The sequence below is a fragment of the Triticum urartu genome, chromosome 7A (genome assembly GCF_056163025.1).
Source record: "Triticum urartu cultivar PI428250 chromosome 7A, HENAU_Tu73, whole genome shotgun sequence".
Classification (NCBI taxonomy): domain Eukaryota; kingdom Viridiplantae; phylum Streptophyta; class Magnoliopsida; order Poales; family Poaceae; genus Triticum; species Triticum urartu.
This window is the reverse complement of record NC_141879.1, coordinates 661,781,347-661,853,435: the sequence shown is the minus strand read 5'-3', so window position 1 is coordinate 661,853,435 and position 72,089 is coordinate 661,781,347. Positions and strand designations below refer to the sequence as shown.

The 72,089-nt window shown below is 46.4% G+C and overlaps 1 pseudogene; it reads right to left on the bottom strand.

Moving 5' to 3' along the window:
* Nucleotides 1–25,550: 25,550 nt before the first annotated feature.
* LOC125525493 (uncharacterized) lies at nucleotides 25,551–51,605 on the bottom strand (annotated as a pseudogene).
* Between the last annotated feature and the right edge of the window lie 20,484 nt (nucleotides 51,606–72,089).

The window sequence follows — 72,089 nt, the reverse complement described above, 5'->3', positions numbered from 1 at the left end:
AGTGATTTGGATCACGACGAGTACGACTCCATCAACCCCGTTCTCTTGAACGCTTCCGCTCGCGATCTACAAGGGTATGTAGATGTACTCCTCTCCCTCTCGTTGCTAGATGACTCCGTAGATTGATCTTGGTGATGCGTAGAAAATTTTAAATTTCTGCTACAATCCCCAACAGTGGCATCATGAGCTAGGTCTATGCGTAGTTTCTATGCACGAGTAGAACACAAGTTGTTGTGGGCGTCGATTTTGTCAATTTACTTGCCGTTACTAGTCTTATCTTGATTCGGCGGCATCGTGGGATGAAGCGGCCCGGACCGACCTTACACGTACGCTTACGTGAGACTGGTTCCACCGACTGACATGCACTAGTTGCATAAGGTGGCTAGCGGGTGTCTGTCTCTCCCACTTTAGTCGGATCGGATTCGATGAAAATGGTCCTTGTGAAGGGTAAATAGAAATTGGCATATCACGTTGTGGTTTTGGCGTAGGTAAGAAACATTCTTGCTAGAAACCTATAGCATCCACGTAAAAAACTTGCAACAACAATTAGAGGACGTCTAACTTGTTTTTGCAGCATATGTCGTGTGATGTGATATGGCCAAAAGGATGTGATGAATGATATATGTGATGTATGAGATTGATCATGTTCTTGTAATAGGAATCATGACTTGCATGTCGATGAGTATGACAACCGGCAGGAGCCATAGGAGTTGTCTTAATTTATTTATGACCTACGTGTCAACTTATACGTCATGTAATTACTTTACTTTATCGCTAACCGTTAGCCATAGTAGTAGAAGTAATAGTTGACGTGACAAGTTCATGAAGACACGATGATGGAGATCATGATGATGGAGATCATGGTGTCATGCCGGTGACGACGATGATCATGGCGCCCCGAAGATGGAGATCAAAAGGAGCAAAATGATATTGGCCATATCATGTCACTATTTGATTACATGTGATGTTTATCATGTTTTACATCTTATTTGCTTAGAACGACGGTAGCATAAATAAGATGATCCCTCACAATAATTTTAAGAAAGTGTTCCCCCTAACTGTGCACCGCTGCTAAGGTCCATTGTTCCGAAGCACCACGTGATGATCGGGTGTGATAGGCTCTAACGTTCGCATACAATGGGTGTAAGCCAGATTTACACACGCAAAACACTTAGGTTGACTTGACGAGCCTAGCATGTACAGACATGGCCTCGGAGCACGGAAGACCGAAAGGTCGAACATGAGTCGTATAGAAGATACGATCAACACGAAGATGTTCACCGATGATGACTAGTCCGTCTCACGTGATGATCGGACATGGCCTAGTTGAATCGGATCATGTATAACTTAGATGACTAGAGGGATGTCTATCTGAGTGGGAGTTCATTAAATAATTTGATTAGATGAACTTAATTATCATGAACTTAGTCTAAAATCTTTACAATATGTCTTGTAGATCAAATGGCCCACGCTAATGTTGTCCTCAACTTCAACGCATTCCTAGAGAAAACCAAGCTGAAAGACGATGGTAGCAACTATACGGACTGGGTCCGGAACTTGAGGATCATCCTCATAGCTGCCAAGAAAGAATATGTCCTTGAAGCACCGCTAGGTGAAGCACCACCCCCAGCAAACCAAGACATTATGAATGCTTGGCAGTCCCGTGTTGATGATTACTCCCTGGTTCAGTGCGGCATGCTTTACAGCTTAGAACCGGGGCTCCAGAAGCGTTTTGAGCAACACGGAGCATATGAGATGTTCCAAGAGCTGAAAATGGTTTTCCAAGCTCATGCCCGGGTCGAGAGATATGAAGTCTCCGAAAAGTTCTACAGTTGTAAGATGGAGGAGAATAGTTCCGTCAGCGAGCACATACTCAAAATGTCTGGGTTGCACAACCGCTTGTCTCAGCTGGGAGTTAATCTCCCGGATGATGCGGTCGTTGACAGAATCCTTCAGTCGCTCCCACCTAGCTACAAGAGCTTTGTGATGAACTTCAATATGCAGGGGATGGAAAAGACCATTCCTGAGGTATATTCAATGCTGAAATCAGCGGAGGTGGAAATCAAAAAGGAACATCAAGTGTTGATGGTGAATAAAACCACTAAGTTCAAGAAAGGCAAGGGTAAAAAGAACTTCAAGAAGGACGGCAAGGGAGTTGCCGCGCCCGGTAAGCAACCTACCGGGAAGAAGCCAAAGAATGGACCCAAGCCTGAGACCGAGTGTTTTTATTGCAAGGGAAGTGGTCACTGGAAGCGGAACTGCCCCAAGTACTTAGCGGACAAGAAGGCCGGCAACACCAAAGGTATATGTGATATACATGTTATTGATGTGTACCTTACCAGTACTCGTAGTAGGTCCTGGGTAGTTGATACCGGTGCGGTTGGTCATATTTGTAACTCAAAACAGGAGCTGCGGAATAAGCGGAGACTAGCGAAGGACGAGGTGACGATGCGCGTCAGGAATGGTTCCAAGGTCGATGCGATCGCCGTCGGCACGCTACCTCTACATTTACCTACAGGGTTAGTTTTAAACCTCAATAATTGTTATTTAGTGCCAGCTTTGAGCATGAACATTGTATCAGGATCTCATTTAATACGAGATGGCTACTCATTTGAATCTGAGAATAATGGTTGCTCTATTTATATGAGAGATATGTTTTATGGTCATGCCCCGCTGGTCAATGGTTTATTCTTATTTAATCTCGAACGTGATGTTACACATATTCATAGTGTGAGTATGAAAAGATGTAAGGTTGATAATGATAGTCCCACATACTTGTGGAACTGCCGCCCTGGTCACATTGGTGTCAAACGCATGAAGAAGCTCCATGCAGATGAACTTTTGGAGTCTCTTGATTATGAATCATTTGACACGTGCAAACCATGCCTCATGGGCAAAATGACCAAGACTCTGTTCTCCGGAACAATGGAGCGAGCAACCAACTTATTGGAAATCATACATACTGATGTGTGTGGTCCAATGAGTGTTGAGGCTCGTGGTGGCTATCGTTATGTTCTCACCCTCACTGATGACTTGAGTAGATATGGGTATGTCTACTTAATGAAACACAAGTCTGAGACCTTTGAAAAGTTCAAAGAATTTCAAAGTGAGTTTGAGAATCAACGTGACAGGAAAATCAAGTTCTTACGATCAGATCATGGGGGAGAATATTTGAGTCACGAATTTGGCACGCACTTAAGGAAATGTGGAATAGTTTCACAACTCACGCCACCTGGAACACCTCAGCGTAATGGTGTCTTTGAATGTCGTAATCGCACTCTATTGGATATGGTGCGATCTATGATGTCTCTTACCGATCTGCCACTGTCATTTTGGGGCTATGCTTTAGAGACTGCCGCATTCACTTTAAATAGGGCTCCGTCGAAATCCGTTGAGACAACACCGTATGAATTATGGTTTGGGAAGAAACCTAAGCTGTCGTTTCTAAAAGTTTGGGGACGCGATGCTTATGTGAAGAAACTTCAACCTAAAAAGCTCGAACCCAAATCGGAAAAATGCGTCTTCATAGGATACCCTAAAGAAACTATTGGGTATACCTTCTACCTCAGATCCGAAGGCAAGATCTTTGGTGCCAAGAATGAATCCTTTCTAGAGAAAGAGTTTCTCTCGAAAGAAGTAAGTGGGAGGAAAGTAGAACTTGATGAAGTATTGCCTCTTGAACCGGAGAGTGGCGCAGCTCAGGAAAATGTTCCTGAGGTGCCTACACCGACTAGAGAGGAAGTTAATGATGATGATCATGAAACTTCAGATCAAGTTGCTACTGAACTTCTTAGGTCCACAAGGACACGTTCCGCACCAGAGTGGTACGGCAACCCTGTCCTGCAAATCATGTTGTTGGACAATGGTGAACCTTCGAACTATGAAGAAGCGATGGCGGGCCCAGATTCTGACAAATGGCTGGAAGCCATGAAATCTGAGATAGGATCCATGTATGAAAACAAAGTATGGACTTTGACTGACTTGCCCGTTGATCGGCGAGCCATAGAAAATAAATGGATCTTTAAGAAGAAGACATACGCGGATGGTAATGCGACCATCTATAAGGCTCGGCTTGTCGCTAAGGGTTATCGACAAGTTCAAGGGGTTGACTACGATGAGACTTTCTCACCCGTAGCGAAGCTGAAGTCCGTCCGAATCATGTTAGCAATTGTCGCATTCTATGATTATGAAATATGGCAAATGGACGTCAAAACAACATTCCTTAATGGTTTCCTTAAGGAAGAATTGTATATGATGCAGCCGGAAGGTTTTGTCGATCCTAAGAATGCTGACAAGGTGTGCAAGCTCCAACGCTCAATCTATGGGCTGGTGCAAGCATCTCGGAGTTGGAACATTCGATTTGATGAGATGATCAAAGCGTTTGGGTTTACGCAGACTTATGGAGAAGCCTGTGTTTACAAGAAAGTGAGTGGGAGCTCTGTAGCATTTCTCATATTATATGTGGATGACATACTATTGATGGGAAATGATATAGAATTCTTGGAAAGCATAAAGGCCTACTTGAACAAGTGTTTTTCAATGAAGGATCTTGGAGCAGCTGCTTATATATTAGGCATCAAGATCTATAGAGATAGATCGAGACGCCTCATTGGTCTTTCACAGAGTACGTACCTTGACAAGATATTGAAGAAGTTCAATATGGATCAGTCCAAGAAGGGGTTCTTTCCTGTGTTGCAAGGTACGAGATTGAGCACGGCTCAATGCCCGACCACGGCAGAAGATAGAGAAAAGATGAGTGTCGTCCCCTATGCCTCGGCCATAGGGTCTATTATGTATGCCATGCTGTGTACCAGACCTGATGTAAACCTTGCCGTAAGTTTGGTAGGAAGGTACCAAAGTAATCCCGGCATGGAACACTGGACAACGGTCAAGAATATCCTGAAGTACCTGAAAAGGACAAAGGATATGTTTCTCGTTCATGGAGGTGACGAAGAGCTCGTCGTAAAGGGTTACGTCGATGCTAGATTCGACACAGATCTGGATGACTCTAAGTCACAAACCGGATACGTGTATATTTTGAATGGTGGGGCAGTCAGCTGGTGCAGTTGCAAGCAAAGCGTCGTGGCGGGATCTACATGTGAAGCGGAGTACATGGCAGCCTCGGAGGCAACACAAGAAGCAATCTGGGTGAAGGAGTTCATTACCGACCTAGGAGTTATTCCCAATGCGTCGGGCCCGATGACTCTCTTCTGTGACAACACTGGAGCTATTGCCCTTACCAAGGAGCCCAGGTTTCACAGGAAGACCAGGCATATCAAGCGTCGCTTCAACTCCATTTGTGAAAATGTTCAAAATGGAGACATAGATATTTGTAAAGTGCATACGGACCTGAATGTCGCAGATCCGTTGACTAAACCTCTTCCTCGAGCAAAACATGATCAACACCAGAACTCTACGGGTGTTCGATTCATCACAGTGTAACTAGATTATTGACTCTAGTGCAAGTGGGAGACTGTTGGAAATATGCCCTAGAGGCAATAATAAAATGGTTATTATTATATTTCCTTGTTCATGATAATTGTCTATTGTTCATGCTATAATTGTGTTATCCAGAAATTGTAATACATGTGTGAATACACAGACCACAACATGTCCCTAGTGAGCCTCTAGTTGACTAGCTCGTTGATCAATAGATGGTTACAGTTTCCTGACCATGGACATTGGATGTCATTGATAACGGGATCACATCATTAGGAGAATGATGTGATGGACAAGACCCAATCCTAGGCATAGCACAAGATCGTGTAGTTCGTCTGCTAGAGCTTTTCTAAATGTCAAGTATCATTTCCTTAGACCATGAGATTGTGCAACTCCCGGATACCGTAGGAGTGCTTTGGGTGTACCAAACGTCACAACGTAATTGGGTGGCTATAAAGGTGCACTACAGGTATCTCCAAAAGTGTCTGTTGGGTTGGCATGAATAGAGACTGAGATTTGTCACACCGTATGACGGAGAGGTATCTCTGGGCCCACTCGGTAATGCGTCATCATAATGAGCTCAGTGTGACTAAGTAGTTGGTCACAGGATCATGCATTACGGAATGAGTAAAGTGACTTTCCGGTAACGAGATTGAACGAGGTATTGGGATACCTACGATCGAATCTCGGGCAAGTAACGTACCGATTGACAAAGGGAATTGTATACGGGATTGCTTGAATCCTCGACATCGTGGTTCATCCGATGAGATCATCATGGAACATGTGGGAGCCATCATGGGTATCCAGATCCTGCTGTTGGTTATTGGTCGGAGAGTTGTCTCAGTCATGTCTGCATGGTTCCCGAACCCGTAGGGTCTACACACTTAAGGTTCGATGACGCTAGGGTTATTAGGAAGACTTGTATGTGATTACCGAATGTTGTTCGGAGTCCCAGATGAGATCCCGGATGTCACGAGGAGTTCTTGAATGGTCCAGAGGTGAAGATTTATATGTAGGAAGTTGTCATACGGTCACCGGAAAGGTTCAGGGGCATATCAGTATTGTACCGGGGCCACCGGAGGGGTTCCGGGGGTCCACCGGGAGGGGCCACCTCTCTCGGAGGGCCTAATGGGCCGCATAGTAAAGGTAACCAGCCCTACATGGGCTGGGCGCATCCCCCCTTGGGCCCATGTGCCTAGGGTTGGGGGGGAAACCCTAAGGGGGGCGCCCCCCTTGCTTGGGGGGCAAGCCCCCTCCCCTTGGCCGCCGCCCCCCCTCTAGATCTCATCTAGAGGGGGCCGGCCCCCTTACTCCTTCCCCTATAAATAGAGGGGCAAGGGGAGGGCTGCACACGACATCCAAGGCGCAGCCCCTCCCCTCCCCAACACCTCTCCTCCTCCGCAAGAGCGGCGAAGCCATGCCGGAGTACTGCTGCTCCACCACCACCACACCGTCATGCTGTTGTTGGAGCCCTCTTCCCCAACCTCTCCCTCCTCCTTGCTGGATCAAGGCGCGGGAGACGTCCTCGCTCTGTACATGTGTTGAACGCGGAGGTGCCGTCCGTTTCGACGCTGGGATCATCGGTGATTTGGATCACGACGAGTACGACTCCATCAACCCCGTTCTCTTGAACGCTTCCGCTCACGATCTACAAGGGTATGTAGATGTACTCCTCTCCCTCTCGTTGCTAGATGACTCCGTAGATTGATCTTGGTGATGCGTAGAAAATTTTAAATTTCTGCTACGATCCTCAACATATCTCATGTGGAGGTAAAGGTGAACGAATGTCTGATCGAGATGTACCATAGGGAAGAAATCATGTGGCACCAGAGGGCCCAGATCAAATGGCTTTATGCGGGAGATAAGAACACCAAGTTTTTTCATCTCCGTGCTAGTCTCCGCAGAAACAAAAACATGATAAAGGCCCTACAAAATTCCCTTGGTGTGGTGGTGTTGGATCCAGCATATATAGTTGAAGGCGATGGCCAACGATTTTTATCAAGAATTATACTGCTCGGAGGGTGAACAGAATATGGAAGTTGTCCTAGAACATGTCCCCCGAAAGGTGACACCGGAGATGAACACGGTCCTTTGTGCACCATACACCAATGAGGAGGTCAAAGTGGCTCTTTTCCAGATGTTTCCAACCAAATCATCGGGACTAGATGGGTTTCCTGCTCACTTTTATCAGCGCCATTGGGACATATGTGGAGAGGAGGTCACCAAGATTATTTTGAGGATAGTGTGTGGAGAGGAAAGACCGGAATGTATCAATGACATGGTCTTAGTATTGATCCCGAAAGTAACAAACCCCATAGTTCTATCCCAGTTTAGGCCTATTAGTTTATGCAATGTCCTCTACAAGATAGCCTCCAAGGTGGTAGCAAACAGACTAAAACTTATCTTGCCTGACATCATCTTGGAGGAACAATCTGCTTTTGTTCCAGGAAGGTTGATAATAGATAACAACATTTGCGCTTATGAGTGTTTGCACTTTATGAAATGGTCTAGGTCAAAATCAAGTTCTTTCTGTGCGTTGAAGTTGGACATTGTCGGTGTTCAAACCGGCGGATCTCGGGTAGGGGGTCCCGAACTGTGCGTCTAAGGCGGATGGTAACAGGAGGTAGGGGACACGATGTTTTACCCAGGTTCGGGCCCTCTTGATGGAGGTAAAACCCTACGTCCTGCTTGATTAATATTGATGATATGGGTAGTACAAGAGTAGATCTACCACGAGATCAAGGAGGCTAAACCCTAGAAGCTAGCCTATGGTATGATTGTTTTTTCGTTCTATGAACTAAAACCCTCCGGTTTATATAGACACCGGAGAGGGCTAGGGTTACACAGAGTCGGTTACAATGGTAGGAGATCTACATATCCGTATCGCCAAGCTTGCCTTCCACGCCAAGAAAAGTCCCTTCCGGACACGAGACGAAGTCGTCAATCTTGTATCTTCATAGTCGAGGAGTCCGGCCGAAGGTATAGTCCGGCTATCCGGACACCCCCCTAATCCAGGACTCCCTCAGTAGCCCCTGAACCAGGCTTCAATGACGACGAGTCCGGCGCGCAGATTGTCTTCGGCATTGCAAGGCGGGTTCCTCCTCCAAGTACTTCATAGAAGATTTTGAACACAAAGGTAGTGTCCGGCTCTGCAAAATAAGTTTCCACATATTGCCATAAAGAGAATAATATTTACACAAATCTAATCTGCTGATGTATTCCGTAGCATGACATCACACCACGGCCAAGTCTTTATTCAAATCATTTTACTATCCCACCTCAGCACATTTAGCGAGGTGGTTTCCTTGGCACGTCTTGTTAAAGCAGAGATCGTGTCCCCTTATTCCGGGATTCTCATCAATACGGGCGTGGGTAACCCAGTCGTACCCGTTGGTATGTTTTCTCGATCAAAGGCGAGTCCCAAACGGTCACGAGGAGGGCCCTTGGTATTCAACCTCTTATAAAGAGACCAAGGCCTTACTCCTTTCTTTCTATCTCAAACGAGTTCGCCCTCCGCCTCGAGTTCCAACACCCAAGGCTCCAGATTTCAGGTGCTTCGGACCTTCGACAATGTCCGGTTCCGACCTTCGAGGCCGATGGCTGCCCTCCTCCGTCACGGAGGAGGACGTGCTGAAGTTGAGAGAGGCCAGGTTCTTGACCGGCAAAATCTCGCATAGGCTTCCTGCTCAAGGGCAGGTCATTCCCACTCCCAAGCCTGGTGAGAGTGTGGTGTTCATGTCTCACTTCCTTCGAGGGCTAGACTTCCCGACGGATCCCTTCGTGAGGGGGCTCATGTTTTATTATGGGCTGGAATTTCACGACTTAGCTCCGGAGTCCATCCTCCATATTTCCTCATTCATCGTCGTGTGTGAAGCCTTCCTCCGTATTACTCCTCACTTCGGACTATGGCTCAAGACCTTCAAAGTAGAGCCGAAGATGATCGAGGGACGGCATGCGGAGTGCGGAGGTGCTTTTATAAGCAAGAATGCTGGTGCTCCATGGCCCAAGGGCTCTTTTCAAGGGGAGTCCAGCTTATGGCAACGAGAGTGGTTTTATATCACAGCTCCCAGGAGCACCAAGTGGGTGGCGCTGCCTGCTTTCCGCTCGGGTCCCCCGCCACGACTGGCGTCATGGGTCAATAAGGGGCTGGACTGGGGGTCGGCAAAGGATGTGCCCCTGTTGCAGGGCCGCATCCAAGATCTCCTAGAAAGAGACATCAGTCTGGTCGTGGTGACGCAGGTTATGTTAATTCGCCGAGTTCTGCCCTGCAAACGTCGCCCCCTCCACCTGTGGGAGTTCAACCCGGAGGGACCACGAGTTTTCCAACATTTTCTTGGCATGACGCCCGTGGAGATGTACAAATTGTTCTTCGGACCACAAGTAGTATGTCCGGATTCTACGGAGGATGCAGGTCTGAGCTGCAATCGTCCGGATACTCAAGTAAGTAGCCTTGTGCCCGGACTCGCTATCCATATATTTATCATAAAATTGCCCCTAAAAGAGTTGTCCTTTAAATAGGAGTGGATAGCGAAAGCAAAGCTAATCAGGTGTCCGGCCCCCCTCCCCGAGACCACGCCGGATCCCGTGCTAGTCAGGATGTTGGAGGTTGTGCCTTCAGAGGAAAGCGAGGGAGGGGACAAGGAAGCTACAGCCTCCTCGAAGAAGGTTGTCCGGAAGGGAGGAATCGAAAATTCCTCTCCTCAGGGGAAGAATAGGACCGCCTCTGACGACCCGGAGACCATGGCCTCAAAGCGGGGGAAGAAATCTTCATCAGAGGGTCCTGCGCCGGGGGATACTTCGGCCGAATTATGCCCTCAAGGGGATCAGCCCTCCACCGAGCCGTAAGTAGAGAGGAGTTTTTCTTTTTAAGAAATGAGAGAAATCCTTGCGTTATATCTGAGAAGAGTAATCGAAAATTTACCTTGTAGCTCGGACCTTAGCCCTTCTCAGCAGAGCTCGTCTTCAGGGGATCTTCTTCCGGAGATAATGGAGAGCGGAACGCCTCCCCCTGGCGTACCGCCTTGCGAGGCAGGCGATCTTGAGGTATCGTCACGAAGGGTTTCTCCGAATCCGGCAGGGCCGGAAGGTAGTCATATGGCCCCCCAAAGCCCTCCGCGTCCGGCCTTCGAAAAGGGACATCGGACGAGTCCGGCACCGTCTGGTGCGCGGTCGGAGGAGCTGAAGGATCTGCTAGGGCGAGCATCTATCTCAGAGGAGCACCGTGCATTGATGGGTACGGTGATTGAGAGGATTTCATCCGTGGAGAGCGGATTGCATGAGGCCGTCAGGAGTTTACTGACAGGTTTTGAGGTACGCAAAATAATGTACCCTTTTTGGACAGTTGCGCATAAATAAGATGCGCCCTGTGTAGATAGTAGCCCCTGAGACTCTGTGCGTTGTCAAAAGTGACGGCGCGCAGAGGATCATAATCCCAGGTCTAATATGCCGCCTTCATACGTAGGTGGCGAAGTGTCGGGTGGCCAGCCGGACTAATGAATTTGCCGAGCTAAAGCGGCAACTTGACGTGGCAGATGCCGACATCGCGCTTGTCAACAAGCGGCTTGACGAGGCACAAGCTATATAATTACTCCGGCGGCACCTGGTAAGAGGAGCTTTATGCCAGTATCTTACAATGTGTGCGCTTGATGCAGATGGTGCTGCTGCCATGGAGAATCTTTGGGCAGAACTTGCCCGAGCCAAGGAGCAAGCCAGGAAAAGTGATGTGGCTGTCGAAAAGGCAATTGAAGAGCTGAAAGCCGAACAGGCTGCTCACTGCCGAAGCAAGAAGGAAATGGCCGAGATGGCTGTGAAGCTGAAGAGCGCGGCTGACCGTTGCAAGCTTCTTGAAAAAGAAGATCAGGCGGAACAGACGGACCTGGAGAAGGCCGTTGCCGATGCCAAGGATGCTCGCTCTGCGATGAGAGCTATGAAGGAGGAGCTGTGTCAGGCCGGAGAGATCGTGGCTGGAAAGCCCTTTATGCTGCGGAGGAAGTTCTTTGATCCTAAACATGCTCCGTTAGACCGAATGTGGAGTACGGCGGATACCTATCTGGATTTGGTAGCGAGTGCCGCAGATGCGGCCGAACACTTCCGAGATCAAGAAGATCGCGAAGTGGAAAAGCTCTTTTGGTCGCAGTTCCACAATCCGGAGCGTCCACTATCATTAGCCGATCGTTTGGCCGAATGGGCCGAGCTAAATAGGTTGTCCGGACTCGCCATGAAGTATGTCATGAGTCATCTGTGGCCAGAGAGGCCAAAGCCGAAAAGTTATTTCAACTTGGTGCAGCAGTTCCTTGGTGCAGCGCCGCATATCAATGCGATGAAGAGGTCAGCGTGCATAGAGGGTGCGCGGATGGCTCTTGCCCGTGTCAAGACATACTGGGCGGAAATGGAGGCCACCGCTGTTGCATCCCCAGACTCGGATGAAGTCGAGTACCTGCCGAGCACTATTTTCAGGAAGTTCTGCAAGGCGCTCGTTTAATAGAGACGCAGTGCTCGAAGGATACTATATTCGAATAGCATATATTATTGTAAAACAATATTTTGATAAATTGTAGAAGCTTTTTATACTTGTGCCTGCAAGTATTATAATGCCTCCTGTGCGGCCGTTTAACATATATGTATATATAATCTAAAAGATGGCAGTCGTCGGCTTCAGCCCCCACGCACATAATGCGGGGGTGTTCGCAGAAGGCGCATTTTCACACTTGATCCAACGTCTTGGTCCTACAAAGGAGGTGATAGCGCAGCGAACTAGGCAATCGGACTATGATGCTTTATCACTTTCACTTAGCCATAGGAGTTTGACAGTGAGGCTACTTATATAGCCCCTGGTGGCGCCTGCGCTCGCCCGAACTCGGGGCGCGTATGTGCCTGGCAGGGAAGCGACCCTTCGTTAATGCGGAGGAATCCTAAAGATTCCAGTAAGTCATCGAGTGGTTGGCCAGTCTCACGCTATATCATGACAGTCAGTTTTCGGCTTTCTCTACTGAGGTGCTCGCCTGGTCGAACTGGGGCACAATCGCAGTAGTTCTCCTGGTGCCACCTTAGCCGATAGAGCGGAACGTAAGGTAGCAAAACACAGGAGCCGGGCAAACCCAACATTTGACCAAAGACATGATTCGAAGCTGATGCATATAAGGCCAAACTCGTGACGCCGAACACTCCCTAAGGTATTCGGTCTTTATGAGGGCGGGTGGGATAACGCCCTTAGTAATAAGCCCCTAGTGTCCAGGTACGCGCAAAACTCTGACGTGGCCACATGCCAAAATGCCAGCCTCCTCCTTGGTTATACCAAGAAACCAAGGGATGTGTATCAACAAGAGACAGTAAAAAAGGTTTACGCAGGGTCTTAATCTGAAAAGAATCCTTGGAACGGGTCCCTGCTGCACGTCTGCGCCTGTGTCTCCGTTGTGCCGTATCCTAGACGGGCGTAGCACGGTGTTCATCTGTAAAAGAGAGGAACTTAGTTGAAGAAAGATCATGCCGAACATGAGTTATACTAAATAAACAAAGTATAAATCGAAACGGGTAAAATTGAGCTTTATTATCTCTTGTTTTATATGCGCGGAGCCCCTAGTACAGGGGTATACGGCTATTAAGCCTTTATCAATTGTATGTTTATGCCGGACTCGTCTAGCCGTGTCCGTGGTCTTGATGACCTGTTTATGTGCTTTGGCTGCTGAAGCCGCTTTATTGTGGGGTGGTCAAGGCAGCCGCGCTATCTTCCGCGCAGGAGGAACACTCAATGTTTTCCCTTTAATGAGATGATGCCTCGTGGACCGGGCATCTTAAGCGTAAGAGATGCATAATGCGGTATTGCGTTAAAGTGGGCGAAAGCTTCGCGTCCCAGCAGTGCTTGATAGCTACTTGAGAATGGGGCGATGTGGAAAGTTAGCTGTTCGCGACGGAAGTTATCGGGGAAGCCGAACATAACTTCTAGCCGGAGAGAACCCATGGAACGGGCATCCGGGCCTGGCGTTACCCCTTGAAAGGAGGTTTTGCTATGGCGAATTTTTGTTGGGTCTATCCCATGTTGCGGATTGTGTCCTAGTATAACAGGTTTAGACCACTGCCGCCGTCCATCAGGACATTTGTAAAGTGGAGTCCGCCGATTATTAGATCTAATACCAAGGCAGTCCAGCCTGCGTTCCGGATACTTCTAGAGTAATCTTGATGGTCGAAGGTGATCGGTTTTAACAACCATTGGCGAGACTCCTTTGGGATAGGCCGTATGGCGCGTATCTCTGTTGGCGCCATTCTGTTCGTCATGTGAAGCAAGTTTACTGTTTTGACTTCTTGTGGGAAATCCTTTTGTTTCCTGGTGCTCTGCTTGTGGGGTTCGTCATCGTCCTCACTTGGTGTGTCGAGCCCCTTGTGTTCGGCGTTGAGTTTGCCGAATTGCTTGAAAACCCAACAATCTCTGTGGGTATGGTTCGCAGGCTTCCCGGGAGTACTGTGTATTTGACATATCTTGTCCAAGATTTTGTTTAAGTTGGATAGCTCGTCCCTGTTATCCTTGAGGGGCGGCTTTCTCTGATTCTGCCGCGAGCTTTTGAATCCGGCGTGACCACCGTGCTCTTTGGGCTGTTTCCCTTATTCCGGCGCTGGTCCTTGCTGCGTCGGGGTTTTCCGTTTCCATCCCTAACTTCGGATGTACTTGGGTCGCTGGTGCTACATCTTGCCAACCAGCTGTCCTCTCCTGTGCAAAAGCGGGTCATGAGGCTTGTTAATGCGGCCATTGTTCTTGGCTTTTCTTGGCCGAGGTGTCTGGCGAGCCATTCATCTCGAACGTTATGCTTAAAAGCTGCTAGGGCTTCGGCGTCAGGACAGTCGACTATCTGATTCTTTTTAGTAAGAAATCTGTTCCAGAATTTCCGGGCTGACTCTCCGGGCTGTTGAGTTATGTGACTGAGATCGTCTGCATCCGGAGGGCGGACATAGGTCCCTTGAAAATTTGCCCGGAAAGCATCCTCAAGCTCTTCCCAACTTCCAATGGTGTTTTCGGGAAGGCTTTTGAGCCAATGCCGGGCTGGCCCTTTAAGCTTGAGGGGTAAGTATTTTATGGTGTGGAGGTCATCTCCTCTGGCCATGTGTATGTGGAGGATATAATCCTCGATCTAGACCCCAGGGTCTGTTGTTCCGTCGTACGCCTCTATGTTTATGGGCCTGAATCCCGCTGGAAATTCATGGTCCAGCACCTCATCGGTGAAACATAGGGGGTGTGCGGCACCCCTGTATTTGGGTGTGCCATGATGTTCGGATATTTGTTGTGTTGCATTGCTTACTAGAGCTTGCTTTCTTGGCCCGTAGATAGATCTGGCTGGGCCATCTTTTTGATGCGGATCCTTTGGTGGATCGCGTGCCGGCTTGTGTGCGGCGCCGCTTGCCGCTCCATGCTGGCCATGCGGTCGTCTATCTGACCGGGTGGCTTTCCTATTTTTTGACTGCAGGGGCTCTAAGGCCTCCTCGTCAAATTCAGGCAGTAGCTTTCGCTTTGGATAGCTTTTTGTGCGGCGACTGCCGCCATATTTGTCTGCGGTGTTGCGTACTTTGCTCCATCTGATTCTGAGTGCATCTTCCGCAGTTTTGAGTTTTCGCTTCTGCTTTTTCAGGCTACGCGCAGTGGCGACGAGCCTTTCGTGGAGGTTCTTCTGCTCCATGAGCCTATCCGGCGTAAGGTCGTCCAGACTGTTGTTTTCGCTGGGGATGGGGTGTTCGGTTTGTTTATCCAAGTTGCCTTGTTCGGACGGTTGCTCAAAGGCATGTTCATCGTCCGCCGGCTCGTCCTGCTCTATGGCTGGGTCTGTATGGCTGATGTCTCTGTCGAGGCGGGGCTTGGAGCGGCGCTTACGTCGCCGCTTTGATTGCTTTTCGAGTGAACGATCCCTCATCGCATCCCCGTGTTCCTCGTCATCGCTTCCTTTGGGTGTGTCCACCATGTATACATCATGAGATGAGGTGGCTGTCCAGTGCCTTATAGGCATTGGTTCATGTTCATCTCCTACATCGTCGTCCATACCGTCAATGTCTTCGGAGTCGAAGTCGAGCACGTCGTTTAAATTATCGACAGTGGCTACGAAGTGGGTCGTGGGTGGGCTTTGAATTTCATCATCCGCATCCCAACCTTGTTGACCGTAGTCCGGCCAGGGCTCTCCTGATAAAGAGAGAGACTTTAGTGAATTCAGAATATCGTCGAAGGGTGAGTGCTGAAAGATGTCCGCGGCGGTGAACTCCATGATCGGCGCCCAATCGGGTTCGATCGGTAGGGGCGCGGAGGGCTCAGAGTCTGGAGAGGAGTCCAGCTCCTTGGAGTCACGGGCTTCGCAAAAAATAGGGCTGGTGTTCGGCTCGATCGCCGTAGAGATTGCAGCCCCCGAGGCGGTGTCCAACCACCCATCCTCGATTGGTGCAGTTGACTCCGAATTAAGGGTCGGAGCTGATGCGGGTGCGGCCTCCAGGGCACTGTTCGGCGGCAGAGCTAGATCATGCCCATCGTGACAGTGCGGCGCACTCGGCTGCGGCTCAAATCCTTCGAAGATCAAGTCTCCGTGGAGGTCCGCTGTGTAGTTTAAACTTCCAAATCTGACCTGACGGCCAGGGGCGTAGCTTTCGATCTGCTCCAGATGGCCAAGCGAATTGGCCCGCAGTGCAAAGCCGCCAAATACGAAGATCTGTCCGGGGAGAAAAGTCTCACCCTAGATCGCATCGTTGTTGATAATCGGAGGAGCCATCGGGCCTAAAAGTGACGACATAGAGGAACTCTCAATGAAAGCACCAATGTCGGTGTCAAAACCGGCGGATCTCAGGTAGGGGGTCCCAAACTGTGCGTCTAAGGCGGATGATAACAGGAGGCAGGGGACACGATGTTTTACCCAGGTTTGGGCCCTCTTGATGGAGGTAAAACCCTACGTCCTGCTTGATTAATATTGATGATATGGGCAGTACAAGAGTAGATCTACCACGAGATCAAGGAGGCTAAACCCTAGAAGCTAGCCTATGGTATGATTGTTTTTTCGTCCTACGGACTAAAACCCTCCGGTTTATATAGACACCGGAGAGGGCTAGGGTTACACATAGTCGGTTACAATGGTAGGAGATCTACATATCCGTATCGCCAAGCTTGCCTTCCAAGCCAAGACAAGTCCCTTCCAGACACGAGACGAAGTCTTCAATCTTGTATCTTCATAGTCCAGGAGTCCGACCGAAGGTATAGTCCGGCTATCCGGACACCCCCCCTAATCCAGGACTCCCTCAGACATGATGAAGGCTTACGGCAGGTTGGAATGGTCATATTTAAGAGCCATCATGGCAAAGCTCGGTTTTGTAGATCAATGGATAGACATTGTGATGGGCATGGTTTCAACAATATCTTTCTCGGTTCTATTCAATGGTGAGAGGCTTGAATCTTTCAAACCAACAAGAGGTATCCGGCAGGGAGACCCTATCTCCCCATACTTATTCTTAATTGCAGCAGAGGGCCTTTTGTGCCTCCTTCAATTTAGTTCTCAGTCATCGGTTGTAGGTATCAAGGTGCCCTGACGGCTCCCGCTGTTAACCACCTGTTGTTTGCAGATGACAACCTATTGCTTTTCAAGGCCAGTGTAGAGGGATCAGTTGAGGTGTCAAACCTACTTGGTATTTATTGCCGTGCATCGGGACAAAAAATTAATCATGAGAAGTCCTCAATATGTTTTAGTAAAGGATCTCTAGAAAGTATAAGAGTGGCGGCCAAGAACACCTTACATGTCCACAAGGAATCATCGAGTGACCGTTATCTCGGCATGCCCACGGAAGTGGGCCACTCGAAGAATGGCACTTTCAGATATCTACGAGATCGTGTTTGGGAAAATATAAAAGGATGGATGGAGAAGCTCTTGTCGTCAACGGGTAAAGAGGTGTTGATCAAATCAGTTGCACAAGCGATTCCGGTCTACTCCATGGCATGTTTCAGATTGCCAAAAGGATTGTGTGAGAAAATAACTTCAATCATACGACAATTCTGGTGGGGCAGCAAGTAGGGAAGAAGGATGCCTAGCTGGGTGGCATGGGATGTCATGACCAGACCAAAACATTTGGGAGGCTTGGGCTTCCGAGATGTAGAGATTTTCAATTTATCGCTCCTTGCTCGTCAAGCTTGGAGGCTCTTGATAGAAGAGACATCGTTGAGCGCCAGGATACTGAAATCGGTTTACTATCCAAACTGTTCACTGCTAGAGGCGGAGTTGGGGTCGCGCCCATCCCAAATCCGGCGGGCGATCCTAGATGGTCGAGATATTTTGGCGCAAGGAATTGTTCGCAGAATTGGAGATGGTGAGACCACTGATACATGAAGTCAGAACTGGATCCCGAGGGATAGCTCTAAAAGGCCAATTACCTCCCTGGTACAGAACCCGCCTCTGAAGGTTGCCCAACTCATCGATGCTACAACGGCATCATGGAATGAAGGTCTAGTCCGAGCGACCTTTACTCAATTTGATGCAGCAGAGATACTCAAAAAACCACTATGTACGCATAAGATGGATGATTTTTTAGCGTGGCACGAAGAAGTTCGAGGTGTTTTCAGTGTACGATCGGCGTACCATATGATATTACGAACAAAGCACAACCGGGAGGACTGACTGAATGAAGAGGAAGGATCATCTATTGTCCACAATGAGAGTAATCAGTGGAGCAAGATATGGCATATTCGGGTCCCCTCAAAGCTGAGAATGTTCGTATGGCGATTGGTGAGACAGTCTATGCCCACCGGTGAACTTTTGAGGCATCGAAACATGGCGACTGAGGATACATGTCATCTGTGTGGGGCTACGGATACTTGGAGGCATGCACTGCTTACATGCCCGATGTCTAGCAGTGTATGGGCCTTAGCACCTAAGGAACTAGTACATCATCTCGTGGATAGGCAGGTGGACAGTTCAAAGGATTGGATTTTTGCACTTCATGCAAATTTGGAGAGTGAAGCCTTTCTACGCCTGATTGTTACCATTTGGGCGATCTGGGGAGCTCGAAGAAAAGCCATCTATGAAGACATTTATCAATCACCTCATTCTATTCATGGTTTCATAACAAACTATCTTGCTGAGCTTTAGGTCGTCAACAACAAAGCTACAAAACATGTTGGCACTGTAATGCCTAGACCGAACCAGTGGCAGGCACTGCAAGCGGGTTGCATGAAGATAAATGTGGATGCTGCAGCCCCGAGACATGCTAGGTGTGGTGCGGTCGGGGCGATCTGCAGAAACTCTGAAGCTTTTCTTGGGAGCATCGGTGCTTGTCTTCAGGTATATCACAGATCCACACACTCTTGAAGCACTTGCAATCAGAGATGCCTTGGCACTATTAGATGATCTTTATCAGAGGCAGATTCATGTGGCCTCTGATTGCAAAGTGGTGGTGGACGACTTGAAGAAGGAAAACGTATCTGCCTATGGAGCTATCATACATGAAATAATACGCCACTCGTCAGATTTTGATTTTTATAAATTTAGCCGTGAATTTAGGAACTCAAATTTTGAAGCTCACAACTTAGCTAAGCATGATTTATCTCTCGGGGGTGGCCGCCATGTGTGGTTGGGAAACCCTGGAGAATTTCCATCCGTCCTTGTAAACATTGTGATGAATTAATAAAAGCTTCGTGAGGTTATCTAAAAAAACCCAACAAATAAGAGGTTTCTAAAAAACATTTAAAAAGTGGTTATAAAGATTAAAAGGCTAAAACAAACATCCATCCAATTGATAGATAACTCTTATCTTGCCGGATGAATAAATAATCTGTTTTATATTTGAAATTCAAAAATAAGGAAAAATCCGGCCATCTACATAGATTAAATTATCATGATCATCAATTTAATTTTAGACATTTGATTGCTGAGATTTACACACAAAAAATTTCCGCGTACAACCTATTCAACACGTCAGATGTAAACAGTTGAACACGTCTATTTCATTCGACTCGTGTCTTTCCTATAAAAGATACTGTCTGAAATAGTCATGGGTAAGCTAAACTAGGTTTGCAAACTATGACAGCCAAACCAAGGAAATAGCTGGAGCAAAATTGCATGTGATGATGTCATCAATCCTTTATATACCTAAGAGAGTGGTCCCTACTAATTTATTTATCTTAACATACAAGGATGCAACATCAGTACATCACCATCCAATTATGGATGGAATAAGACCCACCTCAACATGCAACCATATATATAAGAAAAGGCCCCCCACCACAAGCCATGCATGGGAAAATATTTTTCATTTTATTATTCTACTTACATTCAATAAATATTTTACAAGTATACATAATCAAATGTAGTAAGCTGTATGTATTTTAATTTTTATTCATGTTTATTAATTTAAAAATTTATATTCCACACAATCAAATTTATATTCCACATTTCTTCAATAGATGAACTTAATTTTCAAAATCATCATCCTTTTTTTTTAAATTCATGTTGTTTTTAGTTTTGGTGAACTTTTTCTCCCAATTTGGTAATTTTTTCTAAATTTTATTCTTTTCAAAACTTGCTAACTTTTTGCAAGTTTTTGTAGTTCTTTCGGATTGATTAATTTTTTAGCATTTTTTGTGCCAAAATTTTATACTTATTAAAATTTGGGAATATTTTATTTTCAACATGAATGACTAATAATCAACCGGTCAAATCTATACCTACTAATAAAAAGGATATTGCTTTTTATCACCGTAATTTTCATTCGTCTAACGATTCGTTTGGTGTTTGGTCACTTCGTCTCGCGCTGGGTGTCGCCCGTATGGGCCTCAGCCCGACCAGCCAAATCGCAACCAAGTTTTTTTGGTCCGTCCCTCACGGCCTCGCGGTTTTTGTGCCAAAAATAAACTCATGTGGGAGTCGAACCCGAAACCTTAGACTTAGATTTAAGTCCCTTAACCAACTAGGCCACTATAAACTTGTGACTACAAAAGGTTGTATAATATTTATATATTATAAAGGAAGAATCCATACAACCGCATTGGGCCTTCGCCTGTGCTCCAGCGACTGGGCCAAATTCATCAGCGCATGTAAACATCATCAACGGACGAAAAAATATATTTCATACTGAATAGTCTCACCTTGCTCCACAAAACTGAATCTTACCAATTTATATATGTTCAATGCCGTTGTCTGTCGTGAGCTAATCAAACGGGATCTCTAACATGCAAGGAAATCGTGGGTGTATGTGGGTTGCCTGATATTTAAATTTATATTGCGCATATTATGAAAGGAATCCTTGTGGGCTCAAAACAAGTGCATAATTAAAGAGTAAGGATTGTGGCTGGAGTAAATTTGATGAAATTGTGGGATGGAAAAAAGAGCATTATTAAAGATGAAGGGTTATCGTTGGAGTAAATTGAATGAAAAATTGTGGGCATGAAACAACTGTAAGGAATGATTGTGGGCTAGAAAAATAATGCATAATTAACAGTAAGAATTGTGGGATGGATTGATTAAAGATTATGCTTGGAGTAAATTGAGTTAAAAATTGTGGTCATGAGGTGGACAATGCCTCAAATCTAAAACCCAGCTCCTAGGCGAGAAGAAGATAGAGGAAACTCATGTAAGTGGCACGTTTTTTTTGCTATATATATATATATATATATATATATATATATATATATATATATATATATATATATATATAGGGTCGTGCTATTCGTCATCCTGAGTGAGGAATAGTTATTCTTCACCCCCTCTCTATTTTGACATCAATGCACCGTATTTTTATGTTTTGTAAATTTTGTCTTATTTTATACGTAAAAAGAGAATGTAAGAAAAATATATACTTACCATAAAAAATATTTTACATTACGTAAAATTACAAATATAAAAACATAGTGTAAACATACATAAAATGCGATTTTTCCTATATTTTTTAATTTTTTATACCAAATTTTATGTAGTGAATCAATATAAATGTAACTATTTGTATTTCAAACTTAATTTATTTATGAAGTGATAGTAAGATTACCTCGGATGAGGAATAACTTATTCTACATCCTGGGTGATGAATAGTATTATCAGAATAGTTATCCTGATAACACTTCCGCACTGCATGCTCAACGCAAGGGCACTGCACTTTCTTCAGCAAGAGCACTGCATTACAGAGACTAGTGAACTTCCCGTCGTAAAAAATGTGCACGCCGTGTTTTTTCGGTATTGTTTTTGCTCTAGTTTTTAATCGTTTATCGAAACGAGGCGTATGATATACCGTTGGAAAGCTATGGATTAGGCGCAACTTCGCCATGTTGAACACTTTTCGAAATTCCTCACGGTTTAAGAGCACTTTTGAAAATGGTGCGGCCCATGACGAGTGGCAGCGAGCGTTTTTTCGCGTTTTTTTCTAAACCGCTCGTCGGAATGAAGCAAACGATACACTGTTGGATAGATATCGTCGAGGCGCATCTTTTTCATATCTATCATTTTCTCTAATTTGTTACGGTTTAAGAGCAGTTTCAAATTTACTAAATTGCGAAATTCTGTTTTTCAAATTTTTGAAATTTTTGGTATTGTTTTCGCTCCAGTTTTTTTAACCGTTTGTTGAAACGAGACGTATGATACGCCATTGGAAAGCTACGGACAAGGCGCAACTTTCATATGTTGAAATGTTTTTGAAATTCCTTATGTTTTTTAGTTAATTTTGAAAATCGTGCGGCTGATGTCGAGAGGCAGCGGCTGTTTTTTCATGAAATTTTTACAAACCGCTGGTTAGAATGATTCAAATCATACGCCGTTGGAAAGATATCGACGAGACGCAACTTTTTCATGTAGAACACTCTCTCTAATTCCTTACGGTTTAAGAACAGTTTTGATTTTACCGAAAAGCGGACACTCTGTTCTTCGCGAGACCAAAATCGTCGTATGTACTGCATCGGACAGAAGAACGCACTGCTTCAGACGAAATACCGCACGGCATCAGATGAGCAAGTGCACTGCATGGTTTCTTTTTGTTTAGACGTATTTTTTCTCGAACAAGAAAAGAAGAACGCACTGCTTCAGATAAAATACCACACTTCATTAGATGGGCAAGTGCACTGCATGGTTTCTTTTTGTTTAGACATATTTTTTCTTGGACGGGGAAAGAAGAACGCACTGCTTCAGACGAATACCACACTTCATACAAGGGTCAAGCAAACTACATACATTATTTTATTTTATTTATAAAAAATATGAACAAGAGTGGACCGCATTGACGACGGCAAGTGAACCCCAACACTCTTGAAAGTGAACCCCAACACTCTTGAGAGTGAACCTCATTACTTTCTTTTTACTAGTTTAAATGTCTTTCAACAAACACAACATAAACTTTTTAAATACATTTTTCCAAGTGAAGTGTACTTCAAAGTCCTTCGGAGTGGACTTCTTGTAAGACCGGAGTGCACTTTAGTTTCCTCTTTATTTTTCCTATATAGTTTAGTTCCCCCCTAGTGCACTGCATACATTTTTTTGGTTAATGAAATATGCACTGCAGGGATGACGCGAGTAGACTACATTTTTTGTTTGCACGCTACACATTACACGCAAGCATTCATCCACATACATTTTTTACTCTATCTCGAACAATAAAACAAACTTCAGAAAAAACGACGACATTTCTTTTTTTTCTCCTTCGTACATGTGCTGCACTGCACGTCGATACAATCTGCACTGCAAAAAGAAACAAGCATTTTTTGTACTGCATCCGTGCGTGGTGATGGCGCACACAAGCACTGAAATGGGCCGTGACACCGGACGGCATGCGAGGCCATGGCGAACTGCATCCGAAGGCAAAAAAAAAAGAAGCAGCAAAAGACGCAATTTCTGGACTGCACGGGGCGCTGTTGCCGCCGTTCACCTTCAGCTCCATGATTGAAGGAGGTTGGCCTCCTACCTGCCCTTCCGGCGATGCCCTGTAACAAAAGAGAGGGAGATGGAGGTAGGGGGTAGAGGAAGGGCTGCGGTGGAGGCCCTGAGAATCGCCCGACTGCAGTCACCGTTGGCCTGACCTGCGCGCCCATGCGTGGATCTCGCCGTCGCGGCGGCGGAGAGGTCGTTAGAGGAGGTGGCTTGCGGGAGGCCTTGCCGGCTCCGAACTATCGATGGAGGGCCACGTGGGACCGCGGGTTTCCGGACCTGACGTGGGGAGGGAGGAGGCGCACCGCAGTGGAAGAAAGTGGTGGCAGCGGTGCACCGGCGTATAAGGTGGAGGGATCTGGGACTACTGGTGGCCGGGGTTGTGGGGGAGGGGTGCGGCGATGGTGGCGCTGTAGGTGGCCGGGGCTGCGGGGGAGGGGTGCAGCGGTGGTGGCGCTGTAGGTGGATGGTCGTGGCAGCGCGCCGCCGTGGAAGGAGGCCGACCACCGGAGAGGAGGGAGGTGGGCTGGGGCGGCATGGAGCAGGGCAAGGAGGGGTGGGCTGAGGGAGGTGGGCACGGGGGGGGGGGGGGGGGGTGGGTGGGGGAAAGTGGTGGGTTGGTTCCCGTGGGGTCGGGAGGTGGGTGATGGGCGGCTGTGTTAGATCGGTGGAGCTATTAGCAGAATAAGCGAAAGTGTTATCATAATAAGGTCTTAAGGAGTGTTATCATAATAGACCCACCATATATATATAGTGTTACTATTCATCACCTAGGGTGCAAAATAGGTTATTCTTCACCTGAGGTAATCTTACAATCATTTCATAATTAAATTACGTTTGAAATTCAAAGTCACATTTCTATTGATTCACTACGTAAATTTTGACATAAGAACATAAAAAATATAGGTCATAAGACAAGAGAATTTGCAGTTTATGTGTATTTTAGACTATATTTTTACGTTTGTAATTTTACATAACATAAAATATTTTTTACCGCGATTATATATTTTCTTACGGTCTCCTTTTGTGTCGGAAATAAGACAAAACTTACGGAACGTAAAATTACGGTGCATTGATGGTAAAATAGAGAGGGGTGAAGAATAACTATTCCTCACCAGGGTAACTTCGATCAAGCTTCGCTCTCTCAAATGGAAACACGACACTGCAAGCCCGGCTGATGCTACTATCATCAATGTTAGGAATATATAAATAGAGAGTGGCCACATGCATATTTTGTGTTGTAGCCTAGCTAGCTAGTTGCATATCTGCATATATCCATCTAGCCAGGAAATACGGTTCTGACACCCTGTCTAATGTATCCACTAACGGATCTCCACGTGCTCCCCTTTTTTATCCTTTTATATCATTTGCCAAAAAATACATCATTTTTTCTTGAAGAGGTTTACAAAATCGATCATTCTGTCGTGCAAATTTGGTAAACCATGAAACATGCATACACAGCGTTGATATCATATATTAATGGGTGATTCAAATCTGCACCAGCCTTGTGTTGAGACAAGAAATGTATGGCCTAACTAGCTAGCAACCGAAGGACTATCACTGCAGAAAAGGTAGCATTACAATAATCACCAATATTTTAATAAAGCTGATTTACTGAGTACAACATTAGAAATATAACAAGAGTATGCCCGCAAAATCAGAATAAGGATAAGTCAATCTTGCAACATGCTGAAACCTCTAGTTACATCCCATAAGTTGATCTATGTAGAACTAAAACATTCAGGAAGGAAGAACTAGGAACATGGATACACCATTTCTTGTGGTGGGAAGCAGTACAAAAGTAAGATGCACCACAGTGTATAAAAACCAAACCATGATGGTGCAAATGGGCTAAAGATTCAATTGCGCTAGCATCTGATACACAGAATATAGGCTTACCAAGCGTAGTCAACCAATTGAGATCTGGATGGATCTTCAGAGTTCATACGACCTCGCCAAGGGGGCTTCAATTCAAATGAGAGGACGATATAAGAGATCCATCTAATTCAAATGGTTGGTTGTGGCAACGGCGGCTCGAGTGATTTTGAAAATTTTCGGGGTTATAAATAAAGGGAATTCGGCAACGACGGAAACCCTAGGTTATGAAGGGGATTGGTTCTACATGCTTATCTCTTCCTTATAATCTGATAATTAGCCTTAGCAACACACACAATATAATTCTTAATATTGTGGTTTGATAACGACGGGATAAAATGGGTCTTTCTCCATCATCAATGACACTAGATCAAAATGTATTGGGGCGAATTATCACTCACATGTGCGAGGTTTTGGTGTGATGATGCAGGGGGTGATCTCCAGCACGACCTTGTAAACGTGCAACTTGATGTTGTATTCTTGGTCCAGGAGCTTGAAGATGCACACATCCGACTTCTCTAGGTTGTTCTCCATGGCCAGCGCACCCCACCCAGCGCTGAATGCCGCGCGGGGACTCTCCCCGCCAGTGTACTCGTACCACACCTTCTACGGCTTCGCCTGTGGGTCCCACACTGTCATCTTCCTGCTCTCTTTGGGGAGAAATGTTTTCACGAACTTGTCCGGGATGATCTGTAGTTACAGGTCGATCACGATCAGTCAGTGAGCAATGCATTTTTAATGTATTGAAGGGAGAAATTGAATTGATAATTACCATGAAGTACGAGGCATAGACATCGTTGTGCTTCATTGCCTTGACGGTGAAGGGTCTCTCAGATTTGAACCTCCGTGCCCTCTCGATGGCATATTCCTTCTCCCTTTGAGTTACTGGATGCCTCTGTGACGTTAATCCCGGCCTTCTCATAACCTTGATGAGAACTAGTATAAAAAGATGGAGACTATCAGGATAGTTCACTTTAAGTTTGTTCTAACTAGTACTGGCAATATAATAAAAGGGCGCTCTTACATGAAGGAAGGAAGGAAGGAAGGTAGTAAGGAAGGAAGAAAGACATTTACCTCTGCCAGGTTGGTTTTCACCATTGCTCTTGTTGAACATCGGGAATTGATTCTGCTTACTAAGCCTTTTACCAAAAGATTTGTGCCACGTGGTTAAGTCCGTGCACACGGATTCTGGCGCGAATACACTTGTATGAACTATATGTGGGTTAAGTTCATTAGCTCCATGACAAGAGCATATAGATAAGAAGCATTTATAGTATAAGACCAGTGCTATGTAGCTAGCAGAGCATATTAATAGCTCGATGACACAACATCTAAGACATCTCAACCAGTATATGTGTGTGTGTGTGTAAAAAAGTACTACTCAATTTGAAATCGATTTGTTACCTGCCAAATTATCACTTGATGTTGTTTCTTCCGAAGCCGTTTTGAGGGGAACTCTTTTAGATGCTGAAGCAGAAGACCTGGTATAAACAATTGAAGGGACAATAGAGCTTTTTCCCTTATCCTTGGAGTCCTTTGATGGATGACTGGCCAACTCTGCTTACAATGGATGTGCACATAGGTTAGCTAGATAACAAGAGCCTATGAATCATGTGACAACATTTAACCATCACAATATATAGTTATATTGAAATTGATCCATCCAACGGTTATTCTGAATTACCTGCCAAATTGTCACTTGATCCTGCTGACTTAGAAGCAGAACAACCAGATGGAGACCTTATCTCCTCAGGCTTGGACATCATGGGTGGACGATGCTCAGATTCTTCTTACAGTTTGAGGTGCACATAGACAAATGTTAGCTCAATAACAAGAGCATACAAATAATTTTACAAAATCAAGCCATCTCATACCAATATATAGGTAAAAAGTACTACACATACTAATTATTTTTAAATCGATCGATCGATCAGAGGGTTCTTCTTAATTACCTGGCAAACTGTTTCTTGACGCTGCTCCCCCAGAAGATGGATCACCAGATGGAGCTTCAGTGTTTTTCCCCTCTGCGGGCCTGGACTTCTTGGATCGGTCCACTTGTGCCATGATATCATCAACCTTCCTAAACCTAGCCCTCTTCCCGACCACAAAACCATCGTCGGTCTTGCGTCGATCGTCCTGCTGTTGTTGCGCTGGTTCTAGAGCATCGTCGCTGCACATGCGATGTTCACAGTCTTCCTCATTCCCCAGAGTTTCTGATAACATGTCTTCAACTTCCTCTGCCTCTTTACCTTCTAAAGAATTTTCTTCTTCTTTTGAAGATTCATTTTGTGGTGTACCTTCTGCACTGGTGCCAGTGTGAGCGTCTTCTTCTTGCGGGCCAGTACCATCTGCATTGGTGCTCGTGAGCCCTTTGTCTTCCTCTCTGGCCATGTCGATGTCCTTGTGCTGCGGTTGGGTGAGAGACGCGTACGGAGCCTCGTAGGACGATGGCAAGAAAACCATCACTGAGAACTGTGACTGCCCGTCGTAACGGAATACCAGCAGGTAGCCATACCCGACACGATGGTCGGAGAGGAACTCCTTCCATCCACGCGCAAAGCATAGCTCCCCGGATGAAAGAACATGCGGTGCCCCCATGTTTGGTTTTGCTAATTGATGACAATCTCTATGGACTAATGCTTTCCTTGAGTTATATTTGAAGGTTTTGTCCATAGGCTTTTCTTGGAGTACATGTGTTGGTTTCAAGGAGAGTTTGTGTCGACCAAGGTGCTATTCAAGGAATTATCCAAAGATTGGTCATTTGAGAGTTGAGCTTATTGCAAGCATGTCTTGAAGAAGAAGATTGTGTGATCATTCATGTTTACCTTCAAGACATCATCCAAACGAAGAGAGTTGGAAAGATTCAAGGTTGATCAAGACTAAGTCAAGAGTAAATCAAGTTGATCAACTCACAAAGAGTAGAAGATGTACCGAGAGGGATCAAGTGATCCCATGGTATGGTAAGCATTGTCCATTGCACTTTGTGTACTAACCCATGGTCTATGTGAGAGTCTATGTGGTGTTAGGTACGTGTCCATGGGCTTGCGTCAAGAGGATGATATCATACAACCCATGGGAAGGATGACATCAAGTGGTGATCATCATCAAGATTGCCGTGTGCAATTTCAAGTGGAGAATCACGAAGAGATCAAGTGCTTGAAGCTTGCCATCCATTGTGGTGTCAATGGACTTGTGAAGATGTGCCGAAGAGTGGCTCACCCATAGTGGAGTATGGGGGACCAATCATCTAGTCTTCATCGACCCAACGCAATCAAGAAAGGTGGTCCATCTTGAGGAGGACAAGATCGTCATCATCTAACTCAAGTGGATCATGTGCAAGGCAAAGGTTTTCCCTTGATAGGTTTTCTATTTTACCGGTCTCATGGTGGTAGTTGGGAGACCGGGTTATAGGATCGATAGCCGTACTATCAAGGGGGGCTCTCAAGTGAGTAGCTTGATCGTATCGTTCGTCGAGAGCTCAAACCATTGCATCCTTGCATCATGTTTCTTGGTTCTTATTTGGTTCTCTTTGTGAGTCTTAGAGCTTATGGTCATCTTGATGACAAGCTTGAGTTTATCGAAAACGGAGTTCGCATGCATCTTCTATGATGTTCTCGGTGTTGGAGGTTTTACCGGTCTTTTCCGAGGAAGGGTTCTCACCATTTTCTTATGGGCCTTTTCTCATTTTCTTCTTATTGTTATTTCTTTGAATATTGTGTTAGCCCTTGTCGCTAGCTTTCCAACAAACTTGGTTTCATCGAATTCGGAGTCCGTTTGCAAAAGTTGTGGCAGTTTTGGTGTTCTGAAAAGGCTGCAGCGGTACTACCGCGAATTGGAGCGGATATAATTTTTTACTACCGCTCCAGAGCAGTACTACCGCGGCTCCTACAGCGGTAGTACCGCTCCGGACCAAAAACTCGTCCCAAGTCTTGCGGTGGTAGGTCCGGATGTATTTTTTTAGTACCGCTCGCAAGCAGTAGTACCGTTACCATTTGCGGTAGTACCGTGAGGTCGAGCGGTAGTACCATGGGGACGAGCGGTAGTACCGCTCCGGCGGTTCTTCTGGCCTTTTGCCTCCTCGTTGTTGTTTTTCAAAGGGGTACTTCCGCCCTAGCGGTAGTACCGCTCCTTGGAGCGGTAGTACCGCTCTGTGCGGGCTGTGAGCATAACAGTTGGTTTTTTCCCCACCTATAAAAGGGGGTCTTCTTCCCCAATGAACCTTATCCTTTTAGCTCGTGTTCTTCCCCCATTGTCGACCTTCTTCGAGCTTGCTAACTCTCAATCCCTCCAATGATTCTTGCTAATTCTTGAGGGACAAGAGAGAGGAGATCTAGATCCACGTTTCCACCAATCACTTTCTCCTATAAGTGAGGGGAACCCCTTGGATCTAGATCTTGGAGTTCTTTGTGTTCTTCTTTCGTTCTTCCTCTCATTCTCTTCCCTAGCATTAGTTGCTTTGGTGGGATTGGGAGAGAAGGACTTGGGCACTCCGTGTGCCCTTGCCATTGCATTTGGTGCATCGGTTTGAGTTCTCCATGGTGATACGTGGAAGCGAAGTTTGAGAAGCTTATTACTATTGGGTGTTTGGGCACCCTAGAGCTTGTTCCTCTTGGGTGCCTTGGTGCCCTAGACGGTTGGTGGTGTTCGGAGCTCAATCATTGTGGTGTAAAGCTCTGGGCAAGCGTCGGGGTATCCAATTAGGTTGTGGAGATCGCCCCGAGCAATTTGACGGGTACCGGTGACCGCCCCCAAGGGTTGCCAAAGTGTACAGGTTCGGTGACCGCCCCCAAGGGTTGTCATTTGTACGAGTTCGGTGACCGCCCTCAAGGGTGCCTTAGTGGAATCACGGCATCTTGCATTGTGCGAGGGCGTGAGGAGATTACGGTGGCCCTAGTGGCTTCTTGGGGAGCATTGTGCCTCCACACCGCTCCAAACGGAGATTAGCATCCGCAAGGGTGTGAACTTCGGGATACATCGTCGTCTCCGCGTGCCTCGGTTATCTCTTACCCGAGCTCTTTACTTATGCTCTTTACTTTGTGATAGCCATATTGTTTCTTATCATATATCTTGCTATCACATAGTTGTTTATCTTGCTTAGTATAAGTTGTTGGTGCACATAGGTGAGCCTAGTTGTTGTAGGTTCTGTGTTTGACAAATTAACCGTTAGGTTTATTCCGCATTTGTTCAAGCCTAAACAGTAATTATTTTAAAGCGCCTATTCACCCCCCCTCTAGGCGACATCCACGATATTTCAATTGGTATCAGAGCCTCGTCTCTCTTTGTTAGGCTTAACCGCCTAGAGAGTAAAGATGTCGACTAGGGGATTAGGATTCTCTCACACTCTTAGTTTCGATGGCACAAATTTTGATGTTTGGGTAATTCGCATGCTTAATCTCTTTAGGGTCATGGACCCAAATTTAGAGCGAATTGTAGATATGGGTTTTTCTCCTCCAAAGGATCCTCAAAGATTATCTTTAGAGGATGAGAAAAACTCTTATCTCAATGCTTAAGCTTCTAATGTGCTTTTCGATGCTTTGAGCAATGTAGTTATATTTCAACTCATGCCATTCCGGGATGCTCATGAGTTGTGGACAAAGCTTCATGATAAATATGGCGTGTCCAAGTTTTGTGGGGATGATTGTTCTCCCTCCACATCCGGCCGTATAGTCTTCTCAACTTCTTATACTTCACCTACATGTGGCTTGCCACAAGGTAATGATATGGTGAGTAGTGTTGGTCATTGCAATGATGATAGTATGTTCATTGTGGATGATCCTTCATCACTATCTTTTGCAATGCTCCTTCTTTGGGCTTTAACACTTCGAGCACTCCAAATGTTTCACATACTTGTGTTGATAGTCCTTGCATATCATGTAGAAATTGGTTGACTAAATCCCATGATGATATGTTTACTATGTCTTGTTGCCATGATAAAAATGCATATATGTCCTCGAATTGTTGTGCTAACAATGTAGAGGAAACCCAACACCCCATGGAACAAGATGTGGTCTTGAATGGTGCTTCAACGGATCCTTCATCATCATCTATTGCATTTTGCCTTATGGCCAAGGCTTCAAAGGTATCTCCCACTTTGAATCCCAATATATCTTGTGATGATGGCAAGAGTGATGATGATGTTGATTATGATGAAGAGAATGATAATGTTGCCTCCTTAAAAACTAAGGGGGAAATGATTTTTAAAGCTCTTCACGAAAATAAACTTGCTCGTTCCAACTTCATGGAAATCATGTCTCTTGCCATTGAAGGCAAGAAATACATTGAGGAGTTGGAATCTCATCTAGAGGAGCATGAGGTCACCATTGAGAAAATGGAAGCTCATGAGCGTGATTACGCAAATGAGATCGCGGAGCTATCTCAAGCTCTTGAACATGAACAAACCACATCCGAATCTCTTGAGGAGACCTTTGCTCTAGAATTATCTAGAATAAATGAATCTCATGATAGAGCACTCGAGGTGGCCAATGATTTCAAAACTAAAAATGCTAAGCTTGAAGTTGCTCATGCTAGACTCCTTGAGGATTTTGAGCACCTCGAAAATGGCTCAAGGGTCATCAAGGGTGAGCTCATCAAACTCACCGAGTCTCATGCTCAACTTAAAGCTTCATATTCAAAAGAGCTTGCCAAGTTGTCTTCTCCTCTTGTTGCTAATGATGATGCTTGTGCTACTAACTCTATCTCTTGTGAAGCATCCATATTAAAGGAGAATGTTGAGCTAATGGCTCAACTTGAGTTGCTATCTAGCAATTATGGGATGTTGGAAGAAAATCATGTAAACCTCACAAGCTCTCATGATGATCTTCTAGTATCCCATAATGTGCTAAAGTTAGCTCATGAGGCCATGTTGCTAAGGTAACATCTAGTGAGCCTCTATGGATACTAGCACTACTTTTGGTCAAAATGCTATATTGCCTTGTGCTAGTCCTCGCGATTCATCCATGCATAACATTGGTACATCTTGTGATGAATTGCTTTCCTTGCCTTGTTGCTCTAACGATGAAGCTTATACTTCCTCTAGTACTTGTGTTGAGACTAACCATGCAGAGAAAATCAAAGATCTCAACGCCCAAGTCACTTCTTTGAAGAAAGACTTGGAAAATAGTCATGAAGGAAAATTCACACTCAACAATATCTTGAGTGTGCAAAAATCCCCCAATGACAAAGGTGGACTTGGATTCAACTCCAACAAGAAGAAGAAGTCCAAAGTGAACAAAAAGAAGGGCCAAGAACAAGTCAAGAATTCGGCCAAGATTGTTTGCTTCAAGTGCAAAGTAGAAGGGCATCATGTTAGATCTTGCCCATTGAAGAAGAAGGCCATTAGTGACAAGCAACAAGGGAAGCGTCCACAAGTTTGATCTCATGCTCAACCACAAGTTGAAGAAAGTCCTCTTCCCAAGAATCCTCAAGCTAATGCTTCTCAAGTTGAGAAATCAAGTGAGAAGAAAGTGAAGAGTAGACGTTGCTACTTATGTCGTGAGAAAGGTCACCTCGCCTCTTCATGCACTAGTGGTAACTTATCCAACCCAATTATTATTGATGATATCTATTCTCTTGGGAAGGATAAGGTTGGCAATGTGTTTGCCAAAGTTGTTGGTACTCAAAGTGGTGTCAAGAAGAGAACCATTTGGGTAGCCAAGCCTATTGCGACTAACCTCTTAGGACCCAACTTGGTTGGGGACCAACAAGCTCAAACTTGATCAATAGGTGTTGTTGGAGGGCATTGGAGACTTGGCTACTTTATGAAGAATTAAGGGGACTTCATCATTCTAATTGTCTCAAGCCAAGTTATTCGAATTATCAAGTTTCTATCTTATATCCAATGTTTCTCTATGCGGTAACTCGTGCTTAAAGTGTTTACATTGATAGTTACTTACCCCTTTGCATGTTTGGTTTTGTTCCTTGCATGTGTTTGTATATGTTGTGCTTCCAACTTGATTATCTTGAGCAATCAAGTATGTGTGTGTTGGTTTGCACATCATGTACGTGTGTGTCATGCATTGAGCCTTTTGCATCTTGTTATTTTCTTAGTTGGCCCTTGTGAGAGATTAATGGAATATCCCATTTTGGGGGAGTGATGTGCTTTGTGCACCTCACAATCCTATATATGTGTGTACATGAGTAATACCATATAGTATTGATATTTCTAGATTATCTAGTCGCTATGTGGTACGTCTTCTCATGAGAAATTCAAATTCTATATTGTCCATTAATTATCTCGTGTTGGATCATTTTTTTGCCTCTTGTTTATCTTTAATTGGTATCACATTATGGGGGAGTAATATGCTATGTGTATATTACTAGCCTAGAAAATGTGTACATTTGAGATATTGTCACATAGAATTGATATTGTAAATTATCTTGTTCCTAGGTGGCATGTTAGCTCTACAAGTTGCAATTTGCTTTTTGTTTGGTGTGAAGATGATGTCAGATATCCTTGTTATCTACCACCGGGAATTATTTCCAAATACTTCTTGTCTTTTGACAATTGGTACTCACTTATGTGTGGTAGAAATTATTGATCATCTTTACATTGGCCTTTGCTTTTATTTGCTTTATCTCTTGCCTAGGATTGTGTCAACTCCCATTGTATTCCATACCACTTGTGGATCTTGTTAATTTCTTGACCTTGTCTAGTGTTTTCTAGATATAGTGAAAGTGGTGATCCCACCTCGTGCATTTTGTATTCAAATGCAAATTCTCTATAATGCACTAGGCTTGGGGGAGCCATCCTATTCTCTATAAAACACTCATCTTGTGATCCTTATCAAGTGTGTGTTTGTGGAAGGCAAGCCGTTTCTTTTTGGTGCTTTGTGCCATCATGAAACTCTGTAGCGGGCTTGGTTTGTTTGGAACCATTCTCTCTTTTGGGAGTTTGACATCTTTTTTTTTGAGTGTATCAATGGATATCTCATTCCTTGATGTATCTTTTATGGATATCCTCCAAGTGATGATTTATTCATTTGGTATCTTTTCTTCGCTTGGTATTTCTTTGTCTTTTGGTCTTGCTTCTTGAAAGTCTTGAGCATGCATATTTACTTCTTGTAGTTTCTTTGGCATGTTTTCTTTCTTTGATCCAATATATAGGGGGAACTCCAGCAAGTCTCAAATTGGATGAGATGTGCATGAAATTCATTTTCATATCTATATGCACATATTTATGTGGAGTTTGTCCTATGTGTTGTTGGTTCTCTAACTCTTTGGTCCCAATGAGTTTGGGTACCATTTTGTTTGTGTTGTTGTTCTACGAACAAGTGGAGATGCATTGGATGCTCGGCTCACTCACAAGGAAGGTGGTGTCACCATGTGCTTATTGGAGTCAAGCTAGGATGATTAATGAACTACTATCTACCTTTAATTGGCATCTACTACATCCATCCAATGGTATCTCGGTAACAAGTATCATCATCTACTTCATGCACACATTTCTTGCATCAACCTTTCGTAGGTTGTATCATGGCATGTTATCCATTCTCTCTTGTGATACTTGTTTCCTTTCTCAAAGCATCCCAACAATGATGTCTTGTTGCTAGTTGTGATGTCTTTGATGTTCGTGTGGTTGGAATTCATTTATATGCAATAAGACCATATCTAGCCTTGTGCTATGCTCTCAAGCAAATATCTTATTGGTATATGTATGACTTCCGTTTGGATATCTTGTTCCTTCATGTTGTAACTATTTCGGGTGTACATCCTTCTTTGTAGATATATATCATCATGATTTCGTCTACCTAGAACCTTATACACTTGAGAGAAATTACATCTCTAGATGATATCCTTTCTTTCACGCCCACCTTGCCTTTCTTATGTTATTTCTTTGGTGGCTCCGTGAAAGCTTTTGCCTTGAGTGCGTATTGTATCTCGTTGCATCTTGATGCACTCTTGTGTGGTGAAGATTATTTTCCTCATGCTTATCTCTACGAGGCTTTTTCCATCTTAATTGGTATCCCTCGTCTTGATGAGGCTTTCATCTTCTATCTTCGCCACGGGTTGTCACAAGCATAGGTTCTTTATATGCTTATTAGTCAGCTTGTGAACCCATTTGCTAGTTGTATGTGGGAATGATAGGCCTTGCACTGTGTTGCCTCATTTTTTCAAGACTTTATTGATGCTTAATGTTCATCCGTACATTAGTCTTCTCAAGTGCATTGTCTTGACTCACACACATCATTTTGGTTGAGCCCATTCTTAAGTTGCCTTTGTCACTTATTGCTCAACCATGTGTTTGTTACATGTACTAGGCTTAGTTTCCTATATGCTCACTTGCACTTGTTGTAAGTTTCTATTGATTTTGGGGGAGCTATGATCCTATTTTGTGCACTTTGTATCCAAATACAAAGATTCTTATGTGTGCACAAATCATGGGGAGCTTCTCTAGTCTCTTTAGAACACTCCTTTGCTCTTATCATAATATCCTTTATTCATGTAGCTCGTAGGATCTTTGGCCTAGTTGGTTCAATTGGTATCTTTTGATAGCTTGCTTCAATTGGTATCTTTTGATTGCTTGATTGCTTGTTTCTCTCTTTGTTATGTCCTTGTGGCATATCTTTTCCTTTAGCAATCTTGGTGCCACAATATAGTTGGTCTTCCTCCAAGTATTACCGTTGGATATGTGTATTGCATTCCACTCTCTTGTTGAGAAATACACAATTTATGGAGGAACACAATTTATATTGGCCTTCTATGCTTTTCGCCCATTTTGGCAATCGATGCCAATGGGGGAGAAGTTTCAGAGAGTTTTGTGGAGAAGTCTTCAGAGTTTTCTCCTTGCTTCGGTTTTGTTCCAAAGCATTTGCATCTCCTACACATGCATTATTGGTTGTTGCATTGCTTGGTGATGCATAATTCCTTGTATAAACTCTCGTGAAAGTGATTGTCATCAATTACCAAAATGGGGGAGATTGAAAGAACATGTGGTGCCCCCATGTTTGGTTTTGGTAATTGATGACAATCTCTATGGACTAATGCTTTCCTTGAGTTATATTTGAAGGTTTTGTCCATAGGATTTTCTTGGAGTACATGTGTTGGTTTCAAGGAGAGTTTGTGTCGACCAAGGTGCTATTCAAGGAATTATTCAAAGATTGGTCATTTGAGAGTTGAGCTTATTGCAAGCATGTCTTGAAGAAGAAGATTGTGTGATCATTCATGTTTACCTTCAAGACATCATCCAAACAAAGAGAGTTGGAAAGATTTAAGGTTGATCAAGACTAAGTCAAGAGTGAATCAAGTTGATCAACTCACAAAGAGTAGAAGATGTACCGAGAGGGATCAAGTGATCCCATGGTATGGTAAGCATTGTCCATTGCACTTTGTGTACTAACCCATGGTCTATGTGAGAGTCTATGTGGGGTTAGGTACGTGTCCATGGGCTTGCGTCAAGAGGATGATATCATACAACCCATGGGAAGGATGACATCAAGTGGTGATCGTCATCAAGATTGCCATGTGCAATTTCAAGTGGAGAATCACGAAGAGATCAAGTGCTTGAAGCTTGCCATCCATTATGGTGTCAATGGACTTGTGAAGATGTGCCGAAGAGTGGCTCACCCATAGTGGAGTATGGGGGAGCAATCATCTAGTCTTCATCGACCCAATGCAATCAAGAAAGGTGGTCCATCTTGAGGAGGACAAGATCGTCATCATCTAACTCAAGTGGATCATGTGCAAGGCAAAAGTTTGCCCTTGATAGGTTTTCTATTTTACCGGTCTCATGGTGGTAGTTGGGAGACCGGGTTATAGGATCGATAGCCGTACTATCAAGGGGGGCTCTCAAGTGAGTAGCTTGATCGTATCGTTCATCGAGAGCTCAAACCATTGCATCCTTGCATCATGTTTCTTGGTTCTTGTTTGGTTATCTTTGTGAGTCTTAGAGCTTATGGTCATCTTGATGACAAGCTTGAGTTCATCGAAAACGGAGTTCGCATGCATCTTCTATGATGTTTTCAGTGTTGGAGGTTTTACCGGTCTTTTCCGAGGAAGGGTTCTCACCATTTTCTTATGGGCCTTTTCTCATTTTCTTCTTATTGTTATTTCTTTGAATATTGTGTTAGCCCTTGTCGCTAGCTTTCCAACAAACTTGGTTTCATCGAATTCGGAGTCCGTTTGCAAAAGTTGTGGCAGTTTTGGTGTTCTGAAAAGGCTGCAGCGGTACTACCGCGAATTGGAGCGGATGTAATTTTTTACTACCGCTCCAGAGCAGTACTACCGCGGCTCCTACAGCGGTAGTACCGCTCCAGACCAAAAACTCGTCCCAAGTCTTGCGGTGGTAGGTCCGGATGTATTTTTTTAGTACCACTCGCAAGCAGTAGTACCGCTACCATTTGCGGTAGTACCGTGAGGACGAGCGGTAGTACCGCTCCAGCGGTTCTTCTGGCCTTTTGCCTCCTCGCTGTTGTTTTTCAAAGGGGTACTTCCGCCCTAGCGGTAGTACCGCTCCTTGGAGCGGTAGTACCGCTCTGTGCGGGCTGTGAGCATAACGGTTGGTTTTTTCCCCACCTATAAAAGCGAGTCTTCTTCCCCAATGAACCTTATCCTTTTAGCTCGTGTTCTTCCCCCATTGTTGACCTTCTTCGAGCTTGCTAACTCTCAATCCCTCCAATGATTCTTGCTAGTTCTTGAGGAAAAAGAGAGAGGAGATCTAGATCCACGTTTCCACCAATCACTTTCTCCTCTAAGTGAGGGGAACCCCTTGGATCTAGATCTTGGAGTTCTTCGTATTCTTCTTTCGTTCTTCCTCTCATTCTCTTCCCTAGCATTAGTTGCTTTGGTGGGATTGGGAGAGAAGGACTTGGGCACTCCGTGTGCCCTTGCCATTGCATTTGGTGCATCGGTTTGAGTTCTCCACGGTGATACGTGGAAGCGAAGTTTGAGAAGCTTATTACTCTTGGGTGTTTGGGCACCCTAGAGCTTGTTCCTCTTGGGTGCCTTGGCGCCCTAGACGGTTGGTGGTGTTCGGAGCTCAATCATTGTGGTGTAAAGCTCCGGGCAAGCGTCGGGGTCTCCAATTAGGTTGTGGAGATCGCCCCGAGCAATTTGATGGGTACCGGTGACCGCCCCAAGGGTTGCCATTTGTACGGGTTCGGTGACCGCCCCCAAGGGTTGCCATTTGTACGGGTTCGGTGACCGCCCTCAAGGGTCCCTTAGTGGAATCACGGCATCTTGCATTGTGCGAGGGCGTGAGGAGATTACGATGGCCCTAGTGGCTTCTTGGGGAGCATTGTGCCTCCACACCGCTCCAAACGGAGATTAGCATCCGCAAGGGTGTGAACTTCGGGATACATCGTCGTCTCCGCGTGCCTCGGTTATCTCTTACCCGAGCTCTTTACTTATGCTCTTTACTTTGTGATAGCCATATTGTTTCTTATCATATATCTTGCTATCACATAGTTGTTTATCTTGCTTAGTATAAGTTGTTGGTGCACATAGGTGAGCCTAGTTGTTGTAGGTTCTGTGTTTGACAAATTAACCGTTAGATTTATTCCGTATTTGTTCAAGCCTAAACCATAATTATTTTAAAGCGCCTATTCACCCCCCCCCTCTAGGCGACATCCACGATCTTTCACCGGAGATTTTAGCCAGCTCTATGGGCCATTTATTCCCGCTTGGACCTCTCAGGGAAACCATTGATGTACAATCTTCCAAGTATTTGTGGAATCCTACTGGAATGGTGTGGAACATATGTAGTCATACAAATTAATTAATAATGGCTGAAAACATGTCGAGCACAACCCAAACATGCATATATGGCATTTAACCTTTTCTTCCTATAGTCCAATCCTAGCTATCATTCACTGCTCAATTGGCATTATATTTTGCAGAAATAGTAGTTATGTCTCTTTTATTTACAATCTACATTTTTTGTAAATACAAAAAATATCAACTTTCATGAAGTAGTTTATATTTTGGATATGTTATCTCTTTTATCCTTCTCAATGGTAGAAACAATTGTATAGTACATGTTTCAAACATATCATTCACAAATTGAACAAAGAATCTATTGGGTGAAATAGATTATATATGTAAAAAATTAACTCTACCAAATTAGGGAGCACCATTCCTAAATGTGAACCGCAATGGAAAAGATAACCTTCACAACAATCATGCAAAAATACAGTAGGTAAAAATGGGACAGCTAAAATGAGTTAGTCCCTTTCTTAGTTGTTATGAATCAAGAAAACCTACCATGTGTTCCATAAATGAATAGGATATGGGCACCCTAAAGAAGTGAGGGCAATTTTTTTGGTCATTCTGGTCCTTCTCATCCCTTTCCTTCGAATCCTCTTCCTCTTTACCATTCTCCTTCCTTCCCTTCTGCTCATTTATCTCCTTTTGTTCCTCCTCTTTCTCTTCATCAATTTCTTGTTGCCCCTGCTCTTCTTTCTCATTCTCCTCCTTTTTCCCTTATGTGAGTTCTCCTTCTTCCCATTTTCCTTTCTTTTCCTCCGATCCTCTCTCTCCTCCTCACCATCCTTCTGATCAACAACTCTCATTTTCTTCTCTTTCTCCCCCTTGTTCTTAGCTATCTTCCTCTTCGATGAATTTTGCTTTTCCTCTGCTTTCTTATCACCTTCAGCTTCATTTTTCTTCATTTTCCCTTTCATGATAATATTGTCATCTTTCTCTTCTTTTACCTTGACCTTATTATCTACCATGCCCATAGTGTTATACTGTTTTTGATGATGTACCATGATTGGACCTTTACTGATGGCATGTACTTCTCTATCTGCAATACAATAGGAGATATATGGCACATTAGCAGAATATAATACTTCTGTAATGGTAACAATGGCATGTAATACTCAAGTTTCACTCGAGGGCTGAATCTACATATGAAATGCTTTCCAAGTTTGGAATTTTGTTCTGACTATTCAATGATTATTCCAAACTACTTAGTTATTTTCAAGAACACTCATACAGAGTCCTTATCTTACAGATTTAACAACCAACATAAATATAATTGCCATATAAGATCTTCATGGAATAAAATAGAACACTATTTATCCCATATTAATATCCAAATATTCACACCAATACACATCATACATGAATGCTTGGAATATATATAGAGTGGCCACATGCATAATATTTTGGCGAGGCACACTTGCACATTTGTATATATTCATCTAACCAGGCAATCCGGTTTTCATACTTTATCCAATATATCCACTAATGGACCTTCATGTGCTCCCCATGTTTATCCTTCTAGAGAATCTGCCAAACAAACATTATTTTGTCTTAATGAGATTTAAAAATTCGATGACTCCATTATGAAAATTTAGCAAACCAACAAACATGCACATATTGTGTGTATTACCACCCTTGTGTTGAGACAAGAAAGGTATGGCGTAACTAGCAACCCTGCGGTTCTCACAAGAGAAAAGGAATGTAGCATTATACTAATATGAAATATTTTAATAAAAATAAATATAACTTTATGAATATAAAACAATATTTTTCCTAGTGGGATTCTTTCTTCCATATATATAGGGCATTAGATCATTCTTCCAACATGGCCAAATTTCCAATGCGAGGATGACAACACCAACAAAATTATTGAGTGTTTCACAAGAATCTATAACCCCCCCTAAAAGTGAGAAGACGGATACATCAATCTTATAAAGAAAACCTCTAGTTATATCCCACATGAATCTATGCTCAAGTAAAGCATTCAGAAACTATGAACACGGATACAACCGTCCTTGTGTTGGGAAGAACAAAATCATGATGAACACTGGATTAATATAATAATAAGGCGATGCATAATCATAACAATGAGCCAAAGATCTAACTGCGCTAACATAGATCAGATATATGGTAGGGCTTACCAAGCGTTGTGAATCAATTGACTCGATGGAGAAGACGAGACGAGAGACTGCCTTGATTTAGATGAAGGAGAGCATGGTTGGTGGCGGCGGCGGTAGTGGCGGCTCGATGGACATTACGAGATTTTGGGGTTATATAGGGGGGTTGGAAGGGGGAAAACCCTAGGTTTCGAAAGGGGTGGGGCTTGGGAGAACAAAGGAATGTCCATGCTTAACTTTTCTAGGCCCATCATCATCAGTGGAACAATATAAATCTTGATAGGCCCAATTCTAGGTCCATGAGTTTTCCTTCCACATCTCCATGGTAATACTTCTACTGAAGGTCTATTTTGGGCCCATTTGTTGAGGGTGCCCCGTAGAGGGACAATCTATATATTTTTTATTCAAAATCAGAAAGCCAAATACGTTGATTTACGTTCATCTAGTATGTATTTTTAGTTTTGACTATTGGTTGCTAAAATTACTTTTATTTTAAAAAGAAAACTTATTTTTACGACATTGTACAAAATATATTTGGATATGGGACCGTGTTCTCCAACAGAAATTACAGAGCATCGGTCAAACCAATAGACTCTTTTTGTATTTACCCACCTGATTTTTTTATTCATGTGTAAACAAGGGGATCGATGAGAGTTCTTTTTTCATATAATAAATATCATGATATTATGATGCACCGTACAATACACTTGTCTGTGAAAGTGTTTTCCTGTATAGTGTTGCCGAAAGGTTATATAGGTAATGATATTATCTCTTTCAAAACAAAATAAGAGGAAATCTTATAGATATTGATGGCTTGCAAGTACACAACATTTACTGGCAGCCTTTTCGAAGTAAGAGTATTGATCCCATAGGGGGTAAAGGAATTGTACTTTTGTCCCTTGTAGAGACTTACATAAATGTGCCTACAAGTAAATTGTAAACTCAAAGAAAAGTGACGGCGGAAGTATAATGATTTTGAGTAGAGTGTGAAATAAAAGTAAATGACACAAAAGGATGTAAATGAGCATAATGTAACGAGTAAAGCATCAGAACTAGCATAGGATTAAAGCGTTCGGGACTCCGTAATTCCCATTGGTATGTGTCTATCGCAACATATGTCAAAGCATAGTCATAGCTAGATACTTGAGTCACACTTGATGTTTGTGATTGGGCGGACCTGGGTATAGAATACATTCTACCTGAGGTAGAATTCGTACCACATATGACACTACCATAGATTCCCCGCACCAGTTCTCACTACGGTAATTAAGGGTTTCCCCATGGACACGGACCCTCTAAGTCTTCTTTGTTATTCCTCTATAAATTGCAAAGACACGGAATTGGGGATTTTATTGTTACCTCAAATTACCTCGACATTTTAACCTTTACAATGACAATTATATGCCTTGTGGCCTTATAGCGAAAATATTGAGTGGGGCTCCTTCACAACATTCATGAAGGCTATTAAACCAAACATTCAACTGAGAAACTCATCTCCCTATTAACATTTCATATCCTATACATACCAAGGTTCATCCATATCCCCAAGAACTAGGGGGTCTAGTTGCACACGGGAACGACGAAAATCATATGAATTGTGGTGGTAAACATGAATGGGAGAAACGAGTAATACACGTAGAAATCCACGATGGGTTAGGTATTACGACGAGATGGAGATGGATGATGGTGAAGGTTGATGAATGAAGATGATTGATGCCGACATCCTCTTGCATGTTGTGGTGATGATGGCAGTCTCCTCCTTACCAATCCCCCTCCAGATGTATTTCGAAGGCTAGGGTTCTTTGTTCTGGATATGTTTCTAGTCATGTCTTTGATCCCTCTACACAAGGGATGAAGTCCTTGACCAGGCGATGGCGGCGGCAGGCGGTACGACCGCTCGTACGAGCGTGTAGTGTAGTGTTTTGCTCTGGAGGCTTCGCTACGCACCCTTTATTCTCCCATTAGTTTCACCTTTTTATGGCAATATTTTATCACATTAATTATCATGATTTTATCAACATAAATTGGCATTCTTTCCTTTCCTTCAAAATCCTTTCCATACATGACAACCTGGCAAAATCAAACAAAAAGAAGTCCGTGAAAGCCGTGAAATCCGAAGAATCATGTACTACAAAACAAAATAAGAGGTGCAAGTCATCACATAATTTGGACTCATCAACTCCATCAAGCTTATGTCTTGCTTGTCACTGAGCAAGTAAAACAACTTCTAAGAAGGTCATCAAGATTTTATGAGGTGATACATCCAAAATGTATCTACTTTACCAACCACTTTTGCGAGGCATTTGCCCTCTGACTTGAATGATTTGGATAAAACTAACCCGGTCCAACGTTGTTTTCGGTAGAATTAGCCTTGGTTTCATTTTTTTTGCAAAAAATTAAGTTGTCCAGAATCGCTGAAATTTTTTACTAATCTTTTCTGAAGGAGAAGTGTCACAGAGCCAGAAGAGGACACGTAGGGGGCACCATGGAGGCACGTGACCCCACCACACACCTTATGGGTGCATGGTCCTACCACGTGGGGTCCTGAGGCACCGCCTCATAGTCTCCTTTATCAACGAGCTTTGTGGATTACAGTCCTTGCTCTCGCCTTCCATAGATACACATGTTATACACCTAGTATAGGAAAAATGGAGTTAAATCATGAATTAATTGATGAACACATAACCTAGAAAACAATTTTGTTTTATTTCAAATCTCTTTTGGGCAAACCAGAAATCTATGACCGAAATTAAATCCGCCCGTGTAGACTCAACGGACTAGGCTACACTGGTCTTTTGTATGCCACTGACATGAGGACTTGGTTCTGACATAGGCATACTATGGTTTAACATAAGGAGGATTTCACCGTCCTATTCACAGATACTTGTATGTTCAGTGAACAAATAACGCACCGTGATTCATGAGGGAAAATGGTGGTGGGTTTACAAACCTTTGCTGGTCTTTTCGTTCCAAACAGCAGCTCCGATGTGATCTTCCATTCGCTAGGAAAGTTGCCTCCGCCGCTGATTCCCGTGATGTTATCGTCGCCGTCGCCACTCGTGATGTTGGATTACTTGTCTCCCCCGTCAACACTACAACCCTGTGACCCTCATTCTTACCTCTATCCACAGACATCCGTTACCTCTTTAACAATTATGGTTTCGCTCATGGCATGATGGTGAACGGGAATGATAAAGATTTGACAAGGTAGTATGCGTATGTACCGCTTTTAAGAGCCGACATGTAAAATAATTGACTTAATAGAACGATACCACAAATGTTCAGAACATTGGAATTCACAACTTCAGCATAAATTGGCCAAATTCAGCAAAAAATAAATTACATAAATCATAATAAAACTGATCTATTCTTAATATCTCTCATACCGCGCCTTCCCCAGTTTCCGTTGCATCATCTCCATCTTCTTGATGTTTTCATGAATGGCCCACATCACTCGCCTCTCTTTTGCTTCTATCCAACCGTGCTCGATGTGTCTATCCGTCTCCATACGCTAAGCATACGCGTCCATGCACGTGTACGCGATTTGTTCATCATAGAGCTCTCCGGCCCTGCGTTTGTGACGGTCCGTATTGAACAGGTTATTCTCGTGGTAGAATTCATCAATGATTAATTCGGTGACTTCCCCCAGTGAATCCCAAGGCTTTTATGTGTCATCCAGAATAGTCCATTCGGCTTGGATGTCCTTGTAATTTGTGACCCTTAAGCCCAAGGGCCACAATAGTTGTATGTCTCGCTGGATGCAAACACCAACGAATATGTACCGCTCATTGAGGAGGAACTTTCACAGTGTCGGGTTTGGGGTTCCGGCAGACCCTTAAGGTTTGAACACTGGGGTGCGCGCGGAGATCTCTCCCCTACCGATCTACGTCTGATCTTCTCGTGCGAACTAAGATGAAAATGATGAACAACACAAGAGACACGAGGTTTATACTGGTTCGGGCCACCGTTGTGGTGTAATACCCTACTCCAGTGTGTGGTGTGGTGGATTGCCTCTGGGGCTGATGATAGACAGTACAAGGAAAGAACAGCCTCGCGAGAGGTGTTCTTGAGTTGGTGCGATGAACTGCTAGGGTGAGTTCATCGCCTCTCTCTCTCTCTCTGCTAGGGTTCTACCAGATCTCTCGATGTTCTTGTGGTGTCTAGATGTCTCTAGGGATCTCTAGATGTCTAGATCATGTCTACTCTGTGGTGGCTAGCTCTATTTATAGAGGCCCTGAGCCTCTCCCCAAATAATGAGCGGAAAGGGCGCCAACAATTGGCCATTTCGAAGGGGGACATCTAGTACAAGTTATCCTGACCAAAGGTGGTCTTTCAGCTGCCAAAAGCACTGGCGATGACGCCGTCTTGGGCTCCACGGTGACCTCCGTCCTGCCGTCCGGCTGGTCTTGGTCTCGTTGCACTGGAATGGTAACCTTTGCCTGATGCCTTGGCCTGTGCTTGCCCCCTTTGCACCAAAGGGGAAACAAGGACACTGCGCAGGCCGGCGCCCGCCTGGTCTCGATCGTCATGGCTTGCGTCACGGGTTCCTCGCGGGGTACCCCTGCCTTGATCTCTCCGCCCCTCGCGAGCCTGCCTGATGAGGCTGCCTCTGAGGAAGCTTCCTATCGTCCACCCCGCGAGGCTTGGCCCCTCGCGAGGGTCTTTGAGATTGAGCTGATGAAGATGGGCCGCACTGGGCCCCCGCTTGAGCCACGCCGCAGGTAGGCAAGTCTGGGGACCCCCGTTCCCAGGACGCCGACAGTAGCCCCCGGGCCCAAGGCGCGCGCAGGCTTGGCTTAGCAGAGAAGCGAAGGGGCAAGCATGAAGCGCCACGGACCCTAACAGCCTGCGGCCTTGGGAGCCGCGTGGCGATTGATTGGACGTGGGCGACTGCGCTTCCCCACGACGCCTCGGCGACCACATGACTTGATAAGTCCCTGCATGCAGAGAAACCGGTCATGATTACCCGCGATCGTGGTGCACGACGGTTGGCCTCCTCCGGCTATAAGTACGGGGCTGGGCGACCCCCTTCGGCCCGTCCCTCCTTGCTGCTCCTTTCCTTCTTCTCGATTACCCGTCGCTCCCATGGCTCCAAAGAGATTCTCGGCCGCGGGGAAAGGAAAGGCCCCTCAGGCTGGGCCTGACTCCCCCCTGGCCAAGCGCGGCCGAGGCCGCCCTCGCAAGTATACCACGGTCCCCGTGGTGGCCTCTCGCGGCCATGGAGGCGGTTCCCGGCGCAGTGGTGAGCGCCAGGTTGCCAACGGGGGGCACGCCGTGGGTGTGCGCCCTCCTAGGCCACGCTTTCGCTCTGCGGAGGTGCTGCCGGAGTTCGTCGTGTGGTCGGCAGACCCATCCAGCACCAGGCTCCAGCTCCCCCGTTTCTTCGTAGATGAGCTTCCGGCCAGCGCCCGGTGTGGCTTCTGGCTCCAGGCAGACGGATGCTGCAGCAGGGCCTCTTGGGCATCGCTGGAGGTCTCCGTTTCTGGGAACGGGGCTCTGACACGCGGCTGGCAAACGTTTGCCCGCGCGCGTGGCCTGAGCCGGTGGTGCACCCTGTACTTCAAGTTTGATGGCGACGCCACCCTCTACGTGAGGGTGTTCGGGGAAGACGGTCGTCGTGCCGGGTGTTGCCCTGAAGACGACGACCGCGGCCGCCTGCCCAGCCTTGGCTCTGACTAGGATGAAGATGGCGACTGGCGTACATGCGGCGGTGCTCGGGGTCCGCCGAGCTTCAGCAACCCCCTCTCAGGCAGCAGCTCCTCCAGCGGTGGCCATGACCAGCCTCCTCGCCATCGCGCCCGCTTGGGTGAAGGTAGCGGGTCAGCCCGCCGTCGCGCCCCAGTGAAGCGAGATGAGGGATCCGCCTGAGTCCCAGGAGCAGCTCGAGCCTTCGCTGTGGGTTGGCGCAGGACGAATCGCGTCTGTTTTGTTTTCTTTCTTATCCTACGCAAAAATAGTAAGTAATGTAGGGCCCCGTGGGGGCGTATTAGAACTGTTGTTGTTTAACCATCGCGCCATTTCTGCTATTTCTGCCGTGTTCTCGTGCCGCGCTCCCATGCGCGGGAACTATTTTAGCTCGGTGGGGCTTGGCGCGGTCCTCGCCTCCCGAGGCCGTGGCCTCCTCGCGCGCTTCGTGCCCTACAAGGATCAGTAGGAGGGGTAACTTATGGTCTTAGCTGTGGGTGCGATCGGCCCAGGTCCTACGCTCGTGTCGCGATGCCCGTGGGGCACGGACTGGGAGGCGTGCTCCCGCAGAGGACTCGGAAAGGAAAGCTCCAAGTGATCGGGGCAGAAAACACTCGTGAGGGCGCCCGCGATCCTCCCTCACGAGACTTCGCGAGAGAAAACGAGGTGAGCGAGCGAGAAAGACAAAGAGCCACAAGCCAGGAACGTCAGCAACTCCAATAAAAACTTCAAACGGGAATAAACAAGCCAACTGCAGAAAGCAAATGGGAAAGCCGCGTCCGGCGCCTATTCTAGTCTTCGACGTCTTCTCACCAGCGCGGAGCTAAGTGCTACCACTGGGCGTGGGCGGGAGCCCCCGAGGCCCGAGGGCGGCACTCTGGAGACTCCAGGGCGTGTACAGCCCCACTCATTATTACGTGAGAGTGTCACAGGCGGCGAGCTTCACAGGCGTTGGCCTTCTTCACAGGCATCGGGCCTTTCTTGAAATGCGGCAGCTTCACAGGCATTCGCCTTCTTCACAGGCACCGGGCCTTTTCCAAAACGCAGCGGCTTCACAGGCATTCGCCTTCTTCACAGGCACCGGGCCTTTTCCAAAACGCAACGGCTTCACAGGCATTCGCCTTCTTCACAAGCACCGGGCCTTTTCCAAAACGCAGCGGCTTCACAGGCATTTGCCTTCTTCACAGGCACCGGGCCTTTTCCAAAACGCAGCGGCTTCACTCAGGGGTAGAACCTCCGGAGATGTTGAATGTTCCATGGGTTCTGGATGGGTACTCCCTCCGGAGTCTCCAAGCACGCGGAGCCAGGCCTGGAAACATGAACAACCTTGAATGGGCCCTCCCACATGGGAGAGAGCTTGTGCAGCCCCTCCCTGGAGAGAACCCTTCTGAGCACGAGATCCCCTACCTCAAGGGTCCTGGGGCGGATGTTGCGGCTGTGGTATCGTCGTAGCGCCTGTTGATACCTTGCCGCTTGCAGTGCGGCTTCCCGACGGCGTTCCTCCCCTAGCACGAGATCCGTCCCCCGCAGGGCGTCCTGCTAAGCCTCATCGAATGCCAGGACCCGTGCGGAGCGACGTCTGACCTCGTGAGGGAGAACAGCCTCCGCTCTGTAGACGAGGAAGAACGGTGTCTCGCCAGTCGGCTTGGTCGCTGTCGTGCGGATTGACCATAGCACGGACTGGAGCTCGTCGTGCCAGCCCCTGCCACAGGCCTCCAGCTTCTTCTTGAAGGTCCTGGCCTTGAGGCCCCTTAGGACCTCCGCGTTGGCTCGTTCAGCTTGGCCATTGCTCCGGGGATGTGCTACCGAAGCGTAGCATATCTGCGTTCCAAGGTTAGCACAATACGTTTTGAAGAGATTACTAGTGAATTGCGAACCGTTGTCAGTGATGATGCGGTTAGGCACCCCAAACCGGCTCACGAGACCCTTGATGAACTTGACTGCCGAGCCTGCAGGGATTGTGCAGACAGCTTCCACCTCGGCCCATTTGGTGAACTTGTCCACGGCGAAGTAGAGGTAGCGATAGCCCCCTGGCGCCTGAGGGAACGGGCGCAGAATGTCCAACCCCCAAACTGCGAACGGCCAGGAGAGGGGTATGGTCTGCAGACCCCCCGCAGGCTGATGGATCTATTTAGCGTGAAACTGGCAGGCCTCACAAGCCTTCACCAGCTCAACGGCGTCGCTGAGTGCTGTGGGCCAGTAGAACCCGCTGCGGAACGCCTTGCCGACGAGGGTTCGTGACGACGAGTGGTGCCCGCAGTCTCCGCTGTGTATGTCCGCCAGCAGTTCCTTTCCTTGCTCCCTGGAAATGCAACATAGGGACACGTCATTTGGCCACTTCCTGTAGAGCTCACCATCCTGGATGCAATAAGCGTGGCCTGCCGTGCCACACGCTCCGCCTCCTCCTCGTTCTCTGGCAGAATCCCTTGCATCAGGTAGTCCTTGAGCTCTGGGAGCCAACATCCCTCCTGAGGCTCCAACGCCAGGAGCAGGCGTGCCCCTGATGTCGGGCCGCAGACCGGAGCTCCCGAGGCAGGCGGCTGAGGGAGCTCCTCCCTCGGTTGTGCCGTGCTGGACAGAGACGGCACCGCCGAGGGTTTGAAGAGCCGCTCCTCAAAGACGCCGGGCTCCTGAGGCAGCCGCCTAGATGCCCTCTTGGCAATGTCGTCAGCCTCCTGATTGGTGCCGTGGGGCACATGCTGCAACTCCAGTCCCCAGAACTGTTTCTCCATCTTGCGGACCTCAACGAGGTAAGCCTCCATGTGCTTGTCCTTAGGCTCGTATATCTTGTTGGAGAAGTTGACGAGGAGCTGTGAATCGCCCTTGATGATGAGGCGCTTCACCCCTAAGGCAGCTGCGGCCTTCAAGCCGGCTATTAGGCCTTCGTACTCCGCTATGTTATTGGAGACCTTTTCTCCATGCTGGAAGCAAAGTTGCACGGCGTAGTAGAGTTTGTCCTGGGTAGGAGATACGAGCACTGCGCCAGCTCCCGCACCGTGTCGGGAGAACGCCCCATCAAAGTACATGACCCAGCCATCCGGTGCTTCACTTCCCGGGGAAAGTGACCGGTCTTCGCCTGCCTCGAGACCCGGCACTTCTGCCCATTCTGCCACAAAATCTGCTAACGCGGCTCCCTTGATGACTCTGGTCGTACTGAATTCTAACTGAAATGCCTGCAGCTCGATGTTCCATTCAGCAACCCTTCCAGCCAAGTTGGGGCTCCTGAGTACCCTCTCCAAAGGGTATGCCGAGACGACCTTGATGGGGTGGCCTTGGAAGTAGTGCCGCAGCTTGCGTGAGGCCACCAATAGCACGAGGAGGAGCTTTTGAGGCATGGGGTACCGCGCCCTCGCGTCCCGTAGCACTGTGCTGACGAAATACACGGGGTGCTCGACGAGGTTGAGGGTGCTGGCACTGCTTGTGTCCTCTGGAGGTCGAGGCGTCTCTTGAGACGACAGAGCTCCCAGTGCTTGGTCGCCTGAGGGGGCCTCTCCTGCTCCGGGTGCGTTCTCCTGCCGCGGCTGTTCCTTTCCGGCTACGGTTGCGGCATTCGCGAGGCCCTCCTGGCTCTGTTTCACTTCAGTTCGGACGGTTGATGCGGCCTTGGCACAACGCTCCTCCCTGACCGCTACCAGGGCTGCGCTAGCGGAGTAGGGGGTGGCCGCGAGGTAGAGCACCAGGGGCTCCCAAGGACGGGGAGCTACCATCACTGGTGGACTGGTAAGGTACCTCTTGAGGTCTTGGAATGCCTTGTCGGCCTCTTCAGTCCACTCGAAGGGGCCCTTTTTCTTCATCAGCTTGAAGAAGGGCAGCGCTCGTTCCCCCAGCTTGGAGATGAAACGCCCCAGCGCAGTTACACGCCCGGTGAGCTTTTGCATTTCTCTGAGGGTCCTTGGTGGGCTTATGTCTTCGACTGCCTTGACCTTCTCCGGGTTGGCCTCGATGCCCCTGTGGGATACGAGGAAACCCAGGAGCTTGCCTGAGGGGACTCCAAACACGCACTTCTCCGGGTTGAGCCGTAGGTCCACCTCGTTGAGGCTCGCAAAGGTTTCTTCCAGGTCCTGTATCATGGTCCTTGCCTCACGAGAATTCACCACAATGTCATCGACGTAAACTTCTGCGTTCCTCCTGAGCTGCCGGCCTAAGGCGATGTGCATCAGCCGCTGAAAGGTCGCGCCTGCGTTGCGCAACCCAAACGGCATGCACGTATAGCAGTACACTCCACACGGGGTCAGGAAGGTCGTCTTCTCCACGTCTTCTACCGCCATCTTGATCTGGTGATAGCCTGAGAAGGCATCTAGGAAGCACAATAGGTCATACTCTGCGGTGGAGTCGACTATCTGGTCAATGCGGGGGGCGGAAATGGATCCTGCGGGCAGGCCTTGTTGAGGTTGGTGAAGTCAACACACATGCACTCCTTTCCTTCCTTTTTCGGCACAACGACCGGATTAGCCAACCAATCAGGGTAGCGGACCTCGCGGATAACTCCTGCCGCCTCTAGCTTCCGGGTCTCTTGGACGATGGAAGCTTGTTTCTCAGTAGACTGCCGCCTTGCCTTCTGCTTCACGGGGCGCACATTGGGGCACACGTTGAGGTGATGCTTAATCACTTCCCTTGGGACCCCTGCTAACTGATCAGGTTCCCACGCAAACACCTTCTTGTTCGCACGCAGGAAACCGATCAGGGCTTTCTCTTGTTCGGGCTCGAGGTTGGCCCCTATGGTGAAGGTGGCGCTAGCGGACCCGTCCTCGTCGACTGGTACCTGCTTGGTTTCTGCCTTGTCTTGGGTGAACAGCTGCTTCTTTTTAGCCAGTGCAGCCCCCTTGGGTTCGAGGGCGTCGGTGCCAGTGGGCTGCGCCACCGCGGCCGCCCTGAAAACAAGCTGGAGCACCTGCAGCGCATCCTTTGTGTCTCCTGACACGGTGAGGACGCCGCTGCTCCTAGGCATCTTCATGAGGTTGTACACCGGGTGAGTTGCCGCCATGAACTGAGCCAGGGCCGGATAGCCGAGGATGGCGTTGTAGGAAAGGCCGATGGGGGCGATGTCGAAGTCGATCAGCTCCGTGCGGAAGTTATCGTAGGTGCCGAAGGTCACTGGAAGGCGGACCTGCCCCAAGGAGGCAGTGGAACCGGCTCCGACGCCCGAGAAAGGCCTGCTGGGTCGGAGCCGCTCCAGCGGTACGTGGAGGAGGCTGAAGGCCTCCATCGAGAGCACGTTGAGGCCGGCACCACCGTCGATGAGGGTCCTGATGACGGCCACTTGGCAGATGGTGGGGGTGCACAGCATCGGGAGCACGCCCGAACCAATGGGGTTGAAGGGGTGGTCCTTCGAGTCAAAGTTTAGACCGGCCTCGGGCGCCACCCAGCCCGGGGGGGCTTCTCGGTGCTTGGAGGCGGTGCTGATCCGGCGGGTGAACGGCTTGACGTGATGGCTCGAGGGCGGTGCCTGGGAGCCACCTAGGAGAGCTGCGACGATGGGCGGCACTGGTGCGGCGAAACGGGCGAGGAAGAGATCGCGCAGCTCCTCCCAGGAGGTGACAGAGGCCATCGGTAGGTCGAGGAGCCACGCGCGCGGGACGCCGGTGAGGGCCATGGGTAACCAGTTGGCCGTCACCCGATCATCGCCCCCAGCTCTGAGGACGGCCTCCTCGTACGCCAGCAGGAAAATCATCGGGTCCGTCGCACCGTCGTAGCGCGGCGGCTTCTCGGGCCTGAACTTGCGCAACCACTGCACTTGCCGCAAGGAAGGGGCCAAGGCCCGGAGCCCCCTGGCCCCAGTGTCGGCATGCGTTGCTGGAGCGGGCAGCGCGTTGTCCGCCATGAGGGCGGGATGTGATGTCGGGGGAGAGCGGGTTGTCAGGAAGGAGGACTCCGGCGCACCCCTACCTGGCGCGCCAAATGCCGGGTTTGGGGTTCCGACAGACCCTTGAGGTTCGAACACTGGGGTGCGCGCGGAGATCTCTCCCCTACCGATCTACGTTTGATCCTCTCGTGCAAACTAAGATGAAAATTATGAACAACACAAGAGACACGAGGTTTATACTGGTTCGGGCCACCGTTGTGGTGTAATACCCTACTCCAGTGTGTGGTGTGGTGGATTGCCTCTGGGGCTGATGATGGACAATACAAGGGAAGAACAACCTCGCGAGAGGTGTTCTTGAGTTGGTGCATTGAACTGCTAGGGTGAGTTCATCGCCTCTCTCTCTCTGCTAGGGTTCTACTAGATCTCTCGATGTTCTTGGGGTGTCTACATGTCTCTGGGGATCTCTAGATGTCTAGATCATGTCTACTCTGTGGTGGCTAGCTCTATTTATAGAGGCCCTGGGCCTCTCCCCAAATAATGAGCGGGAAGGGCGCCAACAATTGGTCATTTCAAAGGGGGGACATCTAGTAACTTCGGCTGCCAAAAGCACTAGCGATGACGCTGTCTTGGGCTCCACGGTGACCTCCGTCCTGCCGTCCGGCTGGTCTTGTTCTCGTTGCACCGAAATGGTAACCTTTGCCTGATGCCTTGGCCTGTGCTTGCCCCCTTTGCACCAAAGGGGAAACAAGGACACTGGGCAGGCCGGCGCCCACCTGGTCTCGAACATCATGGCTTGCGTCACGGGTTCCTTGCGAGGTACCCCTGCCTTGATCTCTCCGCCCCCTCACGAGCCTGCTTGATGAGGCTACCTCTGAGGAAGCTTCTTGTCGTCCGCCCCGCGAGGCTTGGCCCCTCGCGAGGGTCTTTAAGCTTGAGCTAATGAAGATGGGCCGCGCTGGGCCCTCGCTTGAGCCACGCCACAGGCCGCAGGCAGGCAAGTCGGGGGACCCCCGTTCCCAGGACGCCGACACACAGGGATTTTCTCACCCCTGACAATTGGCATACCTAGTAAAGGAGACAACTAGAGCCATCGCAAATCTGGATGTCCATGCCGATGAAGAACATATCATTTGCTTGCATGTACTCGTCTGTATATTTTATCCACATGTCGATGGTGCTGAACTCATTGGTGTAGACAGTTTGGATGGTGTTGCCGCCATGGAGGTAGACATGGTGTTCTCGAGTCAACGGGCTAGTAAGCCCGACATCACGATCGTCTCGCCGCCAAGGTTGCTGATGTCTACTACGCAACTTTATTCTTGTAGACTCGTGTTGGGCCTCCAAGCGTAGAGTTTTGTAGGACAGTAGCAATTTTCCTTCAAGTGGATGACCTAAGGTTTATCAATGCGTGGGAGGCATAGGATGGAGATGGTCTCTCTCAAACAACCCTACAATCAAATATAAGAAATATCTTGTGTCCCCAACACACCCAATACAATGGCAATTTGTATAGGTGCACTAGTTCGGCGAAGAGATGGTGATAAAAGTGTAATATGGGTGGTAGAAATTGGTTTTTGTAATAAGAACAATAAAAAATAGCAAGGTAGCAATTGATAAAACGGAGCACAAACGGTATTGCAATGCTTGAAAATGAAGCCTAGGGTCCGTACTTTCGCTAGTGCAATATCTCAACAGTGCTAATATAATTGGATCATATAACCACCCCTCAAAGTGCGATGAAGAATAACTCCAAAGTTCCTATCTAGCGGAGAACATAAGAAGAAATCGTTTGTATGCACTACTGCAGGATGGTTCAAACGTGACACTACGATCAGAGACCCTTCGACGAAACTGTGTGCGATGCCATAATCGCAAACGGTGGTGTAAAAAACCCGTCAAAAGGTGCAAAACGTTTTGCCATGACGGATGCATCAAACACGGTTCAGATTTTAGTTGCGTGTGCGATGCAGGGCATACGGTTCAGTTCAATTAACTATTTAGAATGAGGAGGAACAAAAGAAACGAGCAGCCAGATGAAGGCGTGTGTGATATATAGCATACAGTTCACTAGGATGAACTGTGTGTGATTAGGCAACACAATGAAAACGGTTCAACTGAACAAGATGTGTGTGATACACGGCAAACAGGTCCGTAATCAGAAATGTGTGCAAAGACCAATAACAACACAAACGATTGCTGCTAATAAGCCGTGTGATTTGCTCTGTCTACTATAGAATAACATGTGTGTATATATATAGGTAAAACTGTGTCTACTATAGCTGCCACAGAACTAGTTAAGGGTCGCTGAACTTTTAACGGTTTAAAAGTTATCAAAAAATATGAAATAAATATGGGAGCATCTCTCTAATGTAATAAGATGATCCAACAGAGGGATTGTCAAAATATGCATCTATGTGTCCTCGACAAAAATAATAAGCATTTCAGCTCACTGCGACATAAATATATACTGAACTATTTGTTTTTTTTCAGGACACATACAGTCGTATTTTTTTAATCCCTCCATTGGATCATGTTATATTATAGGTGTGTTGGTTCAGTATTTTTATAGGAGTAGGATTTTCTACAAGTGCTTGCCACAGAACTAATTAAGGGTTTCGACGATGCAAAAGTTCTCAAAAATTTTGAAAAAAAATACTAAACCAACACACCTATAATATAACATGATCCAACGGAGGGATTAAAAATACGACTGTATGTGTTCTGAACAAAAAAACAAATAGTTCAGTATATATTTATGTCGCAGTGAGATGAAATGCTTATTATTTTTACGGAGGACACATAGATGCATATTTTGACAATCCCTCCGTTGGATCTTCTTATTACATTAGAGAGATGTTCCCATATTTATTTCTTATTTTTGATAACTTTTAAACCGTTAAAAGTTCAACGACCCTTAACTAGTTCTGTGGCAAGCTATGGTAGACACAGTTTTACCTATTGATTACCCAGGGTGTAGAATAAGTTATTCTTCACCCAGGGTGCAGAATAAGTTATTCTTCACCCGAGGTAATCTTACGATCATTTCATAATTAAATTAAGTTTGGAATTCAAATAGTTACATTCCTATTGATTCACTACGTAAAATTTGACATAAGAAAATAAAAATATAGGTCATAAGACAAAAAAATTTGTAGTTTATGTGTATTTTAGACTATGTGTTTATGTTTATAATTTTACACAACATAAAATATTTTTTACGGCGATTATATATTTTCTTACGGTCTCTTTTTGCGTCGGAAATAAGATAAAACTTACGGAACGTAAAATTACGGTGCATTGATGGTAAAATAGATGGGGGTGAAGAATAACTATTCCTCACCCAGAGTGACGAATAGCGCGACCCTATATATAATGTTATGTAAAATTACAAACGTAAAAACATAGTGTAAAATATACATAAACTGTAAATTTTCTTGTCTTATGACTTATATTTTTATTTTCTTATGCCAAATTTTACGTAGTGAATCAATAAAAATGTAACTATTTAAATTACAAACGTAATTTAATTATCAAATGATCGTAAGATTACCTCGGGTGATATATATATATATATATATATATATATATATATATATATATATATATATATATATATATATATATAGACACACACACATACACAACGATTATATATTTTCTTACGGTCTCTTTTTACGTCGGAAATAAGACAAAACTTACGGAACGTAAAATTGCGAGGCATTGATGGTAAAATAGAGGGGGGTGAAGAATAACTATTCCTCACCAGGGTGACGAATAACACGACCCTATATAATGTATAAGTACTTATGTATTTATTTCCAAATTATTTGAAACCTAAAAGATCGATTCTTGATTTTCTGAAAATTCTGGGCTGCATGGAGCCCGACCGAAAGTCAGAAAGCTTTTTTTTTTGAACCGGGCGTACGCCTTCCATTTGCATTAAACGGAAATACAATAGTTTCAAACATAATCAGGGAGAAGGGAAAGAGGGGTAGCGAGTTCAACGCACTGCCAAGAAACCCACCATGCCCGCCCGTCATCGAAACAAGCACTATGGGGCGAAAATCTGACAGCACCACACAGTCTAAGCAAAGTACAGAACCATACACAAACTAACAGGATAACTAGAGCATCTCTCAAGCGAAAACGACTAAAGCAGAAGAGCCATGGCGTAGTACAACCGAATCCATCACCAAGAAAGCACTTCTCCAGCGTCATCCATCGTGCGCCTGGCCTCCTTGCACATTGCCATCAGTCTGGTCGTGCTTGATCGGATCATCTCGACACCTTGGCGTAGCTGCTGGTACAATGAAGAATCAATTAACGCATATGACGCAAGAAAGAGATCGGCACCTGTTCACCTCCAAATGCATGTGCACATGCTTGCTTGTGTTATGCTCAACCAAAGCTCTTGATCGGGATTACCCCTTTACTCGACTTGATCGCGCGGCCACAACCGTGAGTCAGCGACAACATGCCATGGCGCTGCGGTCCTGTCCTGCAACACATGCCTCTGCCGCAATCGTAGGCTCATAGCCCACACCACCGTCGCTAGGATCTTAATTTTCCAGTTAATAGCTAAATAGGTGATGCTCTAGAGACAACCACGTACGTCTTCAATGGTTCTTATTCTGTTCCAAATCACAAATTGCTGCATGTGTGGCAATAGCATCAGCGATGGTGCACCGGCGAGATTGAAGCCAGGGCCGGCCCTATGGTTTGGAAGGCCCTAGGCGACCTCGACGACATGGGCCCCTAAGTCGTAAGACACACATAAACGTCATTTTTTCAGCAATGCTTCTTAGGAAATGTTGTAAAACAGACTGTTATTCTAAAATTAGGAAGAAAAGAGAACACACACAATTACAACTTTATAAATTCAAACCCTAATTATGTTTCATGTAGATAGTATACTGAATTTGGGAATGGATTAACACGTTACTTGTGAAAGACCGCACAAACTCATGGTCGGAATCTTGTGACCATTTGCCAATGACCTGCCGTGGATGGCTGAATGGATTGATGGTCGCGGCCTCGCGGATGCCGGATGGGCGAGACGCCGGGTCGCCGACATGGGGCGCACGGCGCAAAACCAAGCTGCCGGTCTGCCACGCACAGCGCCGTAGCGGCGAGAACGAACAAGAGTCCGATTATTCCCGAGGGACCGACGCGGAGGCAACGGGCGACGGTTGAGGAAGACTGGAAGAGGAACTAACGAAGCGAACGACAGAACAATCAGATTGATTATCGCCTGCGTGCGGCCGTGCGTGGGACACTTCACCTGTCGCTAGCTTCAATTGGGCCTAGCCAATCTCCAGGCCCCCTGTATAGGTTTCCTTTATTTTTAACTCCACCTAACTTTTCGCTGGGCTATACTACACATACATACAGAATCTTGGGCCCTCCTCCAGCCTGGGCCCTGGGCCGTCGCCCCTCCGGCCATACCCCTGGGCCGGCCCTGATTGAAGCAGCCTGTTTTATCTCTGATTTACTCCTTCCAAATTACTTGAGTAGTGACGAGCCTTCACTTGTTGCTTTCAGAAGTTGTACGCATGCACAGTGATTCTCAACAAAAAGGGTATGCATGCAAGGTGCATCCTTCTATCTTTTGTCTTCGTTTTAAGAGTCCTATGCACTTACGCTTGAAGCGACCTGTTTTAGTTCCGATTTACTCGTAATTTTTTCCTTGTCAAATCTGAACCCATCCCACTACTGCACATTCTTTGGCTTCGGCTGGAAAATATAGCTATTTACACGTGGCATGTTCAATTTTTTTAGGTAACAATATTTGTATGTAACATTTATGGATTAAAATCTCACCCTTCAATATATATAAAATTAATGGTCAAGATTTATTTTCTAACATTTTTTTTAAAATACAGAGCCATATTTTGATGAACAGATCTTATTTAATATAAACACATACGCACATATATGCACCATTAAACTGCGCATATCATCTAAAAAAAGAGCTAGCACATTGTGGCACTTGATTTTTTTATTGTTCAGTTTATAATATTTAATGAGACCCAGTAGGTTAGTACTAACTGAACGGGAAGGACCAGTACTGACATAGAATTGAATCAGTTTGTGTCTAGTTAGGTCTCCTCATACGGTAGACTAATTGGTCTTACTAATAACTTGGTCTTACTAATAACGTGGGACCTGGACGTGTCATGAGTTTCTATTTGACTAATCTCAACCGTTCAATATCTTGAGATTAATCTTAACCGTTCGTTTTCTATCGTTTTAAGTATATAATAGATAGATGTCATTTTATTTTGTTTTGCTTGCTGTTTTAATAAAATTCTTAGATCGTTATCCATTTACATAACTACTCGCTTGAGCTTCATTTATATTTTTGGAGTAGCTTGTCATTTACTCTTGGGCTTCACTTATATCTCATGAGTAAATTGTTGAATAAATTGAACATGAAGTTGAAAACATATCATGCCTAATGGTAGCTTCACATTGGGTTTAGAAAGTGAAATCTTTTGAGGCTTGACAATCACAATATTGGTCATACAAGCAATTTACAAATAATTAGTATAAGGAAGAGAACTTTCACATGCAAATACACTATCTTGGAAATCTTTTGTGATTGTGAGCCCCTATCAAAATATTATATGCCAAAATTGTTGACGTTGGATAAGGAATACAACGTAATGGTTTATGTTTGTTCATATTCATATAGAAGTTATATTGTCATAAATCCTTCAACATGTGGTGCTTGCCCCCCATCTTTTCTAGCCAAAAATTCCGCACCAAGTAGAGATACTACTTGTGCATCCAAAAACCCTTAAACCCAAATCTTATTTTCAAGAGTCCACCATACCTACATAAGGATTGAATAAGATCCTTCAAGTAAGTTGTCATCGGTCGAATAAGGCAATAAAATTGCTTCTAAAAGTGTTAGATCATTTAGTGTAAGAGAAAATTCAGCGTTGTACGAACTTGTGATGGCAAAGAATAAAAGCGATAGACTGCATAATAAAGGTTGCTATCATAAGGGGTAATATAACATGACGTTCTTTTGCACTAAGGGGTTGAGCATACAAACAAATAAGCGCATGGCAACCTCTACTTCCCTCTGCGAAGGGCGTATCTTTTACTTTTATGTATTTACTTTCATGCAAGAGTCAAAGTTCTTCTCTCTATTCCTTTTTATTTTTCTCTTTTGGCAACCATCATGTGGTGAGGAAAGATCTAGGCACATATATCCAGTTGGATATGGGTAGCATGAGTTATTATTGTTGACATCACCCTTGAGGTGAATACGTTGGGAGGCGAAATAATAAGCCCGTATCTTTCTATGTGTCCGGTTGAAACGTTTTGCTCATGTGTATGCCGTGAGTGTTAGCAATCATAGAAGACTATATGATGGTTGAGTATGTGGAGCTCTTACTTATACTCTGCTGAATAAGTTGAATTGCAATTGCTTGGTGACTAAGAACATAGGTTGTTGAGTTTCAAGAGAACTCATTGTTTGAACCTTAACATGTGAATTGGTTACTACTTTAAACATGAGAGATTTAATAAGAATGAGTTGTTGTCATGATGCTAGGAAAAGTGATTGAAATTATCACTGATCAAACTTATGCACTTTGCTAGCATTCACACTTCATAATTTTTTTCTTTTATCATTTACCTACTCAAGGATGAGTAGGAATTAAGCTTGGAGATGCTGATACGTCTCCAACGTACCTATAATTTATGAAGTATTCATGCTATTATTTTATCATTCTTGGATGTTTTACAATCATTTTATAGCAACTTTATATATTTTTTGGGACTAACCTATTGACCCAGTTGAGGGAGTCCTGGACTAAGGGGTCTTCGGGCATCCGGCCTGTTAGCCATGGGCCGGACTGATGGGCTGTGAAGATACGAAGACCGAAGACTGCACCCGTGTCCGGATGGGACTCTCCTTGGTGTGGAGGGCAAGCTTGGCGACCAAACATGTAGATTCCTTTCTTTGTAACCGACCTTATGTAACCCTAGATCCTCCTGGTGTTTATATAAACCAGAGGGCTTAGTCCGGAGAGGGAGATATTCATTACCATAGCCATACAAGCTAGACCTCTAGGGTTTAGCCATTACGATCTCGTGGTAGATCAATTGTTGTAATACTCATATTCATCAATGTCAATCAAGCAGGACGTAGGGTAGTGCCTCCATAGAGAGGTCCCGAACCGGGTAAACATCGTGTCCCCTGTCTCCTGTTACCATCGACCTTAGACGCACAGTTCAGGACCCCCTAGCGGAGATCCGCCAGTTTTGACACCGACATTGGTGCTTTCATTGAGAGTTCCACTGTGCCGTCCTCAAAAGGTTTGATGGCCCTTTCAATCGTCAACAATGATGCTGTCCAAGGAGAAACCTTCCTCCCTGGACAGATTTTCATGTTCGGCGGCTTCGCACTACGGGCCAACTCGTTTGGCCATCTGGAGCAGATTGATAGCTACGCCCCTGGCCATCATGTCAGATTTGGGAGCTTGAACTACGTCACGGACATCCGTGGAGATCTGATCTTTGCTGGATTCGAGACCGCGGCGATCGCTCTTGGTCACCTCGATGAACATGACCTAAATCTGTCATCGGACCATATTCAGGAGATAGCTCCTGTAACTGCTCTGGCCTTAGATCCGGAGCATACGGCGCCATCTAAGGACTGGAGGTTCAACCCCATCATGGAGGCCACAAATTCCTCGATGTTGGAGCCGCAAATGGACTTAAACTCACACAATATTTTTGTCACCGGAACCCCGGACTCGTCTCTGGGTGTAAGTTCCGAACCATGTGAGTCCATGGATGCCGAACTTGATCGTTTATCGATCTTCGAGTTCAGCGCCGCAGACATCTTCCAGCACTCACCCTTGGGCAATGTGCTAAGCTCATTAAAGAACCTGTCCTTGGCGGGGGACTCACAGTCGAACTATATCCGGTTTGAACTAGAAGCTGATGACAGGGAATTTCACTCCCCACCCGCCACCCACTTTATAGCCATTGTCGAAGACTTAACTGACATGCTCGATTACGGCTCCGATGACATCGACAGTATGGACGACGATGCCGGAGAGGAAGAGGCCCAGGACCGGCCGTTCACCGGATGTTGGACGGCCACTTCCTCGTACGATGTGTACATGGTGGATGCACCAAAGGAGAATAGCGGCGATGACAAAGAAAATCCAGTTGAGAATAAACCTCCTGAGACACAACAAAAACACCAGCGTCCTCGGCGCCGCTTTAAGTCACGTCGTTCAAAGGACAACAATACCGGTACCGGAGAAGACAATACCGGACGATGCCGAAAACAATGAAGACCTTGCTGAGGTAACATCCGAACAGGAGGAGCAAGAAAACGGGCAAGCCAGCCCCGACGAATAGGCTAGGCCCAACGAATCGGAGGACGGTAGTTATCATCCGCTCTCTGAGGATGAGGAAAGCCTCGGCAGCGAAGATTTCATCGTGCTTGAGGAACCTCTCGAGCAGGAGCGCTTCAAGCACCAGCTAATAGCCACCGCAAGGAGCCTGAAAAAGAAGCAGCAGCAGCTTCAAGCTGACCAAGATCTGCTCGTCGACAGGTGCACTGACGTTCTGGCAGCCGAAGATACAGCCTCAAACGCCCAGCCAAGAGTTACCCAAAACCAAGATTGCTACCTAAGTTCGACGAAGAGGCACCGGAGCCCATACTTCCCTCGCGTAATGCGGTCGACTGAACACTACGTGGTCGGGACAGTGCGGTGGACCGACCACCTTATGGTCGGGATAGAGCGACAACTCAAGCCGAACAGCAGCCCGCCCCGCCACCACGAAAAAACAGAGACAAAACAGTTTGGGGTCATACATACGACCTCCGGCAAACCCTGGATAATAAAGGATGATATACCCGATCGATTTATGGATCGCGAGGACGTTCCTCGACACATGATGATGACTACCTATTCGGACATGACAAACCTAGTCACACACGAGCCGACAACCGCAGACGGACTCCGTCGGAGCTACGTTGCGACGCAGCCCAATACAGAGGCGCCGCACACCCTCTTTGCTTCACCGATGAAGTAATGGATCACGAATTCCCCAAAGGGTTCAAACCCATTAACATTGAATCATACGACGGAACAACCGACCCGGCGGTATGGATCGAGGATTTTATTCTCCATATCCACATGGCCCGCGGAGATGACCTCCACGCTATCAAATACCTCCCACTAAAGCTCAAAGGGCCAGCTCGGCACTTGTTGGGGATATTACTACTGGACGTAAACCGGCCAGGGGTAGCCGGATTAACCTTATGAAGATTAGAAGCCCATGAAGACATAAGAATGATGGCGCTTTATGAAGGCCCAAGGCCCAGAGGCGAGTTAAGGCCTGTAGATGTAAACCGACCTTGTTATGTAACTTGCATCGTAAGATAGGAAGGATAGAGACCGAACCGGACACGTTTATGATCCGGCTTCGGGACTCTGTAAACCGGCGGGCGTCAACCTATGTATATAAAGCGACGACCCGACAGCGGTTCAGGGACAACAGACAACAACTCGAGAGCTAGACAAAGCGGGTTCGCTCCCTGGCCTTCGAAACCCCAGCAATACCAATCACAACTAGACGTAGGCTTTTACCTTCATCAAAGGGGCCGAACTAGTATAAACTCCCCGTGTCCCCTTGTCCGGTTTAACCCCTTTAAGCTAATCTGTTGCGATGGCTCCACGACTAAGTCCTTTCACAAGGACATCTGCCGTGACAAACCCACGACAGTTGGCGCCCACCGTGGGGCTATCGCACGATGGTTTCGAGTTCTTGAAGGGCAGCTTTGATGGACTCAAGGGATACGCTGTGGGCCAGATGACGAAGAGTCTTCGCGGCAAGCTCTACATCGACAACGCAGGATGGGGTCCCGAGGCCGATTCAATCGAATACGGGTACCGGGTCCCCTTTGGTGGGATTCACGTCTTCATCTGCAGGATTGGCGAACCGGCCCCTGAGCCGGACATCTGCACCGACATCATCGAGACGGCTCAATGTGCAAGCCCTTCTCCGGTTCAACCCGTGGCAAAGCATGTTTTGGTAGGCGTCATCCATGGAGCAGAATACAAGGACGGACTGGCGTCCGATGGAGAAACCGTTGTCTGTTCCGACGACGAGTCTTCTGGAGAGACCGAATTGCTCTATCAGTTGCAGGATGGCCGGATTAGTGGAGGATCCGAGGGCAACAGTATTCCGGACTTCCCTGATCTGCCAAACCGGGCCACTATCTTCATGGCCGGTACACAGTCGGCGCCTCATTCATCAGCTGCCGCAACAATACTCTCCGGTTCAACAACGGCCACGCCAGCAGGGGCAGGAAGCTCTGCGCCGCCTCCGGCTCAAGTCCTGTCTGACTTGTTCAACGCTTTGGCAACATTGATGGCCGCAGAGGTGGATGCAGCAGCCCGGGATCAGCACAACGCGGAGATTGCAAAGGTAAAGGATCAGATAGCTCAGGCTAAAGCGGATCTAGCGGCAGAGAACGCTAGGATGGCCACAAAACAGGCTGAGTTGGAAGCTCAGGCCTACCGGATTAGGCTCGATCAGAACGCTTCTGAAGAAGTCATGAGAAGAAGGTACCGATCGCATCTCCCGTTGGGTTATGAGCCACGAAATCTCTTCAACACGCCAGGAGCAGGAACTAGTAACCAACCAATATTAAACCGGACCGAGGCACCAGGAACAGGAGCGCCGGTTCAGCCGCGCACGATGGATCCACCTTGTCAGAATAACATTGTGCCGCAATATGTTCCAACACCTCCCGGGCATTATTCCAACCCATTGGACAACATTGTGGCCGCCGCTTCACGATTAGCAGCTCTCCCAACCGACGGCGAGTCACCAGTTGTGGTTGAAGCACGACGGGCCAGAGATCTCCTTCAAACAGCCCTAAATCAGTAGCAAGCATATTCGCACAGTTGTGAGAGGATTCATTCCACCCCACGTCCAAGCCGGAGCTACAGCAGGCATGTAGAGGATGAACCGGCCGTGTCAAGCAGTGCGCGTCGCCGTAACTCGCTGCGAGGACACAACCCGGCAGGGGGCGGTGCCAATGCGCAGGATGTAGTGGATCATGGTCGTGCACGTCGGGAGGCCGAGTTAGCGGCCCTGCACGGGGCCCGTCAACCTACTCCAGTTCGTCCCACTGCTTCAGTCAAACCAGGGGTAGTATTCAGTTCTTTGGGGGTGCCGTGCCTTACCCCCGCTTTGCGTAATGTGAGATTACCCAAAGACTTCAAGGGACCTCGTAAGGTACCCAATTATACCGCCGATCTACAGCTGGAAGCATGGGTTGAAAGCTACGAGATGGCAATGGAGATGCTCGATGTGGATGAAGCGGTATGTGCTAAGTACTTCACCATGATGTTGGAAGGAACAACTTGTACTTGGTTGAAGAGCTTACCAACTAACTCTGTTGGATCTTGGGCCGAATTGAAGCATCGGTTTATCCAGAACTTCAAAGATACTTGTAAGCAGCCCATGTCAATTGTGGATCTGGCCGCTTGTGTCGAAGAGGAGGGGGAGTCCACGACCCATTGGGTCAAGCGGGTCTCAGCGATTTTGCATTCATCAGATCGTATCAATGCAGATACCACAGTGCTAACGTTGGAGGGCAATTGCTGTTTTATGCCGCTCAAACAGAAGTTAGGAAGGCTCAAACGTCACTGCAATGATATGTCAACGCTTATGGCCGCTTTGGTTAAGTATATGCCGATTCAGATAATACCAAAGACCCTGACTCAGAGGAGGACAAACCGGGGAAAGGGAAAAAGAACGGCAACGCCAAGGGAACAGTGGTAAGCGCAAGGCCGACAACAGCTTGGACTTTGTCGCTAACACCAATGCTCAGGAGAATGGCCAGCGCCGTAAGGGCAAGCAGCCCAGAGGGGCGGAGGTTCAGGCCCCAATTTGGAGCGCCTTTTAAATCAACCCTGTCCAAAGCATGGATCAAAGGAGAAGTCAAAATCACATCTTTGGAAGGATTGTTATACCATGCGAGATTTTAAGAACTCCAATATGTTCCAGTACGACAATGGCCTGCCCGGCGGTTCAGGAGGTGGTTTCCACGGGCCGGGTTACGGAGGTGGCAGTTCCGGTTCAGGATTTCAAGGCAATCAAACTGGACACATCAATCAAGGGCACCAAGGCAACCAGGGAGGTTACAACCATCAGGGGAACCAGCAGCAGCAGTCGGGTTATCAGAGCAATCCTAAGCAGCTAAATAGTGGGAAATATCATGTCTTCACCACTAGCTTGTGTAAGCGTGATCAGAAGCTTCACAAGAGGGCAGTAAACTCTATTGAACCGGCAGTGCCTCAGTATTTGCGCTGGTCTGAGCAACCCATTTTGTGGAGTAGAGAGGATCACCCACCCCGGGTTGACAATCCGGGTCACTTGGCCCTAGTGGTGGCCCCTCAAGTTGGGGGATATAAGTTCATGAAGGTACTCATGGATGGGGGAAGCAGTATCAACATTCTATATTATGATACCTTCCGTCGTATGGGGTTGACAGATAAGAGTCTTAAATCGTCAAATACTGTTTTTCATGGTGTGGTGCCTGGCAAGTCTGCATATCCAGTAGGCAAGATAGCCTTAGAGGTGGCTTTTGGAGATGACTATGATTCAAGGTCAGAAACATTGACTTTTGAGGTGGTAAAAATCAAAAGTCCGTATCACGCTTTGTTCGGATGACCGGCTTATGCTAAGTTCATGGCGAGGCCGTGTTATGTTGATCTACAGCTCAAAATGCCAGGTCATAAGGGGACCATCACAGTACACGGGAGCAGGAAGATCGCTTTGGAATGTGAGGAAGGTGATGCGGCTTATGCTGAGTCAGTTTGTGCCACGGAGGAATTGAAGTTTTATAAGGACCAAGTTGATCCGGCAGATATGACTTCTTTGAAAAAGCCAACTACGGAACACGATCCGGCGTTGAAGTTTAAATCGGCCACAGATACAAAGATGGTTGATTTTGTTCCTGGCGATTCATCCAAGCAGTTCAGCATCAGCGCTAACCTGGATCCCAAATAGGAAAGCGCGCTCATCGAGTTCATCCATGAGAACCGGGACATCTTTGCATGGAAACCTTCTGACATGCCAGGTGTACCGAGGGAACTCGCTGAGCACACACTTAACATTGATCCTAAGTTTAAGCCGGTCCGGCAGTTTCTCTGCCGCTTCAATGAAGAAAGGCGTAAGGCTATCGGTGAAGAGGTAGCTCGGTTGTTGGCCGCAGGGTTTATCGTGGAAGTCTTTCACCCAGAGTGGTTGGCTAATCTGGTGCTGGTTCTTAAGAAAAACGACACTTGGCGTATGTGTGTAGATTACACATACTTGAACAAAGCTTGTCCTGCAGACCCCTTTGCCCTCCCTCGTATTGATCAGATCATTGATGCTACAGCGGGTTGTGACCGTTTGTGTTTTTGGATGCTTACTCTGGTTATCATCAGATCAAAATGGCAGTTAAGGACCAGGAGAAGACAACTTTCATCACTCCCTTTGGAGCCTTCTGCTATGTCTCCATGCCCTTTGGGCTCAAGAGTGCCCAGGCGACTTATCAACGCTGTGTTCAAAATTGTCTTCATAAGCAGATTGGGCACAATGTTCATGCATATGTGGATGATATTGTGATAAAGTCCAGGAAGGAGGAAACATTAATAGACGATTTGAGAGAAACCTTTGACAACCTCCGGGTTTACAAGATGATGCTCAATCCGGAAAAGTGTGTCTTTGGTGTACCGGCGGGCAAACTCTTGGGTTTTCTGGTGTCAAATAGAGGCATTGAGGCTAATCCGGAAAAAAATTCAGCAATTACATCTTTGGCTAAACCGGCGTGTATCAATGACGTTCAACGTCTAGCCGGCCGGATTGCGGCTTTGAGCCGTTTTATCAGTCGTCTTGGGGAGAAGGCTATCCCTTTATATCAGATGCTCAAGAAAACAGATAATTTTGTCTGGAGCGAGACAGCCGATAAAGCGTTTGAGGAGTTGAAGAGGCAGTTAGCTAAACCGCCTGTGCTTGCAGCACCGATCGATAAGGAGCCATTATTGCTATATGTGGCTGCTAATGCCCGAGCTGTTAGTGTGGCTATTGTGGTGGAGCACAAAGAAGCTGACAAGGAAAATCCGGTTCAACAGCCGATTTATTATATCAGTGAAGTACTCATTAAATCAAAGCAGAGGTATCCACATTGGAGAAGCTGGTATATGGAGTGTTTATGGCAAGCCGGAAGCTTAAACATTATTTCCAGGGCCATCCTATCACAGTGGTCAGTTCTGCCCCTCTGGGAGATATCATTCAAAACAGAGAAGCAACTGGCCGGATTGCCAAGTGGGCTATTGAGCTTGGACCTCACGGTCTCAAATATATACTCGCACAACGATCAAATCCCAGGCACTCGTGGACTTCATCAATGATTTGACAGAGTTGCAGGGACCAGAGGAGAAGCCAGATAATACGTATTGGACTATTCACTTTGATGGATCCAGGCAGTTGGAGGGCTCGGGGGCTGGAGTCATACTAACTTCCCCACGAGGTGTCAAGTTTTGTTATGTCCTCCGTTTAATGTTCCCTTGTACTAACAATGCAGCTGAATATGAGGCCTTACTCCACGGTCTTCGGATGGCTAAGGAGATGAACTTAAGCCGGGTTAAGTGCTTCGGGGATTCAGATCTGGTGGCTCAACAGGTGTCTGGCACTTGGGATTCTAAAGACCCACTCATGGCTGCATATCGGGGAGAGGTGGATGCAGTGGCTGGTCACTTCAAGGGTTATCAGGTGGACCATGTAGACCGACAAAAGAATGAAGCGGCGGATGCTTTAAGTCGCCTTGGTTCTCAACGTAAACCGGTTCCACCAAATGTCTTTCTTGACGTATTGCATAATCCGCCAGTCAAGGTACCAACAGAGGAAGAGTTGGCTATTCCTGATCCGGAGGCTCAATTGGTGGCAGCTTTGCATGTCATACCGGATTGGACAATCCCATATCTGGCTTACATGAACTGGGGCGAGTTACCGGACGATGAAACTTTGGCCCGACAGATAATCCGGCGTTCCAAGTTCATGACCATACTCAACGGGGAGTTACATCGTTACAACGTTTGAGGAGCAATTCAGCGTTGTGTCTCTCCTCAAGAGGGTTGTGAGATTTTGTGAGAAATCCATGAAGGGGATTGTGGTCACCACGCCGGTTCAAAGTCTTTGGTTGCTAAAGCTTTTCGCCACGGTTTTTACTGGTTAACAGCTCATGCTAATGCGGAGGATTTAGTCAAGAGATGTGACAGTTGTCAAAAATTCGCACGCCGTGCTCACATTCCGGCTCAGGAGTTGAGGATGATTCCAATAACTTGGCCGTTTGTGACTTGGGGGCTTCATATGGTTGGACCCTTCAAGCGATCCAAGGACAAAACGACCCACTTGTTAGTGGCAGTTGATAAATTCATCAAATGGGTGGAAGCAGAACCAGTCAGTAAGTGTGATGCGGCCACGGCGGTTCAATTCATCAAAAAGCTGATATTCCGGTTTGGCTTTCCACACAGTATTATAACTGATAATGGTACTAATCTGTCAAAGAGAGAGATGGAGGAATTTTGCCAACGTGAGCACATCCGGCTTGATATAGCATCGGTGGCTCACCCCCAATCTAATGGTCAAGCGGAGAGGGAAAATCAAGAAATTTTGAGAGGTATTAAACCCCGGCTTATTTTTCCTTTGAAGCGGACACTGGGTTGTTGGGTGGAGGAATTACCTTCTGTGTTATGGAGCATCAACACCACACCTAGCAGATCGACGGGTTACACACCTTTCTTCATGGTTTATGGAGCGGAGGCATTTCTCCCTAGTGACATCCGTCATGACTCGCCCCGGGTCGCAGCTTATGTTGAAGCGGATAATGAGACAACACGTCAGGATTCTCTGGACCTGTTAGATGAGGAGCGTGATCTTGCAGCAGCACGTTCGGCGATTTATCAACATGATCTCCGACGTTATCATAGCTGCCGGGTTAAGACCAGAACCTTTCAAGAGGGCGATTTGGTGCTCCGGCTCATCCATGATCAAACTGATATGCACAAATTATCCCCACCTTGGGAAGGACCTTTTGTGGTCAGCAAGAATCTGCACAACGGATCATACTACCTCATTGATGTTCGAGAGCACAAAGACTCACGTAAATCGGAGGAGGAGACCAAGCGGCCGTGGAACATAGCTCTTCTTCGGCCTTACTATACTTGAGCCATAGGCTCTTCATATGTACATATTTATGACGATGTATATATTATATAATAAACTGGAGCCTCCATTAAAGCAGGGACTCTGTTCTTTTTACATCATGTGTGTGCTTACAAGAGTTTCTACTGACAAAGCGGAGTTTTTTGTTAAAACGGTCTCTGCAGCCGCACGGATATAAAGAAAATCACTAGGGGGCTTGGTCATATCTGAACCATAGCTACACCTCTTGATCGGTTTGAAACCACAAAGGGATATCACTAGGGGCTTGGTTGTTATCACACCATAGCTACACCTCTTGATAGGTGTTAATCCAAAAAGGAAATTATGGGGGGCCAAAGAGAGTATTGCACAAAGCACAAACTCAAACATAGACACCCACTGAGCACAGATCACAAAGTTACTTGGGGGCTCTTCGTGCAAAAGCAACAAAGAGTTTGGAAGGACCCTTTTAATTGGCTATCAAGCCACGGCTTGGAAGCCTGGTGTATTCACCTAAAACCCCGGGTTAACCTTCCTTCATCAAGTAAGCCACTCCTGTCCAGGTAATCCTGGTATGACCCGCCGAACGTTTGACAAGTCAATCTTATATAGACCCTGAACTTGTCAAAGTTAAAACGATGATTGGTTAATTGGAGGCCCATCTTAAAAGGCTTTGTTAAATGGTTTAACTCAGAGGCCTGACAGCCCATGAAAAGCCTCGATTTGGAGCTTGGCAGCTCGTAAAAAGCCTTGCATATTTCTTTTTTGAATCCTATTTGCTAAGTTTTTTGACTTTATTGAGGGTCATAATAAACCGGTGTCTATGGCCCGACTTGACTTTCAACTACACGTTGTCAGTACATGATCAGTTACAAGCCGGTGTTCCTTACCCCAGTCTGGTTTGACTAAATCACCAGCGCTATAAAGAAAACCCTGTGGTTATTATATCCCGGTACGGTTTATTATCATAATCCGGCAAAATAAGGACGGAGTTATCAACCCTACGGATTGGTGTTGACACCTTTACCATACAAGCAGTTGATCAACTAACGAGGTATGTTGCATATATTGCTTTTTATACAAACACTTTGATCATTCATCTAAGTATTTTATATCTGTTGAGCATCATAACCCGTCCAGTGGTAAACCGCTAGGATACTTTCAAGTTCTTGTATCTAGGAACACATCTCATCATGGGCAATGCATAAATAGATCCCACAAAGTGGAACAAATTTTCACGAAGTGTCACAAAAGCATGCTCGATGGCATGACAGATAAAGGAGTTTTTTCTATCCAATTACAAAAAGCTTCAAAGCGGCTACAAGTGCATAATTGCTTTTTGGCATTGGCATACAAATATCTGGTAAACCGGCTGTCGGTTTAAGATGCTTCGTCTGGACGGTTCGATGGTTGAGGGTCAGTTGGCGCGATCACTTCTTCTTCATCCCCCCCAGACACTGGAAATCAACCGTTGACCAATCGACTCCAGTTAAAGCTTGAAACACGGCTTCTTCATGGATAAGGATGGAGTGGTTAATATCAGAGCAAAGGTATGCTTACGGATTGGAGGAACAAGTTCTTCGACTTCATGGATTTCGACAGGCTGTCTCTTCCCTTCAGGATCATAAGCCGGTTGGAAATGAGACAAGTCTGTGTCCTCTGCCAGTTTGCTGGCTATTGGTCGCATTTCCTTAGTCGGCCTTCAGAGGTCATCATTCTCGAAGTTTGAACCATCCTCCTTTACACATGGATATCCTTTAATGATGTCCTCCGCTTCAAGATCAGGAATCCATGCCTTAGCCCAGATTAGTGCGGTTAATGCACCTGCTCTTGCAGCTGCCTTATTCAGTTCGGTAATCCGGGCTGGTAACATGGCCAGCTTCTCAAGAGTTTCCTTTATCAATGATGGTGCCGGTTTATTATAAGCCGCAGTGCAAATAGCCCGCTGGGACCCAGAGTACAACTGTTCAATCAAAGTATACGCCGCTTTAAGCTTCATTCGCATATCTATGCCTAGATGAGCAATACGAGTGCCTGTTACGGTTTAAAATCAGCATTCTGGTCAATGATAAGGTTCCATGAATTGGACAAACTGTACACGGAGATACTTACCAAAGACAGCGGAGGTCATGGCGTTGATTTGCCGTTTCAAGCCGGCTAGTTCATCTGCAACTGGTTTCAGGGCTGCCTCGGCATCCTCAGCTCTTTTGGTTAAACCGGTTTTCTCGGTTTCCCAGTCAGCACGATCTTTGTTAAAAGACTCTTTCAGCTTTTCCATCGTTGCCAGGGCTTTGGTCAGCTCCTCTTTAGCTTTTGCAGCTTTTGCTTGTTGAGACTTCACATTTTCTTGCAAATCACCAGTCCGGGCATCTCTATTGCTTAGTTCGGCCT